This window comes from Camellia sinensis, chromosome 2, assembly GCF_055761805.1.
Source record: "Camellia sinensis isolate YWXY chromosome 2, ASM5576180v1, whole genome shotgun sequence".
In the NCBI taxonomy this organism is placed as follows: Eukaryota; Viridiplantae; Streptophyta; class Magnoliopsida; order Ericales; family Theaceae; genus Camellia; species Camellia sinensis.
In genome coordinates, this window is record NC_138962.1 from 30,621,834 (window position 1) to 30,693,922 (window position 72,089).

The following is a 72,089-nucleotide window of genomic DNA, read 5'->3' on the forward strand; positions in this document are numbered from 1 at the left end:
AGATTGTTAGATAATGTCTCAATGGGACCACATAATTAAATGTGATGTTATCATTTATAAGAAGCCTACAATTTAAGTGATTCAATTTAGTTAATAGGCTTAAGGGTATATGTGTTATGGACCTAATGTGTAGATACTAGTTGTATAATTTCTATTTCTATGAGGGGCAGAAATAGAAATTAAAACATATTGGTTAAAGTTGGTTTTCATTCCTTTTGAACTTCCACAACCTTTCAGTTTTGAAAACCAATAAATAGAAATTAAAACCAATAATGGTTAAAGTTGGTTTTCATTCCTTTTGAACTTCCACAACCTTTCAGTTTTGAAAACCAATTATAACCTTTAAAAGGTTATGGTCCCTATTCCTTCCCAAGTGGAAAAATAAGAACACTGCCATTTTTCTTTCTAAATCCTCTCAAGGAGAAACATAAGGCACCAAAGGGGAAAGGATTAGAAGGCAATAACATAATCAATAACAAAGAGTTCATTGATAATCACACTTCCGTTTAACCGTTGATCAATGGATTCAGGTATGTCATTTTGTCTTAATTTCTTGATAATACACATGGTAAATGATCCAAAGTGTAAGGTTTATGTTCTGAAATTTATGTTGACAAAATGATATTCAACATTTTCATAATAGTTAGAGTCTCTTAACATTTTCACAATAAAGAAATTTCTCTCTTCATAGTTAAATTTCTTTTTTTACAAATAAATTTCAGTTTTACTGAGAAATTTACAGAGAAATTTCAACTCATCACAAAGAATCTTAATTAATAAAAAAAATATATTGAATCTCCCATACTATTCAAAGTTGGAGAATGATATTTCACTAATTTTCCCTTCATGAATTACTAATGAAAATGAGACTTAAAGTTAAGTGGATTAAAATCTTAATAGAGTAAATGCAATTATTCCAAATTTTTATATATTCTTTCCAAATTTTAAGAGAGAGTACTATAATTTACCTTTCTTATTTTGTTAAGTCCTATTTCGAGTTTTAAAAATATGATTTCAAAATTTTCAAAAATCTTGAATGAATTCATATTTTTAAAATAAGATTTTAAATCCAAAATCATGTTTTTTATTTTTATTTTTTACAAAATAACATGAGTTTAAGAAATAATAATAATAATAATAATAATAATAATATAGGGAAACACTATGGTACACACTCATATGCATCTTATAACTAAATAAGAAAATGACATTATTTCATACTTTTTGAGTTAGAACTAAAAAAAATGTCATAACTAAACATAGCATGACTAAAATAATATCATAACTAAAAAATAAAATTAATCATAAGCAAAAAAGAAAATGACATAATTAAAAATGTATATAGCATACTTTTTTTTAAAGACGTTTATATTAGAATTTCTCATAACTTAAAAACAAATAAATAAAATAAAAACTCATCCGTTCAAAGATTTGACTTTTGAAAATTTACACCGAGAAAAGTAAGAACTTTTTTTAGATGAGTAATGGTAGAGATTTCAAAAATTCTATAAAAAGTTCTACTAAATATCTCACATTGTGTGTGGGTTCCAGGTGAGTCCCACACTTATATAAGATATTTTGTAGAATTTTTGGTAGAATTTTTAAGATTTCTACCATTTTTATTTTTAGATAGGACCAAGAAAAGTAAGATTAAAGATTATTTTTGTTGATTTACTGACCATGATAATTATGTACCAACGAAAATATTTCCTGCACATTTCCTTCACATGAGCCACCCATGGTTTTCAATGGAGCTTAGACATGCTACAATCACTGTCATAACATAAAAAGACTCCATATCAAGCTCGGTGGATAACATAACCATTAACCACCATCCAAAATAGTATCTTCTAGTAGCCAAGCCCTTCAATGCTCTTAAATTTCGATACAATTGGAGATAGACATTCAATGTGAAATTTAACATTTTGGGAACTTAAAATTACAATATAAGAAGATACAATCAACTTCAATTTCTCCAACTGCTGATCAAATTTGTAAGCAGAGACTGGAAAAATCCAATATAAAAAGCTCAGCGTGTGGCCATCAGACCAGCATGCCGTTAATGAAACTAATAAAATTCACAAGGGTATGTTAAATTGTTAATATAGAAATATTTTATTTTTATTTTATATAAAAATAGTTTAACAATTGTATCACTAATCATCTCTTCCACTATCATAAAAAATAAATACATTTTTACTTAATTTCCTCACTAATAATTTCTACATTAAAAATCTCTTCACCAATCATTCCCTTATTAACAATATCATCCAATCTAATTAGCCAAACAAATGTGGCGTAAGGGGTTTTAAAAAAAATTACAACCTAATCTCATTAGGAACAAAATAGCTATTTTGGGGTGTTAAAGATATTAAAAATTGACTTTTAACTTTTCATCAAGCTTTTTGACTTTTTCAAAAAATCATTTGAAAAGTTGGTAAAAAGTTAATTTTTGGCTTAATATTTGTTTATACTGTCACATCACAATCAAATAATCAAAATATCCCCACCCAATTTAGGAAATTTACAGTTTCGCACATGTGACACATTTTGCAACTGGAGGGTATAGTTGTAATTTTACATGTAACTTTTAACTACTTTCCCAAATGACTTTTATGCCAAAAAAGTTAATTTCTAACTTTTCTTATCACTTTGACATATACAATTGATTTTCAATTGATGGAGTTAGAACATAGATTTAATGATGGGGTAGTGGAACTTCTTTCTCTTAGCTCGGCTTTGGATCCTAGTGGCAATTTTAGATCTTTTAATGTGGATAATATTTGCAATCTTGTCGTGAAATTTTATCCCCAATATTTCACTTCTCAGGTAGGGATGGCAATTTAAACCCGGCCCGACGGGGACCCGATCCTCCGATCCCGATTACAACAGCTTTTCCCTGAAAATTATCCCCATAAGACCGGAGATGGTATGAAAAATTAATTCCCCGATGATTTTCGGGCTGGGGACGGGGAGTGATTTCCCCAGCCCCGGTCCCGACCCGGCCCCGGCCCCGCCCGAGCACTCCCGTATAATCCCCGAATATGTATATATGTTTAGGATATATATATATATATATATATATATTTAGGTTACTTTTGAGACTTTTAAGGCCCCTTTCTTCTCCACTCGCCTCTCTTCTCTCAGACTCTCTTCCTCTCTTCTCCACTCACACTCACCTCTCTTCTCTCAGACTCTCTTCTCCTCTCTCTCCTTCTCTCTCTCTCTATGTTGCGGTGCCCATGGCGTCTCTCAGACTCCCCTCTCTCTCTCTCTCTCTCTCTCTCTCTCTATGTTACGGTGCTCACGGCGTCGACGTCTTCTCCTCTTTCTCACCAGCGTCACTCCTCCCTCACGGCGTCACGGTGGCGGCTCCTCTCCTCTCTCTTACTGGCGGCAGCTCCTCTCTCTCTCTCTCTCTCTCTCTCTCTCTCTCTCTGTTTTTTTTTATTTTGTTTTTCAGATCTGGAAGTTCTAGTCACCGGTGCCAAGATTCGAGTTAAGGAGTGAGAGACGAGACGAATCTGGTGTAAGAGATACCGTTGAATCTGTCGAATACACAAGATAGGGTGTGTTGTTGTTGATGTTAAATCTGTTATTGTTGTTGTTAATGTTAAATCTATTCTTAAATCTGTTGTTGTTGTTCTTCATGAGTATTAAATCTGTTGTTAAATTTGATCTGAAGCTGATTTTTTTTTTTTTTGGCCGGAGACTTGTCGGGGTCGGGGAAACCCGATTCCCGTTGGAGGGCAGGGGCGGGAGCAGTGACAGGTTCCCCGTCGAGGATCGGGGCTGAGGACGGGGATATTTCTACCATCGGGGATCGGAGACGGGGAGTGCGATCCCGGACCGCGCCCCACCCCGTTGTCATTCATATTCTCAGGACATCCATGCTTTGAGATGTCAATTAATGCATTATAAGCTTGTTGTTGTTTGTGATCTCGAGTTTTATAAGATATCTACCTTTGCCGAATTGTGCCGAGAACTATTTGTGACAAGAAAGTTCAAGCATTACACCATGATCTACAAATTGACTTGTCTTGTGTCAACCCTTCTTGTTTCTACGGCAACTACAGAAAGAGCATTTTCGAGTATGAAGCATGTTAAAACTGTCATTCGTAATTCAATGGAAGATGAGTTTCTTGCCGATTGCTTGTCTCTCTACCTTGAACAAGACCTTGCTTTGAAAATTGATTTAGATTCTATAATCAATAAATTCAAATCTTTAAAGACTCATCGATGACAACTTTGTTCGATTGTTTTTAATTAATAAATTTAAATATTAATCTAGATTATATTATTAAATTTTCTTTTTTCTTATGTAGTTATACTTAAAATATATTGTATAATTTTACCTTATTATTAGCCTACCCCATCGACAAACCCTGGGTCCGCCTTTGCTGTCACCAACATATTCTCTCTCTAAAACTTGGAGTCTCTCTCTAAAACCTCTCTCTTTCTCTCTCTCAAACCCTAGCATCGTTGTTGCCTCTGCTGTAGATCGTCGCAAATTGTCGCTCTCATCTTCCCTCTCGTTTGAGATGTGGATTAACTTTTTAACTTTTTGACTATTTTAACATAAGGTTAAAAAGTTTCGTTTAGGATGGACTTTTAAATGATTATGATTTGTATATGATATTTTATTTTTTAGTCTATTTTATCTTTTTGTGATTAAAATAATCAAAAAAAATCTTATACCAAACATAGCCTTAAATCTGAAGATCGTCGCCATGACTATGAAGTTTATATCCATGGAAGTTAGCAAGGCCGGCCATGAGGACAGACAAGAGAGGCCTGCGCCTTGGGCCTCGAAATTTGAACTAAAAATAGGAGGGTCCAAATATAATTTTGTATTTTAAATATTAAAAAATAATAATAAAAAAAATAAAAATAAAAAAAGATAGCCCAAATACTATAAACCCAATTAAACATGAGGCTCTCAAAAAAGTAATAAGACTAGATTTTTATTTTTTTTTTAAGTATTTATAATGATTGTTTCCTATCTTAGTATATGAAAGTAAATTTTTATTTATAATTTTAATGATTATATGTGCAAGTAAATTTTTTTATGGCTATAAATAAATAAATAAAATTATAACTTATTATTTTATCTATGAATTTTTTTTTTTTTTTAATATAAGAAAATCCTATTTTCGAAGTGTCGCCGTGGGCCCTAAATCTCAAGGCCGCCCTGAAAGTTAGAGAGATAAACTCTTAAGTTCATATTCATGGAGGAGCACTACCGTGGTGCCGATGCTGGTGCTGGAGAAACACCACCGCGACGTCGGAGCACCGACGACACATCACCTCCTGAAAGGCGTTCTCTCACTCCTCTCTCCTTAGATCTCCTCCGATCGGAGATGATGATGATGATGATGATGATGATGATGATGAACGCAGAATGATGATGGCGTAGTTGGCGACGGTGGCGGCGAGGTCGGAGAGGTGTGAGAGAGCATAGAGAGATGGACGATGAGAGTCTAAGGATCTCGCTGATGGTCTCCGTCGAAGGATCTGAACCATAGATCAGATCAGAAAATGCCACCATAGATTAGATCATACCACATCCGTCGAAGGATCGGCAATTTCTGATCTTCGTCGAAGGATCTGATCCGTGGTCGTTGATCTCGCCATTGGTCTCCGTGCTCCGCCATCTTCACGACTCGAAAGAGAGAGGGAATGCCTGTGAGAGATATGGTGGTGGAAGAGGGTGGCCGCAGCGGTTCATGTTTGTTCGATATAAACTCCAAACATGTTTAGAGATCTCAGGCCATAAATTCAAACAGCAGGAATCGTTGGTTCAATCTAAACTCCACTACCACCGAGATCTCTAAACATGTCTCTTAGATTAGATCTGGCGTTCGATCGGTGATCCACTAGAAAAGGAAGATCTGTTTTAAAAATTGAATGGATAAAATAAAGGCAAAAAATACCTGCTAATAAAAAAATAAATTTGCACAGATAGTTTAAAAACACAATTTTCACAGATAAATTAAAAACATAATTTACACAGATAAGTGAAAAAAATTGAACAGATAGTCAAATCAAAAAAATTAAATAGATAAAAAAAATTAGATAGATAGTCAAAAAAATTGAATAGATAAAAAAAGTTTTGAATACATAGTCAAAAAATTTGAACACATAGATATAAATCTAAACAAATAAAAAAATTTGAATAGATAATCAAAAAAAGTCAACAGATAAAAAAAGTCAACAAATAAATTAAGGGTTAAAATTAGAAATAAAATGTCCTTCAAAACAAACAAAAGAACTTCTCACCAAACTATTTCACAAAATGTGGATCTCTCACCAATAAAAAAATATTCATTAGACTTAATGCCTTATACTCTCTTTTAAGTTAGACTTTTCAATAATTTTCTTATGTTATTATTATTGTTATTAATTTTTTATTCCTTTAACTTTTATGCACCAATCAATTGAATATATTACATTGATTTAATTTGTAATTTATAATATTTCATATTTATTATATAAATTTATATCTACTAACATTAGAATTCAAGTTGTTTGAGTTGTCCAAAAACTGATACCTAATTCTTGTTGGAATTTAATTCAATCTAACAAATCTAAAATTTAAAATTATACATTTTCAAGTATAAAAAATTTGGATTAAATTAAAATTATTTAGATAAGTCCCTGTAAGATAGCCTAGAAGTGACATTTGACTGTTATATATTAATCACTAATTGCCGGGCTAAGACCCACCCAAGTTACACCTGTAAGATAGCTTAGAAGTCACATTTGACTGTCATGGAGGATTCGTATGGGATGTGAATTTTTTTTTAATATTTTTAATTATTTTAAATTAGGGTTAAAAATTTTATTTGGGTTGGATTTTTAGTTTTTTTAATTTTTGTAAGAGAAAAAATCAAATGATTATAATTTGCTTCTGACATTTTGAATTGTTTTAAAGAGTTGGTTAAAAGTTGATTTTTTAATTTTTTTTATAATTTGTTTCTGAAAAAAAGTGTAAAAAATAAGATCACATTTGATTGTCATTTATTAAAAAAGGTTAAAAGTCAAAATTTAACTTTTATCCATCTTCTCAAATTAACCCTTTATATTATTAGCTTTTTAACTTATTTTATTTTTTTGTAATTATTTTAATCCTTAACTTCATTTAAGCCTATGCCAAACAAGGGCATCACTGCAAAAAAATTAAGGTTTTAGAGATCAAAATTTAGAGACAAAATTATTTTTTAGGGACCAAATATTTTTGTTGCGAAAAATGTCGTCATTATATTTTTAGCAACGAAAATTGGACATTAGTGATAAATTATTATCATTTTGGGGCCAAGTTTTTTGTCTCAAAAAATAACCATTTTTTAGACCAAATTATTTTATCTTTGAAAGTTTATTTATTAGTGATATTTTCAAAATTTTGTCGCTAAAAATATTGTTTTTGACTTTTCGAGACGACCTTTTAGCGACTATCTTCGCAACAATAGAAATTGATTACTAAATATCTTTTACAACAAAATTTTCACTTTTAAAATTTAAAAAATTTAATTTCTAAAACTCTTATATATATAAGGCATATTAATCACTAATTGCCTAGATAAGGCCCCTAGAAATCACATTTGATTGTCATTTATTAATCACCAATTGCCCCTTTTTTATATTATTAGATAAATGTGTCTGCATATGAATGTATCAATCACCAATTGTCAAGGTAAATTTGTCTGCATGTAACTATCATCAGTTAAATTCTTACTAAATAGCAAACGACATGGATTCAAATATTAAGAGCATCTTTTTATGGAGATGTTAGAATTGTGGGATTATTAGACCATCCACATTATTCTCAATAAATTTTGTGTGGAACTCAAATAAATAAATAAATAAATAAACTTGTGTCAAATTATAATTAAAAAATTATTATTTTTATTTTAGCTAACAATTTTATTTTTTTTGTATATATACATTATATCAGATTCTCCATTTTAAAATTAAATTTTTATAAAATATTCATTTGTATTAAGAAGCCAAAGTAGTAAAACAGAAGTTACTAATTTTGTATTGTTATTATATAGTTTCATATTCCTAAAAAGATATATACATATATATATATATATATATATATATATATATATATTTGTGACAACAACAGTTGTCTGGCTAGACATCCAAGCATGTATATTGTTTATATCAATGTTTGAAAACTCAGATTGGACGGATCAAATCAGTGACCGGGCCTAGTTCCGGTCTGAATGACCCTCCAAATCTGGACTATGCTCAAAATCGACTTAGAATTTGAAATCGGAAGAACTGCCCAGTTCAATTGGAAAACTCGACGAACCGGTCACAAGTCAACATAAGAACCAGCCGAGTTTGAAGATTTGAAGTTTCTTTCAAAAATATGTTGTGCAAAAGGCTTAAACATGGAACCAAATACATAAAAAGCAAGCATTCAAGCTACTAAGTCATCAACACAATTGTTGACAATGTAATAAGTTTGTATACTATATATTCAATATTATCTTATTTATTTTTACTAAAAATCAATATATAAAAAACATAAAATAAATTTTAAGAAATATTTTTTTTTTAATTGCTTATTAATTTTAATATCTATATGTTTTATACTTATAAATTTTAATATAGTTATGATATCACAATTCAATTCTGATTCACCAGCGGTTGAACCAGTGATCCATCCGCCCGATCACTTTTCCAATTTACTCACCGATCCGATTTTCAAAACATTGGTTTGTATATATATATATATGTATGTAGTTTCATATTCTAAAATAAAAAATATGATGGTGCAACAGCTGGTCATCGACCAGGATGTTCGGCTGGATGACCGGCAGGATATTCGATAAATATTGTATTTCATATTAAAAAAAATAAAGGCCTCAACCAGTTGTCCGGCAGGATGTCCGATCGGATGACCGGCAAGATGGGTGGTCACTATTAAGAATAAATAATAAAATATTGTATCACATGTGAACAGTATATCATTACATGTAGTGATGTACTACAACAATGCCAAATTTAATATTGGTGTAGCGAAATTGATGGAAGAGTGATTTTGAAGCACTACAAGAATTAACACTTTTGGCAACAAAAAAATTGATCGCTAAAAGTCTATTTTTGGTCGGCAAAAGTTATCCGCGATCAATTTTTTTGGTCGCTACTTTGGTCGCCAATTGAGGGTCGGCAAAAGTAATTCGTGACCAAAATTTTGGTTGGTCGGCAAAAGTTGAATTTGCCGACTAAATTTTTGGTCGCTAAATATTTAATTACCGCGACTAATTCATTTTGTCGCTAAAACACTTTGGTCGCGAAAAGTGAGATTTTCCCGACCAAATATCTTAGTCGCCAATTGACACATTTTGCGACCAAAAAGTTTGGTCGCCAATTCTCACATTCAACGACCAAAAAGTTTGGTCGCCAATTGTGACATTCCACGACCAAAAAATTTGGTCGCCATTTGTTACTTTTCGCGACCAAAATTTTTGGTCGCCAAAAGTGAGTTTCCACGACCAAGAGCTGTTTTGGTCGACAATAGATGTATTTTTTGCGACCAAAACTCTTGGTCGGCAATTGTTATTTTTTGCAAAAAAAAATTATTCTGCATCATTCATGATGGGTATCCAGTCTTCAATTGTCATTTCTCTAGGTCAACTGCAATGCATCTTGCAGATCCTGAGATGGCCTTCATGATGGGTATCCAGTCTTCAACAGTTCCAAGAAACCCATGGAGAAACACAAGTACATTATTCTGCGTCATTCAAATTAAGAAAGAGTGATAAAGAATAACCACACCTAACTCAATTTCAGTATGTCTAACCAGTGGTGCTGCAAATGGAAAGCCATTTTAACAAGTGAAAAAAAGGGAAAGAAGTTTTTTAGTTACAGCTGCTAGGTATACAAAATGTGGACAGATAACCATGCAACATAGACATAACTCTTCATGTATCAGTACAAAAGATGACATAGAGAAATGTGTAACTCACTCCCCCCACATTAATAGAACTCTAATTTTTTCCACCAACTATGTACAAGAAACCAAAAGAAAAAAAATGCACCCAGGAACTATTTGTTTTCCATTATTTGCAATTAATCATGTGCCAAATTATCTGGAATTACACAGGTATTAAATACCCTAGAGCTTTTTGTGCGAATTCAATGGATCAAAGACTCCGAAGGATACAAAATATTAACATAAAAATTAAAATTCCAGTGCTTACTTCATTGCTTGATCCAATCTGACGTACATTGATGAAAAAAGAGAAACCATATGCATTAACTGTTAACTGGTATTTATGAACTTCTTCCCCAGGAAAATTTCAAAGGATGACCTTGTTGTCGACTTGAAAGTTCCCCAAGAGACGGCCAGCATCATCAACAGATGCTTCTATGAAGCCACTGTATGGATTACGACAAATATTCAGAGGTTCAGCAGTTATATCTTCTTTAAGCCAGCCGTAATTTCCAAGACCATGTGCTATAGAAGGGGAAGGTTCCTTGTTCATTACCATACATATACCTGCCTTTTGCAGCTCAAGATAATATGAGAACTGGACATAAGCTGACAAACCTAGGCTACTCTCAACTGTAGCACTAACAACACTCATCTTCCCCTGCTACTGAGCCCATCTTGCCATCAATGCTGCATTTTCAAAACCCCCAACAACACTTGGTTTGATAACCTGACAAGAGTTATAAAATGAAACCAAATTAGGTTTATATTTCTGACTTTTTCCCCATTGAATATAATTCATGTCAAAAGATGAATAAATAATGATGGGGAAATTGTGACTGAAGAATTTTAACAGATACAGCAGTTTGTCGTGGTAATGGCTTTCATGTTTCACAGATAGAAAAGAAATAAAAGGCACACTATCGTAAGCATAACATGAGTTGAGATGAGTTTAATTACTAAAGTGTTTTATGCATCTTGTCCTGATTGAGGTATGCAAGAAAACCTCCAAAACAAAATTTTCATTCAATTATATGTGGTTTAAAACATATGGTTGGATTTTTTCACGAGGCTTAGAAATTGAACTTTTTGGATTGACAGCGACTAGTGTATTGTCTGATGAGGCATACACGATGATACGTATTACATGCTGCTCGTCCCAATAACTAACATAAGAAAATAAACTTCCACTTACGACAACAACTACTCCTGAGTGAGTAAACTTTGCCAGCATTCCAAGAGAATTTTCTTGGACATTTTCAATGGTTTCATCCAGTGCTACAGGTAACCCAGTTTCTTCACAGAATTTAATTATATCTTCTTCATCCTGAACAGGTTCCTGAAACAGAGTTGCACAGAGACAGCTAAATAACTAGAAACCTCCAATAAGTTATTCAGAAACTGTGTCAATGAAATACTAATAGGGATCAATGCACTAAAAGCAGTTAAATAAACACTCAAATGAAGATGAACCACAATAATAAATGGTCAATCTGGTAATATGTGATTACCACAAGTTAGTATTGTGAAGAACTAAAAATATCAAATTTTGTGTCCTGTCAAATTAGTATTGTGAAACACTTATCAGAGTCGTCTTCCCACTGCCAGTTCTTCCAACAATATCAATTTTGTGTCCTCCTTCAAATGTACAACTTATCCCACGAAGAACAAGTGGTGCATCAGGCTTATATCTGATCTGTTTTGACATCATGTATATATTTCTCAGTCAGTGTGCTACTATCCTTTGTCAGTTTAAATGCGAATGCACAAAAAATTTACCTGCAAATCTTGAATCTCCACTTTACCCCTAGTCAGCCAATATACAAGGGATCGGTTCTCTTCTATCACTTCTGGAGCTTCACTTGGTATGTGCATATATTGGTTGAGCCTTTCCACATAAATTATGTAATTTGCTAGAGTGCACTGGTTTTGAATGGACATAACAAAGGACATGTTCAATAAGAGGCCATAAGACAAGGCCATTCCAATAAATCCTGCAAAAATAACACGAGGTAATGAGAAACATCATATGAAAGAATCAATTGCAGCCATTATATTTATTATTCTATTAATAAATTTCCAACATATTTGCAGTTTATAGAGCAGCCACACTAATTTTTTCTTGTTCATATCTATTTCTTGTCTTTAATATTAGTCTATGACTATCTATTTCCACCTTACTTTCTCTTCTTCCTTCCCCTTATGTCTCAACCCTCTACATATCTGTAAATTTGAGATTCAAAATAATAATAATTTTGATTCGGATGCACCCTAATTTGTTTGGGATATAGCAATAATAAGAATAAAGAAAAATTAGATAAATAGCCACCAGAGCTGAAAGTTCCCGAAGGGAACAAAACCATGCACTGATGAGGAGAGAACAACTGCAGTAAGTGTTTCGAGCTGCTGGATCAGCCACTCATTTGCTGCAAAACTGTGGAAAAATGGAGTAGCATTTACATCAATGAGGTCAAGATTCTTGACAAAGAACCGATCTTCCTCCTCAAAAGCTCTTATTGTCATGGATCCTGCTATGGACTCAGCAAGATGGTTTGCTACCAAAGACTTGGTTGTGCCATTGAGCTGCATCAATTCTTTCGCAGTGGCGAAGTAGTATCTCTGTGAATAATGCAAGTTTCCAACAATTTTAGTAGTTGAGATTTGAGATTTAACACACACACAATGACAAATCCACTCATAAGGAGGAGGAAAAAGAATGAGGAAAAAGAAGCAGCAAGACACAAGAATTATCACATTCTGCTTTATAAAGTTTCTGCAACATTAATTATATTTAATTTGTTTTTCTACTTCAATTGATTCATCAGTTCACATACCGGCTTATGCCCTCCACCAATTCACTCAACCACTTCGTATTGATTAGGGCTTGAAAAAACTCAAATTATAAGTTTTGAATCGTACGTCATATGATTTTAAGAACTATGATCATTAATAACACCAATTGCCAAAAAAATCCTAAATCTCCTGATTGTCAACGCTTGCTTACTAAATTTCATTTCATATCCAATTGTCATATTACGTAGGAGATTTAAATAGCAGAAAATATTCATCGTTAAAAACCTCCTAAGGATTACCTGTAAGTGAATTGCAAAAAGAACCATTGGTATGGAGACAAACAGGACTAGCCAAGTAACAATAGCTAACACCGCAAGATTAGAATACGCATTTGTGGTAGCCCCAACACAGAAGATAAAGCTAAATGCAATATCAAGATCAACAGTACTCAAATCAACTGACACCTACATAAAAGGAAAAAAAAAGTGAAGATTTGGAAAGCTAGTTTCATGAATATCCTTGATATGCCAAAACACAATTCATACTTAAGTGTTGGAGACACTTACTCAACTCAGTATCCTTCCCAAAGGTGTAGAATCATAAAATGACATGGGCACACGAAAAAGGGAGTTTAAAAAAATTTATACAGAATGATATGTCTTATATCTAATGAGACTAGTATTTTATGGTCTTATATCTAAATGGGTAATGCTATACAAACTGACTTTTTATACAAATGATGTGATACCAAAATCGATCATGAATTTCCTTCACAAGTTTCGCTATCTATTAAATGAAAAAGCACAAAACTCATCCCTACCTATACTCCAAAACTTATCTATGTAAAAATGCACCTACAAACTTACTATAGGGAAATCAAGTAAAGCAATATTACCTTCGAGATCATATTACATGTTATATGCTCACACAAAGTGCATAAAGAAGCTATACAGAGCACAGATGTGAACTACAAAGTTTTTGCATATGTGCAACATGAGACACACACACACACACACAGAGTTACAATATTATGCCTTCTGATTGTGATGACGCCTGGATCACTTCAATCATGTTTCTACATGAAGTGGGAAGCTGTATACTCGGATCTTAACAGGGTGGGGCAGTCACGGATGATTAAACAGTACTCGTTAGCTAAATCAAAAGAGGCAAATGAAACATACTTCAGGGGATATTAGAAAGAATATCCCAAATTTTCCTTGAAATTATAAGGGATATCTACAAGGTTAGGGTAATTTTCTAAGAATTTTAAAACCATACAATCCATTTTCAAGACAAGAACTAAGAGCAAGGCTTCTCAAAAAGTTAACAGTACATATCCGCAGCAAATTTACACATCAGAACCAAGCTAATACAAGTTTGATCCACAAAGTAAAAGAAAATCATCACCATCAAGCACTAAATTACGTTCTGTACAGCACCTGAGATTCATCAGACAACATAGGACATCTGAATTATCAATAGCTATATGAGGATAACAGGAGAAATCAACACTTCAAGTTCCATGAAAATATTTTCAAAATCATTCTGTAATCTTCTACATCCTAGCAAGCACTGTCAAATGCCCAGAGAACAGCATGTTCTTAAACTCCAAATGCCCAGAGACATGCATGTAATAGACATCAAATGCCCAGAGAACATATATATGCCTGTGAATCACAATCCATGCAACTATGGTGCTGCTTGGTGCAATTATATTTGTGACACCACTTAGACGACAATCCTCTAACCAAATGACTCAATTTAGAAAATTTCTGAACCAAACATAAAATTGCTTAAATAGTACGTTACCTTAACCAGGTATTAAGATATTGCTCCAACTCCATCATTATAAATTTATATCCATCGCGAGTCTAAATAGCAAGCCCATAAATCATGTCATGAACTATCCACAATAACATGTTTGATAGAAAAGTTCTGCATAAAATATATAAACTTCTAACAGTTACAAACAGACATTATAAAACCTTATCTTCATTTTGTTGGTTACTCGCAGAATGTGGGCTTCACACACCCATGGAAAAAAAGTGCATGTTTGATGTGTTCCCATGATAAAAACTAAGTGCTTGCTTTTTTCAGTGGGATAGTGACAAGGAATAAAAAATTCAACATTTTTGCTCAATAAGTTAAAAATGGTTTATCCCAAGATGTTTAAAGGGCATGAAGGCAGACTTGACAAACCACCTTTTTCCTTGCAAGATCAAATTTGATCTCTGTTTTCTTCTTTGGGGTTTAAGCATAGCATAAATTGAGTTTTCAATTTGTTTGTGTAATGCTGTCGGGTTGGAGTTTGGGATTAAGAAAAGACTTTGGTATTTAGCACCAAAAACAATTTTTTGTCGTTCACAGAGGAGAGATGAATCTCCAACAAGGAATTTTATTTTTCTATATACAAAAAAAAAAAAAAAAAAAGCTTCTTATTTTTGAGTTGAGAAATTTATTATCATCAATGCCGTTGTTAAAAAAGATTAATCTTTCTTGGAATTCTCCTGTTAACAAACCATAGTTCTGTTTTTCCTCCATTCTGCATCACTTGAAGAAGATTAATCTTTCTTGGAATTCTTCAGTTATCAAACAATAGTTATGTTTTCCTCCATTCTACATATCTTGCCCATACTTCTCCATTTGTTATCTTCTCTTTCTTAATAAAATTTTAGGAAAATTTACCCATAAGTCCTAGTTTCTGAAAAGTTGAACCATTTAGTCCTAAAAGTTTTCTTATGCTCCATTTAGTCCCATTTGCAGATCAATCTAATGATCGAAACATTAATTTGATGTTCGAAATCTAATATTCGAAACATTAATCTAATGTTTGAAACATTGTAATGGGACCTTTCAGTCTATAAAAAAAAATTTAGGACTAAACAGTATATAAGTTATTAATTTGGGATTTATTGGTGCATCCCCCAAAATTTTATCAATCATCAAAAAGAAATCAAGTTCATTTTTAAGCTGTTCCCAGCAATTATTCACGACATTTTTCGGAACCATCCTAACAGATTTTCAAAGAAACTCCCTATTTTCTTCATGCTAACTATCATGATCACTACCCAAGCCTTCACCCAGCTAAATAAACTAACCTTGGGAGCGAGTTAACATCAACAAGAAAATGAAGCAACAGTTATTAATAAATTATTCTCATTCAAAAGAGATACCTTTAATGTCCTAAACTGCATCATGTGACCAAGAATACTCATTAGCCGATTAACCAGCTCCTTCGATATTTTTCCATCGCTTGCCTGCTGTAATCACCAGACAATATATATGAATTAATTCTATCAGATTATTTTTTCAACCACATTAAGTTTTGCTCATTTCCTTTGTGATTTTTCTTTTAAAATTCTTTCTTTTAGAGTAATTTGATTTCAAAACCAATGAACTTATTTATAAATAGTAGAATAAGTTGAAGACAATATGCAAAACCCCAAGCTAATTTCTAAATCAATAGACAAACTTACTAAACAAACTGATGTAATCTGAAAAATGAAAATTTTGAATCCAATAGCCCTTTTTTCATTTCTTCTACTGAAATTGCTATTGAAAATTAATGGCTAATTCATTCCAATAGCCATTCATTTTTTTTTTCTTGAAATTAGCTTGAAAATGAAAATTTTGAATCCAATAGCAATTCCAAGGTTCATTTTTTTTTTTGGAGTAATGCTGAACAAACAAATTTAAAAACAAACTGATATAGGTAATGAGTTGTTCCTATTATGTATTTAAATTCAATAGATCCTATTTCAAGTTTCAAATCTTCACTTTTGTAAGAAAATTCTGTTTGTATATCATCTTCTCATAAACCAAACAGACAACTGTATACAGACTAACCTGATCACTCCAAAATGCTCGATCGCACAAACTGGAACCCAAGCCATCGATCAAACTATCTCGACCCCTCGAATTTGACCCGATTGATCGGGTTTGATCCGCAGAGAGAGTGATTTGGTGAGAGAAAGAACGAGCACAGCGAGAAGAATGCCGAGGAGATCAGCAACAGCGTCTTTGGCGGAGGCTCCGGCCGACTTGAAGAAGCCAAGCTCATCGGCAACCTCTTTGGCGGCGCCGGCGGAGAGGGAGATGATGGATCCGAACCAGATGGTCCGACGGCAGAGGAAGGAATATCGAGTTAGGGAAGCGAGGAGAGAGAAAATAATGGTGATAAAGAAGCAGAAGAGAATGTGTTGTAGCTTATTCGGGGACCAACCACTTGTCCCCATTCTCCATTAGAGAGAGAGAGAGAGAGAGAGAGAGAGAGAGAGTTGGAAGGGGGTAGCGGTTTAGGGTTCATAAATGGCAACACTTAGAAATGGCGACCAAATTTTATAAAGGGCCATGCTACATCCCCAAATTTTAACCCCTCCCCCCCCTAATCCCCCTAAATTTCAAGCCAAGGCAAAAAAAAAAAAAAATTCCCCAAAAAGACGTCGTTTTGGGGATTAGGGGGATTAGGGGAGGCTTTTTTAGGGGGACAAATCATTTTCCTTTTATAAATCGCGACCAAATTTTTAGGGAGAGTGGCATAAAACGACGTCGTTTTATAAATGGCGACCAAATTTTTTTTTATCGCAAAAAATTTTCATTTCCCCCCTCCATATTTCAAATTTCCCTCCCAAACTTTTCGCGACCAAATGACCAGATTTGTCGCAGAAAAGGTACCTTCGCCGACAAACTTTTTTAGTCGCCAAATCTCAATCAACGGCGACTAAAATATTAGTCGCTAAAAATACAATTTTTGCGACTAATTTTTTTTGGTCGCCAAAATGTAACCTTCCGCGACCAAATTTGAAGTTGGTCGCCAAAAGCAAACCAATTTCTACGACTAACTCATTTTTGGTCGCCAAAATGTGACTTTCTGCGACCAACTCATTTTGGTCGTCAAAAATAACGATCATTCGCAACTAATTAATATTTTGGTCAGCAAATGTCATTTTTTTCGACCAAAATTTTTTTGATCGACAAATGTGTAAATTCTTATAGTGAAGCTTGCCTTGCTAATATAATCCAAAAACTATTATAACCAGTCTGATGTGAATGTTCTTTGTGTATTATATAATAAAAATAGGACCCAATTTTGTCTGAATTCATATGGTCTAAATTGATCGCATTTGTTCTCAAAAAAAAAAAAAAAAAAAGTAACTTACATGTAGATCCTAATAGATAGACTTATTGTCCAATAGGTTCTGTGAAAATTAATAGCATTTTTCATCAAACGTTATTAAAAATGTCACTATTTATTAATTTTTAGCAACAGTTTAAAAATTTTGTCACAAAAAATATCACTAATTATAAGTTTTAGCGACAATTTTAAAAAAAAAATAATCTAAAAATAACGTTATTAATTTTCAACTTTTAACAATAATTTAAAAAATTTGTTTGAGAAAAAATATTTGCCAAAATTCTCCACAATGAAGACGAGAAACAAAGGCCCCATTTGGTGTAGCTGTTAAAACAGCTTATAGATTATACCTTAACAGATTATAGATTATGACTTTAATCAGAAGTTGTTAATTTGTTTGGTGTAACTGTTGGATTATAGATTTAAGTTGCTAAGTAGTGTTTGTTGAATAAGCTGTGAAATAACTTTTTCAATTAATTTTTATTTTTTATTTGTCCACATTTCTCATAAAAAATAATAATAATAATCTATAGTCCATTTGAGTCTTTTTCTATTTTTAAAAAAATAAAAATAAAAAAAATTTAAGAGTATAACCATAAATTAACATGTCCACAGCATAAGCTGATAATCAGAAGCAAGAGGTGAACAGCTTCTCAGAATCAGCTTTTTTAAATTAGAATCAGAAGCTGTTTGAAATAAGTTTAACCAAACAGTCTAAAATAACTTTTTCAAAGCTAAAAGTCATAAGTTGGCTCTGAAAAGCTGAAACAAACACCCCCAAAGAAAAAAAAAAAAGATATGGATAACACGTACAAGTAAGAAGTGAGAACATGAAAATAAAAGAAAATCTACACGTCATGAAAAATGCCAAGAAAATTATTTAAATTATTTTGATTTATTATGTATGTTTAATTTTGTTGACTTGGGATCACAATGTAAATAAGTCTTGATCATTCATTACGAATTTTCGATAAATTTAAATTTTTTTTGTTTAGATCTCTAAAATTACTCGAAAGATAATAAAGCACGAGTCCAATCACTTCCAACTTCGAACATTCTCCCACCTTAAACTTGATTGAGGAAAGAAGCCATTTTTTTGAGCAAAATCACAGCATTCTCACAAGTAGGGTTAACCAGATGAAACACATGGCCTTCATTAGGTGAGTCCAGAATCTCCAACACACCGCCCCACCCACTCTTTCCTAGTGACTCATAATAGAACAAACCCCCATCTCTTGCCCTATCATTCTCCGCCACGCAAACCAGCACCCTGCTGCACGCTAGCCTCGACAATCTCGGATCCACAGCCGGGTTTATCCGTGGGTCATCCGACCCGGTTGTTGTCGGATACACAAAATGCCACAACTCATGAAAATCCCCTTCTTTGTTTGCAAAACCTGTTGGAGAGCTCTAATAAATGTTGGTGCACATTTGAGCAAAGGACAAAATTAGAATTATAAAACACAAAACTTTGTGCTCATCTCCACCATCTAGCTCTATATATTTGTGTTCATTCTCACCAATTTTTTAAAAAGCGGAGTTATATAACAATTATAATAGTAGACGTTATTAGTTACATCCACTTTTACAATGTGGTGGAAATTCGTTTGTGTAACGGTTGTAGCAATGTTATATAACGATTATAATAGTAGACGCTATTTGTTACACTCACTTTTATAATGTGATGGAAATTCGTATGTGTAACGACCGTAGTGCCGTAATGGCCGCAATGACCCGTTACACATCGTTATACACTTTTATAATATTTTAAATAACTTCCTTTTTAAAAATAAAAATAAAAATTTATAATAAAAAAAGAATGAATACTCAAGTAATTTAAACCCAAAGATAAAACATTGTATGGATTTTTTTTTCTTTAAAATTTTTATTTCATTATATTAGCATGTAAAATAAAATATATATAAATAGTGGTTATATTTATTTTTATAATCATTTCATTTAATATTTAATTTTAAATATTTTTTATTATGTTTTGTCTAAAAAATATCTTTTTAAAAAATAAATAAATCAGTAGCTCAAAAATAATTTTTGTTTACGGAACAATTTTTATTTTTATAATCACTTCATTTAATACTTAATTGTAAATAATTGTATTTAGTTAGTTGTAAAGTGTTGTCTAAAAAACTGTCTTTTGAAAAAAATCAATAGCTCAAAAATGACTTTTGTTTATGACAAATTTTTTATTTTTATAATCATTCCGTTTAAGAAAGTTGAGGAACTTTTCATCCACTAAGATTTGCCTCAACGTTTCTTCTTCTTCTCTTTGAAAATTTTCTCTCTCTAAAAAAACCTCCACCTCGGGGCCTCACCACTGGCCAGCCGGCCGCCGCCTTTGGCCATGGCGGTTGGCTGGCCTAGCTTTTCCTCTTGTGTTGTTGCTTTTTCTCCTATTAATCTTGAGCCCCCTTTTGTTTTTCGGTTTTCTCCTTTTACAGATCTAATCTCTAGATTTGATTAGGATGCTGTTGTGTCCTTTCGTTTTTGTTTAGGGTGTCTGTTCTCTCAGGTTTTCTTTGGGGTCTTTAGCTGTGTTTTCCTTGGGAGGTTTTAGATCTATCTTTGCTTCGGCCATGGTGTTCAGTTTCGGCCATGGATTTCGGTTTAGGGTGGCTGCGTTGATCATGGGTGGGTTGGTTCAGGAACTTCATTCGGGCACTTCCACTGCGAGCGGGAGTTTGAGGGGTGAAGGTTTCATAGTTGTTTAGGTTCTTCATTCGAGCGCTCCGTGCGAGTGGGAGTTTGAGGAGTGATTTCCGTTCAAATCTTTGGTGGTTGGTGCTTTTGTTCAGTTAAGAGGTGAATGGCGCCGGGTCTTCTTAGAGGGGACTGCTCAGCGTTTGTTGGTAAGGATCAACTGAGGGAGTTGTTTGGCTCCATTTCCAGAGGCAGAGCAGCTCCAACACCAGCGGCAGTAGAGGAGGCACCAGCAGCTCCATTTCCAGAGGCAGAGCCAGTGGCTGCTGAAGAAGAACCTAAGGAGGCCGCAGCAGCTGTACAGGAGGCACCAGTAGCAGTTTCCGGCGGAGGTTGAAGACGAGAGCTAGGATTTTGTTGAGCCAAGGAGGAGTAACCAGCAGGGTTTGCAGTCATGGATGGTTCTCGGCAGCAGTAGGCGTGGGGCTCAATGTTTTAGGTGTCAGTGCTTTAGGTGGTCTTCGGCAGGTGTGGGTGTTCTCTGTGTTTCAGTGTTAGGTGTGGGGCTCAAGAGTTTGAATTGTAATTTTTTTGGGTTTGTTTTGTTGTTTTATTTGTATTTTAAAATATATTTTGTGAGGCTAAGGGGTCGGTTGTAAAGACGTGAGTAGCAGTAGTAGGAGAGTGAATTTTTACTCTTCGAATCTCTCTCAATGCGTTTTTTTTCTTGTACCTTTTAAATTTCTTGTTTTAATGGAATTTTTTCTTTGCCAATCAAAAAAAATAATCATTCCGTTTAATAATTATAAATATTTTTTATTTAGTTAGTTCAAATATTGATCAAAAATAATTTTGTAAACATTTAAAATCAATTATTTTTAAAGTCATTAACTATTGAAATAAAATGTAAAAGTTCTTTTATAGTAATTTAAAAATATGAAATATATTGGATCATACTTAAAAATTAACAAAAATTAATCAAAATTTATTTAAATTCCAATAAATGTGATTTTGAAAAAACAAAATATGCATATTAACAATTTTTTCAAATTGTTCCAAAAATAAAAAAATTCACGATTTCGATTATTATAACCGTTACGTTACGGCTTTTACATCTTGCAACTGCAACCGCTTTTCGAACCCTTGGCCTAGTGGGTGCAACTTGGGGTCTATAGGTGTACTCTCTTTTAAGTTTCAGGTTTTAACTCTCATTAGAAGTAATTCGTTCCTTGGGGCTACATCCATAGGCTATGTCCCAAATTTTTTCGATTCACGTGAAGGCGTGCTTTGCGTGGGTTCCGAGATTAGTTTAAATGCGCATAAATTAACTCAAAGATCCGATCATAAAAAAAATAGATCAACAATTCAGTTTAAACCCCAAAAAGTTTATTTTTTGATGACTATATATGATAACATTAATTTTGAAAAATTCTCCATCATTTCAAGGGCTGATTCAAACCCTTTTTTTCTTTTTCTTTTTTTCTTCTTTTATTTCTTTTTTTATTTTTTTTAACACACCCGAAACAAACCGAAAATTTTATGAACCTAAAAAATTCACCAGAAATTTATCAAGAATTGATGACAGTATACATTTAAACTTCTTGTTACATAGTCACTCTTTAAAAAAAAAAAAATTGATCCTAAATTTAAAATTTTGTATTATTTTTTTAAATTTGTAATATTACTGAAAAACACCTCAAGAATTATTATCTACTCTTTTAATTCTCTCACCTTAGTTTTTACTTTTATTAAAAGTAACACACTATTATGCTCTATAGCCCTATTTGTTAGGGGATATAAGGAGCGGATGCAAAGTATAAAGTGGGTTCTACAAATTTTTGTGTCTCTTTATATTTCGTGTTTGGTTTTTCTGAATATAGGAAGTCTGGATAGTATATAATGCAATATGTAATACCAACTCCCCTGGTATTGTATATCTTCCATCATCAGATATAAGGAATCAAGTCAAAAATAATTACTCTCCTCTCATTTCACCCTATAGTATATCTTGACCACATATAATATAAGTGATATCACAGTATATATCATTCATCTCATATTCTACAACATATCATATCTAATCTTTATCTTTACGAGCAATGCTAGGTATCATGAAAAAAGTTTTATGAAAATAATCATGAAAGTTTTATGATCCTTGGATTACACTTAAAATAAAGTACCACACACTAATCAAGGTAATCCAAAGGTCACAAATCTTTCATGATCATTTTCATGAAAAAAATTTCATGATCCCTAACTTTTCTCTATCCTTATAGATATCACATATTCTCCTCAAACCCTTATATCTAATCCGGACAATAGAGGACCCTATATGGTTTTTGAATAAATTTTTAATGACTTAGTTCAAATGGCTTAATAATCGTAAACACTATTTTAATCCGGTAACACCTACACTAAGGAAGGAAAATCAATTTTAACTTATCTAACTTTTCTATCATTGCAATATTTTGGGTGTGTTTGGTAACGTTTACGTTTTCAGTTTATATTTACAAAAATTTTATAAACTGATTTTTGTTTATTTTTTGTTTATTTTTAGAAAAACATAAACTACAAATGCGTTTGATAATTGACAAAATGTTTAAAAAATTTTAAAAATATAAAAAAGAGTGAGAAATAGCAAGTGGTGGCAAGTGGCGGCGGAAGACAATAGTGGAAAGTGGTGATGGTGGTGGTGGGTGAGTGGGTGGGTGACGGTAGCGGGTGGTGGGTGGTAGCGAGTGGGTGGTGGTGGTGGTGAGTAGGTGGCGGGTGGTGGTGGTGGTGGCTGGGTGGGTGACGGTGGCGGATGGTAGCGAGTGGGTGGCGAATGGCGGGTGGTGGTGGCGGTTTGGTGGTGGGTGGTGGGTGGTAGGTGGTGATAGTGGGTGGGTGGGTGACGTTGGCGGGTGGTGGCGGGTAGGTGGCGGGTGGTGGTGGTGGTGAGTGGGTGGGTAACAGTGGCGGGTGGTAGGGAGTGGGTGGTGGTGGTGGGTGGTGGTGGTGGTAGTGTGTGCAGGTGGGTGGTGGGTGATGGTGGTGGCAGGTGGTGGATGGTGATGGCAGGTGGGTGGTGAGTGGTGGTGGCAAGTAGGTGGCAGGTGGTGGTGGCGAGCGGTGGATAGTAGTGGCAGGTGGATGGCAGGTGGATGGTGGTGGTGGTGGTGGTGGTGGCGAGGGGTGGGTGGTGGTGGCGGGTGGTGGCTGGTGGTGATAGGTGGGTGGTGAGTGGTGGTGGCAGGTGGTGATGGGTGGTGGTGGCGGAAGATGGTGGTGGAAAATGGTGGCGGGTGGTGGCTAGTGTTGGGTGGTAAAAAAAAAAAACTCAAAACTCAAAACAGAAACACATTTTTTGTGTTTTCATTTTTTGGCCAAATTTATCAACTGAGACCACTGATTTATAAATCAAAAATTTTACCAAACAAGTTTTTATTTGAATTTTTTAAATTTTTATAAATATAAATAGAAAACTAAAAATGTAAGTGTTATCAAACGGCACATTTGTATTTACAAGTTTCATGCAAATTTTATTTGTTCAACTTGGTTTATGCATTAAAATTTGTATATCATAGGAGTTTCAAACAGAACCTGGATTAATCAAACAAGCACCCAACAGCCTCATTCCCGCCAAATCATCCGGCTCCACTGCCGCTTGCACCGCCATGTTATGTGCAATGTTACCTCCGGCGCTGTCTCCGGCGACAAAAACCCGCCGAAGATCGGCGCAGTCATTGAGCCAGGGCTCAGGACCTTGTCCATCACAATGTGAAGCTACCCATTTGAGTGCAGCCCATGAATCTTCATAAGCTACAGGAACAGGATGTTCTGGAGCTAGTCTATATTCGACAGAGACTGCGATGACATTAGCTTCGGCGACAAGAGAGGTAAGGTGGTTGTGGTATGTGGCACAGAAGGCAGATCCATAGCAAAAGGCTCCGCCGTGGAAGTAGATGAGGAGGGGGAGCTTTTGCGGTTGTGGGTTGGTGGTGGGTTTGAAGAGGCGTGCTGATACGGTGGTTTCCGGCGAGATTAGGATGTCTTTGGAAGAGACACTAGTGTCGGAGTGTGTGGAAGGAGGAACCCTGTCGGTGTCGAATAACCGCTCGACCCGACCGTCTTTGTATGCTCGGAAATATGAAGGAAGCTCGAATTCTACTTCATTTTTGGTTGACTCCATTGTTGAGACGATGAGAGAACACGATGATTAGTAAGTAACGTTTGTGGTTCTAAATATAAGACAATATATGTTAGTATTTTGAGGGGAAATTATTGGGTAATCCGGGAACTCCAGGTCATCTTACGTGGTGCTCCCAGTCAATCAGAATACTCTATTTTGCCATGGTGTCAGTAGGTCCCATCACATTGACAACTCAGTAGCTCTTAAATTAGACGTCAAGTCTGTTAACTTCTAAACAAGAAAAAAACGGAAGTGGAAATCGTGGGAAAGCAGTTAGATAAAGAATCTCAAAAAATATTTTAACCCCACAAATTAATAAAAATATAAAACAAAAGTCAAACCCTAAAAACCTAATTCCATACTCTCTGCCAATTCATCATTGCCGAAAAATCAAAAAAAGAGGAGAAAGGCAGTAGTCCGGTCCTATTTTCTGACACTATGCTAAATGACAAAGTGATGAATGGTGAAGATTTTCGAATCGAAGAAGGTATATTTTATTAATTTTTTACAAAATATTCATGATTTATGGCATATTTTGTGATATGAGATTCGATAATTATTTAGATAGTTTTAAGATGGCTTATATTGATGATATTTATGCTTCGTTTGTTTGATTTTTCAGATATTATTTTCTAAGGTGATTTTTTTTTGGTTTGTTTTTAATGAATTTTTTATATGATAATCAATTTTTTTTTATATGATAATCAATTTTTTACAACTATGTTGCCAAGTGTCGATGTTGTAAACCAATTTAGTCAGGTAAATATTGACACAATTCATTTATTTATTCAAATGACTTCATTTGTTAATATTATGATATACATTTGTTGTTCTCTTAACAAAGCCTTAATTTGTATAATGTTTTTAATATGTTGTTTAGAAAAATGATAGTCACACAGAGAAGCTACAAAAGTAAGATGGGAGCTGTACATGCGGGTTGCGAGACTCACACAAAGCAATACTTTGAAGGCAGCTAGTGCTCAAAGAATGATATTTTGGAAGTATGATCAAGTGCAAAGAAAGATTCAAACAATGTTTCTAGGGAAAGACAAAATTTTAATTGAAGTTGTGTTTTTTTGTTTTTTCTGCATTTATGTAATGGAGCTTTATATATGTAGAATTGTTTTTTTATTTCTTTATAAGATTATAGATGAAAAGACTGGTTGAATTTTATTACTTGATTATTGGTTGTAGTAGTGAATTGAGATGACATTCATTAATAAAAAAAAAAGTTTAAAAAGTGAAATGTAACTCAATAAACTAACATGATAGGCTTTACATCAGTTTGTAAAGAAAAGTTCTAATTTTTATATGTTGAGTTTCATTCTACAGAGTCTGAGACTGATATATGATCATTGGTTTGGCTTCACAATGATAGGTTTTGCTTGAATTTGATATAAATTCCATATCTCATTTGCATGATGCATGATGCGTGATGACTATTCCTTTAATTTTGACAAGCAACTTTGCTGCCATTGCTGCATAAGAGATTACAAGGAAGGGATGCCATTGCTGCCAAAAATGTGAATGAAAGGGATGTTTAAATGTAATTGAAGCATTGGTTGGAAGTTTACTTGTTAAAAGGGATAGATGTGTTTGGTGTTGTATGTTTTTGTTAGATTAACAGATTTTTAGTGGACTGACTATTGAGTTTTTTTTACAAGCTTAATGCTATTGTAATTGGAAAGGAGTCTCTCTATCCTTTTTCTGTTTCTATCATTGTTGTAAAAAAGAAAATTTGTCCTGTAATTTTTTTTAACAAATACTGTAAATACATAATAAAAAATTTAGCCTTTGTTTTGCAAGAGTGTTCAAGTAAGTTTATTTGTTAAAAAAATTTAACCTGTTTGGAACTTTGGAATTTGACAGAATTTAATAAATTTTACATTTAAAAATATAATTTGAAATGTTTGAAGTGAATTGAATTTAAAATACCAGATCTGGAGGAATTTTAAAAGCAAAAACAGAATCTCTACAAATCCTTTTGAATACATTATTTTTTTCATTTTGAAATCTCACATCTAAAATGATTTGGTTCCAAACAATGTTGAAGAAAAGAAAAGTGGAGAGTTGAGAAACACAATCTGTTTTGTTCATTGCATCTCTATGTCTACAAACCCACCAGAGGTCCCTGGCCATCAGTATAAAAAATAATCCACAAAATACAACCCGAACAGTCCTCATAAATGACAGTGTATCAACACCGATGGCATTGTGGCGGTGGTGATAATAGGTTGTGTTGTCGGAGATGTTGAAGAGGATCTTGGGGCCCGGTTATGGTAGTGGTTTCTGCAAACATGCTCTCTGTGCAAAGCAGTGGAATTGGTGTTGCAATGTTGCCAACAATGGAGGTTTTGTGGTGCTGCTAGCCGTGAACAATTGTAGAGAGAAAGTGATAAAGAAAAAGTGAGCATGAACAATTGTAGAGAGAGAGAGAGAGAGGTGAGATGATCACAGTTTCATTGGTGCTGTTTGGGGTTAACTATGGCTATGTTTGGCATAAATTGTTTTTGGCTATTTTAGCTCAAAAAAAACAAAAACAAAAACAAAATAGGTTAAAAAATCAATAAGACAAAATGTTACATCCAAATCATAATCATTTCATTATTTTTCTAATCAAAAAGTTCATCTCAAACGAATCCTTTTAACCACAAACTAAAATATCTAAAAAGTCAACCCACATCCCAAACGAAGGCTATATAAGTCACTTTTTGTTTTGAATTTTTTTTGTCTTTTTTTAAATTATGTCAAAAAAATACTTTTCCAGTTATTCTTGTGTAGAAAAATTTAAAAATTGATTTTTTTTTTTAAAAAAATTATATAAAAAAAAAGAAATTAGAAAAGTCAAAATAAGTCCCCAAAAAAACCATTTTTTACTTATTTTTGTCTTTTTTTTGAAATTTTTTTAAAATTTTCAATTCATCTTATGAGCTAAATCTAAAAGCTAAAACTTTTTTTAAATTATAAAAAAAAAATTCACTTAAATTATTAAAAAAAAAAAAAAAAAAAAAAAGCCAAACAAAAAACAACAATAGATAAACAAACCCAAACACTTATATATTTGAATACTATTATTTAATATCATAATAATATTGTATCTAAGATCTATCAAATTTATTTTTAAAATTTTGATTAGTGATTTGAGAAGAGCACATGGGGGTCACGTGGTGTTCTTGGGGGCAATGAACATTATTATTCCCTCTTAGGCCTCCGCAAGTAAAATCACCAATCCTAGATGAGACTCTCCCCGAATCCACCATGTCTAAACATTGACCAATTTTGTGCTAATGTTATTTATTTATTAATTTTCAGTAAATAAAGAACTTTTTGATCATGGTCAGCGTATATTTAATCAATATACAAAAATGCAAAAGTTATGAATCTGAAAATATTCTTTAAATTTTTCTTCTACATTTTGTTTTACAAAATTCAGAAACATCAGCAATAACAAAGATATATGAAGGCAAGCAACTAGCAAAATTTTAATACGATCTTGAGTTATTACCCTTTATTCAATAACGAAATGTTCAATTTATACTTGACTGGTATTTTCTTTGAAATACAACATAGCAAGTAAAATTACCTTACCACGTTTGACAGAGCAACATTGGGTCCAATACTGACTGAGACTGTATGTATAGTTGTTGTTAGGTTTTTGTTATTAGGAATCTCGTTTAACAAAATTTCTTTCAGTTATAATTTTATTTGATCTTTTATTTTAGTGAGGCTATGAGTATTTAGATGCGAATCTAACTCGAATTGTGCCTATGCAGAGGAGTTTGTGATCTTAATCCTATTATGTTTTCCACTTCGCTGACTATGTCTGAAATCGAGCGGTCATTCCTGAACTCAAGCGTAAATCCATGTTCTGAAACACACATTATAGTCAGCCCACTCAAGCGGCCATTCTTGCGCTCGAGCGGGATCGTGATTCTGATTACTATAAATCTGTGTTTTAGTCTGTTTTTAGGACACGACTTTCAGATCATCTTTTTAGGTACTAGGGTTTTCATCTGAAACTTTTTTGCATGTTTTCTTTGATATCTATAAGAATTTATATCATAAATTGAGTTGATTATATCAAAGGGTTTGTTTGTTTTGCTTTATTCACAAAAGAGAGATTTGTTCTTATGTGAATTCCATAGAATTTAAGCTTGAAGTTTTGGTGGATTCCGGAGTGACTTCGACATCGGTGTTGTGAATTCAACGTTAGGCAAGACAATTCTAAGGTGAAGACAGTAGTGGAAGAGACATATAGGGATCGGTTCAATTCGGGCGTAGATTCGCTAAGTAATTGATGATACACTTGTGTAATTCCTTTATATCTTTTGTGACTTTTGCCTGTAGTTTTTTTATCACAATTGAAGGTGTTCCAATTATGATTTTTCCACGTTAAATCGTTGTGTTGATTTGCCTTTGATTGTTTGATTAGGATTGTTATTTACTAAATAAAATTGATACATAATAACAAATAAACATCTCGGGAATTTTTAAGATTTTTTTTGTTGTAATGAAAATTCTTTATTACATCATTTAATTGTTGTAAAGATATTATTTTAATAAGTGTAAATAATGATAAACTTACATGTATATTTTAAAATTTTATAATTATTAAATATATAATAAAAATTTTCCATTACAATTATGTAATGGAAAGAATTATGACTGAGGTAAGTTGAGTCATAAGTGATTTGTGATTTGTGGCACTGCAAAAAAATAGAGGCTAGATGGAAAAAATACAAAGAAATTTGTCACCAACGCATTCAGTTGAGTGGGCTCACCTTAGTTTTTTAAATAAAAAATAAAATGGTAATAAGAAAAAAAAAATTGAAATTTTCTTTGACCCGAAAAGCTTGTTGAAGCTTAATAGTGCCTATAATTTTTTTTTCTCTCTTTTTTTTTTTTTTGACTAATTGATAAGAAATTAATTATAAATTTAAAAATAATTATATTAAATTGGACAATTATAACCTAACAAGACATATCTATAAATCCAACAATCACCACACACCATAAAAAATTTCTAGCCCAATCCAACAACCACTAGAAAGAACCCATCAAACCCTCTAAATAAAATGGGGAGTTACGGGCAGTCCTATGGACCGATCTTATTATCCAACAGATTCTATTTAAAAAAATCAAACAGTATTTTTCATTTTATCCCTAAACTCAACATTGCAACCCAACATCCGACCACTGTCTCCATGAGAAACACACTGACAGTGATAAATGTTATTAGTATTTACCAAACCACTTAAATTACTTATTCACTACTAAAAAACGACATATTGCAACGTTTGTTTTGTGGTATTTATGGAAACGCCATTATAGATTCATTAAACACAGCATTTTGAAAACGTTGTCTTTGATTTCCATTATACGACGTCGTATTGGGTTGATTTATTTAGGGGTGAGCATGGTTCGGATTGGATCGGATTGGGGTAAAATTAGGACCAATCTGTTATCTACGGTTCTTGAAAAATTGGAACCAATCCAATCCGTTTAAATCATGGAACCAATCCGAACCAATCCATTTAAATACGGATTGGATCGGTTTAGGACCACGGATTCACATAATTAAATAACAAAAATATATATATATATAACACTTTAATTTCATAAAAATATAAACATAGCGCTATATTAGTTCCACAATAGCAACATATTTTTCTATAATAGCGACATATTGTTCTAAAATTTAAACAACCACAAGAAAATTGGTTTCACCATAAGTATTTAGACCATTATAAATTAAAACTAAAAACTAACAAACAAAAGTAATAAAAGAAGATATTATACGGTTTTAGGTTTGAGTTTAGATTTTATATAGAATAAGGGAAGATACTATGGGGGAGAATGTATAATAAAAATATAGACTATTTGTATACGGTCCGGATCGGTTCCAATCCGGAACCGTGGGGTTCAATCCGGAACCAATCCGTGGACTACGGATTTTTAATTCTTCAATCCGGAACTGAACCGCAGATTCAAAAAACCAATCCAAACCTATCGAATTGGACTGGACTGGATCGGATTACGAATTTCACAGATTCCTTGCTCAGCCCTAGATTTATTAACACCCGTCTTAGACTTCGTCTCTCACTTTCTCTGCCTCTTCCACAACCCCGAGTTGAAGCTCAAACACACAGGCTCTCTCTCTCTCTCTCTCTCTCTCTCTCTCTCTCTCTCTCTCTCTCTCTCTCTCTCTCTTCCAAAACCCTTGATTTGAAGCTCAAACACAGACTCTCTCTCTCTCTCACTCAATTGCAGATTTTGCGTTGTATGTTCTTCATCAATGTTGATCGAAGCTCAAACAACCCTCGATTTGAAGCTCAAACACACAGAACTCAACCGCAGCAATTTGCTCTAGCTGTTCTTCATCAATCGCAACAATCTCTGTTCTTCATCGATCTCGAGGCTAATCAAGTGAGGATGCGGCACCAGATGGTCCAAACTCCAATCTCTTCGTTTATTACTGCAAAATCTCGTGTCCTCCTCCCTAGTTCGCTTATCTCTCTCTTCGTCTAATTCATCTCAATTCACCTTCACCTAATTCTCTATTTGAATCTATCTATGTTATCTACTTACCTATATACACACACATTTATTTGCACTAGCTTCATTTCCACACACGCACAAAAACTAGAAAACATTGGATTATCATCTTTGATTTTGTTATTTAGAGTGTTTGTGTTTTTGTTTTTTTTTAAAAAAATTATTTTGGTTTTTAATTTGTTGAGACTGCTAGTGTTTATGTTTCTGTTCTTCATCAAAATCGATCTGTTCTTCATCATATCGCAGATCCAAAATCCAAAATCAATATGTTCTAGCTGATCTCTCTTGCTCTTATCTCAGGTACATTTTTCATTCTCTACTTTCTCATTGTTAAATGGTAGTGGTTGGAAACTGGATTTTAGGATAAATCTCTTTCAGTGGGAACATGAGGTGTTGAACAATCTGCAGAGTCTGAGTATGAGCTCTATCTCGAGGCGATCGGAGGATTGTTTAATTTGGAAAGGGGAAAACCATGAAATTTTTAAAGGTTACTGCAATTTGGGAGACCATCTTCTTTGCTATAGTGTGGACCCTTTGGAATTCAAGAAACAGTGTCATATTCAGAAATTTAGAATTGAGGTGAGATAATGACTCAATGCACTTTTCCTTCAACCTGACATAGCATAGAAACCTAGCAACTGCATGCTCTCAAAGAGAAACTAATGAGGGGAATCCATTTATATTTATTCATGTTCCAAGGAGGTGGAGTATTACTAGTGGCTGACTTTTTTGCTTTGCTGACTTTTTTCACTAGTAGCTGCAACTTGTGATTGTTTTCATGATTCTCTTATCAATTCTGTTAATATAAATTTTATTGGTGGCTAATTAACTAATTAACAATTGCTGACACAAATGAAAGAGCTTGGGACGCAATCCAATGACATTTTATTCATGTTGTTTGTTCTTATCAAATGCAGGTTCACATATCAAAGAAAGAAAAGAAGAAGAAGAAGAAGAAGAAGAAGAAGAAGAAGAAGAAGAAGATATGACAAACTCAATGAAAGAAGGCCGCTGGAGTCTACTGAATTCAAGATTAAAAATGTTCCTAATTTTAGTTTATTTGTGAATTTTATTTTATTAATGAAGTTGAATTTTTTAAAGATTTTATTCTTAGTTTATATTTGTTTCCTTATTGGAATTTATTAGTATGGTTTGCCTATATATTGCTTTGGATGAACTATATACATATATATATTTGGAGATAAAAAAAAAAGATTTAGGCACTCTATGATATAGTATTAAGTTGCTAAAAGATTTGACTGCTGCAATTATTGCAGTACCATGTTGTCATAACATTTGATGTTTTTCTTTTTAATTTTAATTTTTTTTTAAATTGTGTCTAGTGTTTTGGAAATTATATATCATGGATCTCAAATTCTAGTACTCAGTGCCTTCAATTGCCTTGGTGGACCAAGAATCCTCTACTTGTGTCATTTTAGATGTCAGCGAGGTCTCATGAGCTTTATTGTTGGAAGGCTTGTCTGAATCTATTATTTCATAAAAAGATACAAATATTTTGGTCAAAATACCTATAGCCCAATGAATGGTGTAGGAGGAATAAGGGAAAAACCTTGTGTTATTTTTCGATCATGAATTTGGATAGGATTTGCAAAAATTTGCAAAAAGAAAGGGAAATAGAAAAAAGAAAAAGAAAAAAAGAGAGGTTATATTTAATTCACAATGTCCTTTCCTTTTCTTTTTCCCTTTTCAAAGTTTTACCCAAATCCATTGTGAATGATCTTTCCTTAAATTAAGTTCATTATGTAGTAGTAGTTGTCACTAGGTGACATTACTGTTGCAAAAATGGTTTAATATAGGCATATTTTTTAGTCCAATTTTATGTGGGCCCCAAACGTTGTTTGGGGTGGGTCCGAAGAGGTGAAATGTTTCTTTCTGCGTGGCAAGTCACACAGTGAAGAGGGAACGTCAAAACCATTTATGAGTGAATAGGAAGTTAACGTCGTTTTTGGGTCTAACAATTAATTTTTTAGATAAAATTCATTTGAATTTTTTCAATAAAAATTATTGTGGGAATTTAATTTAATTCTAAATTCAAATTTTGGGTTCCTAAGTGGTTTCCTAAAGTTTGTAATTGTGGGAATTTAATTTAATTCTAAATTCAAATTTTGGGTTCCTAAGTGGTTCCCTAAAATTTGTACATCTTCCTTTATTTATTAAATTATCCAAATAGTTTAATAATAAAAGGTTCAATCAGTTCTTTTGTTTGCAACGAATACACTTGTCAAAACAAAAGGTTTGATAATTTATTCCAACGGTTACCTTTTCAAATGTTTGAATAAATGTGTTCAAAAGCAAACGGTCTGCATCTGTTTAAAACAGGTTGCACCTGTTCGAACCACTGTAGTTGCCTATAAATACTAATCCCTTTCCTGCAGTCCAGAAAATCTGAAAATTCAGTCTAAAATTTTTGTCTATTTGCTGTCCATTTTGTTCTAGTGCATTTATTCTTCATATATTAGTTTTAGAATAAATATTCAGAGAGTTAGATCACAGGTTTGGTTCGCCGAACAATTTGTTTTGGAGTGCTACTACAAATTAGTTAAGATCATTGTATCCTGGGAGATAGACGTCACTCAGCCGTAAGCACCGTAGCAGGGCGAATCTGTCTTAAGGACAAAGTGTCACACACTCGACTTGGTATTTAATTATTGATTCGGTTCAACAAAATAATTTCTGTAAGTTTATTTTATTTTGTTGGAATTTTTTTTTCAGTTTATTTTATTTACACAGAAGATTGTTCCAACAATCTTAAGATATATTCGAATTATTTTGTTTACAGAATTTTTCGTTTGTTTCCTTTTCCTTTTCTTCTTTTAAGAAAATTATTTTCTGTGGATTTACAAAATAATATTCTGGTTGGAAAAACAAATAGTGATTATATGCTATTTGACAGATAGTAGTGATATACTGTCTCTTTTCTTTGATAACTAGTAGTACGATACTGGTGTCATTATCAATTTAGAATATATTTTTATGGAATTTTGTCAGAAAATTAATTTTGGTTTTTAGAATTTATTTTCTGAGTTTTCATTAATTAAAATTCTATTTCAGTATTTTAATTATTGGAGTGTATTTTAAAATATTTGGTTAAATATTTTATTTCATTAAGTATACTACAAAATAATTATTGGAGTCTATTTCATTATTTCATTAAGATCATTGTATCCTGGAAGATAGACGTCGCTCAGCCGTAAGCACCGTAGCGGGGTGAATCTGTCTTAAGGACAGAGTGTCATACACTCGACTTGGTCTTTAATTATTGATTCGGTTCAACAAAATAATTTCTGTAAGTTTATTTTATTTTGTTTGAATTTTTTTTTTCAATTTATTTTATTTACACAAAAGATTGTTCCAACAATTACCTGTATTTTTTAAAGTTATTCAAAACCCTCATGTAAATATTATGCATCCTAATAAACGTGTTAGCTTATGAGCTACATCATTACATTAGTTAAACAACATTCATGCTTTCTTATTTTCAGAGGTAAGGAACAAGAAACACATACAATCCTACCATCTACCATCATTGTTTCTTTTATTTTTCCTTACTTAGCCTTCCAATCATCTGCATCCATGTATGTATTTTTTAGCTGCTTTTGATGATAACTTTTTGTTTTTTGCTTCTTTCTCAGTTTTCAAGTTTGCGCTTTCCTTGGCTTTGTTGAGAGCTTCAATCAGTTCGTTTAAGCAAGTCTCTTTTGAAGCAGTCTTTGGTATCAAGTTCTCTACAACATCACAAGGACTATATCGGTTTCCTGTAATAAACTATCTATGTTTTGTAGATAATTACATTTGTAGTTTGTCATTTAAGAAAGGCTTTTTAATATATTTATTATGTGATATACTTTGGAAGATCAATGTAATATATTGTGTAGTAAAAATCTCATGAAATGTGCAATTAGTTAAATTCTTTGGTTTATACTTTGTTTCCAAAGTTGTAGTATGAACTTTGTAGTGCACAATAACATTTATTTTACAACAACTATATATAGTCACAGAAAATGCCAACTTTGGTATTTTATTTCATATTCTTGGAACAGCAGTAGCACAGAGGAAAAAAATGGTATTTTATTTCATATTCTTGCAGCAGCAGCAGCAGCATAGGAGAGAAAAGAGAAGGAAAAAAAAAAAGGTGGCATTTTTTGAAAAATGCCATTAAATGATGCCATCGGGACGTCACACACGTTAGTTCATATTCTTAAAGCAGTAACAGCACAGGAAAGAAAAAAAAAAGGTGGCGTTTTTTGAAAAACGCCACTAAATGACGTCATCGTGGCGTCACACGTTAGTTTGTGACGAAAGGTGAGACTGACGGCAAAGATTTTGCAGCATTTTAGAAAACACAATCTAATATTTTCAGCGACGTTTTTCAAACGTTGGAAAGCTATTGAGGTGGCCGTATCAGCGACGAAAATATTAAACGTCGCCGTAAGCTTTTATGGCGTCTTTTAGGCTTTTAGCGGCGTTTTAAAAACGCCGCTAAAACTCGAATTTCCTGCAATGTCACTCTCATACTCACGTACATACATACTCACTAATTCACAAAAACACATCTATACACTTTCTAATTCACAAAAATAAATTCACAATAATTTAGCAGTGATAAATTTATCACTGATAAAATGTTATCAGTGATAAATTTCATACTCACATACATACATATTCACTTACTAATTCACAAAAATAAATTTACAAAAATTCAACAATGATAAATTTATCACTGGTTTAAACAAATTTATCACTAGTTTAAACAAATTTATCACTGGTTTAAACAGATTTATCACTGGGATCTTCCCCAATATACAAAGAGAGAGAGAGAGAGAGAAGACCTGGCGGTAAAGAGCCTAGATCCTAAATTAGAGATGGAGGCGATGACAACAATGGAGGTGGAAACAGCAGTGGTCGACAACAACGGTGGAAGTGAAGGCGAAGACGTCAGTGGCGACGGAGGTGGAAGCAATGGTGAAAGTGAAAGAAGATGCCAGCTGAGGTCGCCAGCAATAACGACAGTGGAGATGGCAGTGGTCGACAATGGTAGAGATGGCGATGGTCGTTGGTGGAGAAATGTGCAGAGAGAGAAAGAGAGAGAGAGAGCTTTTTTTTTTTCATCTCCAGATCTGAGTATGAAAACATGAGGGCAAAAACGGAATAAACAAAAATATTCAGGACCTATAGGTAAAAGAATCTCCATTAAAGACCTGTTGGGCAATAACCCTTGAAAATAGGACTGGTCCGTAAAAATCCCTAAATAAAAAGTATCAAATCCCCTCTTTAGAAGTTGAATGCACAATCTATATAACTATTAGACTAAAGACCTTGATTTAGTGTCTATAATCTGTTTTTATTTTTATTGATTGGGTAATATCTATAATCTCTTGACTATCAAAAATCCTTATAATCACTGAAAATTCCTTAACAACCATAAGCTCCAGCAATGAAAAATCAATGGAAAATGATAATAAATACACTTCTTAGACTCAGTGATGTGTTAAAAAGATAATTGATTGATAATCATCTTTTTGACACATCACTAAATCTATAAAGTAAGTTTAATTTTTAGACACAAATAATAATATTCCAAAACAAAATCGTAAATTGTCTTTTTAAGATTTGGCAAATCCAAACTAGCTGCAACATTCAACATAGTGCTCCAACCAAACCAAGACCTTAGCATTGTAATAAGAGATTGTCATTTTTTTATTACAATTTGATTACGGTCCAAAATAATACTGGTTATCACACTTTCAAATCCATAAAATAAAAATAAGGGTTAATTATCATTTTCATTTTTGTCATTTTACCTAAATTTCACTTTAATTCTTATGTTTTTAATTTGAATAATTAGGTCTTTATACTTTAAGACTAATTTTAATTTGGTATTTTCTTCTAAATTAGAGGTTAAAATTAACAATTTTAGAATGGTAGATTTATTTATAACCCCTTTTAGAGGAGTTTTATTCCAATAAGTCCACAAACTATTCTTGTAACCTAATTAGTTCCATGTAGTTATAGTTTTAATCCTTTTTTTCCTGGTTTAGATTTGTTGTTGGACTATTATACCCTTATTTTACTTTATTCATATGTATTACACACAAAATAAGATATACATGTTTTTCATATTTTGCTATTTTTGATATATACGTTTTCCATTTTTGCACTTTTTGTTTTAGCAATTTTGCATGATCACCGTGTGCTGGGGATTCAGTGGGATGCGAATATGAGATCGTATTCATCTCTTCAACACCCATCTCTCAAATTTGATCCAGTCGAAATCGACGGTGGCGCGACAGTCGCAATCGGCGGAGATAAAGATGGTGACGAATGGGATACAATTATGAGATCGTATTCATCTTTTCATCGAATGTCGAATCAAGTCTGATCTAGTCAAAATTGACGGTGGTGTGACAATCACAGTCGGTGATGAGCTTCAGCGATGTTGTTTTGCTTCCATTTCCATTTCTATTTATGTTTCTATAGTTTTACTCTGTGTGGACTTCTTTAAAAGTTTGAGAGATGGGTGTTGGAGTTATGAGGAGTAAGGTCTCTAGTATAGTAATGGGGCTTTCTTTGTAGAGAGAGGATGTGGGTTTGGTTTGATTTGCATTGGTAAAATTCTAGGAATTGTTGAAGTTGAAGATAAAGATGAAGATGATGAAGAAAATGTGGGTGATGATTTTTTATTTTTTGAGATGTTGAGATTTTTTGAATTTATGATTTTGTTGCTGCTTTTGATTTTGATTTTTTATTGTTGGATTTCAATTTAGTAATAATTTTTTGAGATTGGTAATGTATCTCATATACAAATGATGTAAATGTTCATATCATTAATCAGTGTTAATATTCACATTAATTTGAAATAGAAAATTGCCATTGTGTTGTCGATCGGTGTTCATATTTACACACCTATATAATCTTGAATGGTGAATATGTTTTCACTGTGTTCATTACCACTGTGACAAGGTGATGTTAAGGTTCACATCAGCATTGGCGCGATAGTCACAGTCGGTGACGAGCTTCAGCGATGTTGCTTTGTTTCCATTTCTATTTCTATTTATGTTTCTAGTTTTACTCTGTGTGGACTTCTTTGAAAGTTTGAGAGATAAGTGTTGGAATTATAAGGAGTAAGGTCTCTAGAATAGTGATGGGGCTTTCTTTGTAGAGAGAGGAGGTGGGTTTGGTTTGATTTGGATTGGTAGAATTCTAGGAATTGTTGAAGATGAAGATGACGAAGATGAAGATGTGGGTGATGATTTTTTATTTTTTGAGATGTTCAAATTTTTTAGACTTCTGATTTTGTTGCTGCTATTGATTTTGATTTTTTATTGTTAGATTTAAATTTAGTAATAATTTTTTGAGATTGATAATGTGTCTCATATACAAATGATGTGAATGTTCATATCATTAATCAGTGTTAATATTCACATTAATTTGAAATAGAAAATTGTCATTGTGTTGTCGATCTGTGTTCATATTTACACACCTATATAATCTTGAATGGTGAATATGTTTTCATTATGTTCATTACCACTGTGACAAGGTGATGTTAAGGTTCACATCAACATTGGCGCGACAGTCACAGCGTCATGACCTAAACTCGCCCCTATAGGTTTAGCGTCATGACCGGTCAGTAATCCGAGATTACCAAAGGCCTGCTTGTTAGTAATACAATAATAGGTGCTAGCGGATGCTTGTAAATAATAAAATATAACGTCCAATGAGTTGTGAGGACTTAAATGTAACAAAACAAATTTCATATATGTATATACACATCAGTCCAAGCATCAAGCTTATGTACAAAAACACAACATAAATAGAGATTAAGTCCCATTAACAAAACCAGTCTTAACTTCAGATATGATAACATTCAAAACTAGTCTCAGTAACGTTCAGAACAAAAGGATGAACTCTAAACCAACCATGAAACGTTGAAGCTTGTCTTGGTAGGAACCTCAAAGTGAGGCACGGAAGTTGGCTTGACAAAACAGAGTTTAGGTTAACGCCACTAAGTTCGCTCTTGCACTTGATCACCTACATATAAATATAAAATAATGAGCTAGAGCCCAGTAAATAACAACTGTGTAAAGGAGTTATGAATGATGTCCTTACAGTAATTGAAACAGTCAATTTCATTAGTAGATCATTTTCTCAATCAGTATCTCTTATAACATATCAGTCATTTGGAAATCATAGCAGTCATACGTGGTACATCCAATAGCAGAACAGTACAATAGGTCTTAAAGACCAATCAGTCATTTGATGGCCATTAACACAGTAAACAGTAGTTCCAAGAGTTGAAACTGACAGAGATCTTTGTAACAGTAGCAGTAGCAGTAACAGTAGCAATAACAGATGCTATGGATGCCACGAATACAATTCATAAAATAGGACAATCATTCATTTAGTAAACAGTATCATTTTAGAAGCAAAGCATATTTGCAATCAGAAAATAATTATAATTTGAACATAGCATTACAATATTGTTACTCACAGTTGGCTCCTTAAAACACGTGATCACAGTGTGGCGTCTAACCTACACAAACACATTCAAGCACAATATCTCAAAACATGTTCAATTCATTCAGTCGGTTCTTAAAACTATTTAGTTCATTCAGTACTTGTTCGTTCGGTTATTTCTATTCGTTCTTTAATTTCCAAATCTTAATGCAAAAACCTTCTTAATTTGTCAAAATTAAAGCTATAACTTCATGAATATAATGATTCAAAACTTTTCTTCCTTTTTCTTACAAAATATGAAATTAAAGCTATAAGGCTCTTAGAAAAATATCTACATATATGAAATTCAAATTAAGATCAAACTAATTCTTGATTGTCAAATTCAAATTTTGATTTATTCTTAATTTGTCCAATTTTAGATTTAATTCATTTTCTTCATATCAAACCCAATTTCAAACTCATAAATTCTAAAACATAAATTAAGCATTTAAAACCCAATTTCATGTTCAAAACTCATGCAAAATTTCATCAAAACATGAAAATAATTATGAGCCATGATCAATTCTTTAATAAATCTTTGTTGCGTGTAATTTATGGTGCTTAATTTTGTTGGAACAATCTTCTGTGTAAAACAAATAATTTGAAACTATATCAAACAAGTAAAAATAAATTACTTATAGAATTTATTTTATCGAAATGTAAAAGTACAAAAAGATCAAGTCGAGTGTGTAACACTCTGTCCTTAAGACATATTCGCCATGCTTCAGTACTTACGGACTAATGGCGTTTATCTCCCAGGATACATTGATCTCCACAAATTGTAGTAGCACTCCAAACAATTTGTACGGCGAACAAAAACCTGTGTTCTTTGCTCTTTGAATTTTTTCCTAAAATAATATGAAGAATAAATCTATGCAAGAGAGAAAAATAAAGGGAAGAAGATGATTTTCAGAATGTGGAAATCTGCTAGAATGCCATGGTATTTATAGGGCCAAACAGATCTGAAAATCAAACTGAACAGGTATTATTTGAATTAAACAGATCTTATTTCAAATTGAACAAGTACAGAACCAGTTATAGATCTATTGCAAACTGCTGGGTAGTTTTAAACCTGTAAAAACAGTTTGAATCTATTCAAAATTTGAATCTGTTATGGAATTCGGAAGATGTACAAATTTTGGAAAAAAATTTGAATTCAAATTTGAATTAAATACATTTTGAAATTTAAATAATTTTATACAAAAAATTGAAAAAAATCAAATAAATTTTGTCCAAAAAATTAATGTTAGAACCGACCCGACCCACAACCCACACCTGCGCCCGGCACGACTCAACTTGGCCGGACGGACGGACGGACAATGGCAGCGGTGATGGGGCTTGCGCTCGTATGTAGTGGTTTGGGCTAAGGTTCACATTGTCCATAACTCCTCCCTTCTACAAACTTAGGGTGTCCCTTGGGGCTCAACTCAAGTGTTGCCACCTAGAGTTTATATACATACACAAACTCTCTTAAAGTTTTAATGTGGGACAAGCCTTACAAGGAAATCACATTTAATTCTTTAATTGTCCATTCCACAAACTCGAAAACGACATCAAGTTTCCATTCACTCATAAATGGTTTTGACGAACCGTTTTCACCGTGTGACTTGCCATGCGGCAAGGAACATGTCACCTCTTTGAACCCACCTCAAAAGACATATGGACCCCACTCAAATTTGGGCTTAAAGTTGGCCTAAAATAAGCCTATGTAAACCAAATTTCCAACAATCCCCCACATGAATGGAATTTGACGGAGAGAAAATACAACAACATGATCTAACTACAGAAAGTACAGAAATTGGAAATATTCTACAAAGGATAGGTAGCTTTTGGCTTTGAACCTTTCCTTGTGAGACATTATTAGATTTATTAGCTAACCAGTGAACATGATGTCCTGAACTGTTCAGCCGTTTGTATAAACCAAGACAATAGAACTCACACAATATATTACCAGACACAGTTTAGTTCTCATTATTGTGTTCATTTTGGCCCTAAACAACCTGGTCTTTTATGAGTGCTCTAGAGAAGTGTAACCCGTCACAAAACTCATAGAACCAGCCCAGTTCACACTCATAAAGGTGATTCTTATGAAGAGTATCCTGCCATACTCCACTAGGTATACCTAGATATAAGAATCATTAAAAGTATTACTTAACCTAAAACGCTGCAGCCATCATTATTTCATCATAGAAATGGGTAGGAGTTTGACTCCCTAGTGATCCTTCTGAGTCATACACAACTCGGTTGTCCCTTTGAATCTATATCTTGGGATCTCCAGTTAACAAGGTTAGGTTTCCATTGTGGTAACTCTTATTTAATAGGCTTAAGTCTCATTCCCCTCGATGAATTCTCAACTAACTCTCTTGCTAACCCTTTGGTTAGTAGATCCACTATGTTGTCTTTAGACTTCACATATTCAATGGAAATAATTCCATTAGAGAGTAGTTGTCTTATGGTGTTATGTTAATGACGAATGTGTCATGACTTATCGTTATACATATAACTATGTGCTCTACCTATTACTGATTGACTATCACAATGTATGCATATAGCAGGCACCGGTTTTGGCCACATTGAAATATCTTCAAGGAAGTGGCGAAGCCATTCTGCTTCTTCCCAAGCTTTATCTAATGCTATGAATTTTGATTCCATAGTAGACCTAGCAATGCAAGTCTGTTTGGAAGATTTTCAAGATACAACCGCACCACCAAGAGTAAAGACATACCCACTAGGGGATTTTGAGTCTCTAGTATCCGATATCCAGTTTGCATCACAGTATCCTTCAAGTACTGCTAGATATCTAGTATAATTTAGCCTAATGTTACGAATAAATCTGAGGTATCTTAAAACCCTTATAATCGATTTCCAGTGTTCTACTCCTGGGTTACTCGTATATCTACTTAATTTACTTACTGCATAAGCTATATCCGGGCAAGTGCAGTTCATCAAGTACATTAAGCTTCCAATAAATTGGACATACTCTAATTGAGAAATACTTTCCTGTACATTCTTAGAAAGAAACAAATTAACATCCACAGGTGTTCTCGCAAGATGATCATAATCTTTGCCAAATTTGTCAAGTATTTTCTCAATGAAATGTGATTGTGGCAAGGCATAACCTTCTGATGTTTTGGTAATTTTCATATGAAGTATTACATCACAATCCCTATGTCCTTCATGTCAAAATGTTTATTCAACATTTTCTTGGTAGTTTTAATCATATTATTATTACTACCTATGATGCACATATCATCCACATAAAGGCATACTATAACAGAATCGTTGTTTGTGTTTTTAACATAAACACATTTGTCACATTCATTAATTTTGAATCCATTTGACATCATTGTTTTTTCAAATTTCTCATGCCATTGCTTTGGCGCTTGTTTTAAAGTATATAATGATTTAACCAATTTACACACTTTCTTTTCTTTTCCTGAAACAAAAAATCCTTCTGGTTGTTCCATGTAAATTTCTTCATCTAACTCACCATTTAAGAAAGTGGTTTTCACATACATTTGATGAATTTCTAGATTATACAAAGATGCAATGGCAATTAGCATTCTAATGGATATTATTCTAGTAACTGGTGAGTATGTGTCAAAGTAATCAAGACCTTCTTTTTGTCTAAAACCTTTGATCACAAGTCTTGCCTTGTATTTGCCAATTGATCCATCTGCCTTCATTTTTCTTTTGAAAATCCACTTATATCCATGAGGTTTACACCCTGGTGGGAAATCCACCAATTCCCAAGTGTGATTTTGCATGATGGATTCAACTTCGCTATTTGCAGCCTCTTTCCATAAAGGAGCTTCAGGACTAGACATAACCCCTTTAAAAGTTAAAGGCTCATTTTCCAACAAAAAAGTTAGAAAATCTGGACCAAAAGATTTTGAGGTTCTAGCACGTTTACTACGCTTAAGTTCCTCTTCATCAATTTGATCTATCTGTTGCTCTTGCTCTTGCTCTTGTTCTTGATCATGACTAGTAATAGCATCCTGAAATCTTTTGTTAGTACTAGTCTCTTGTCCAATTTTATTTGGAAACACATGTTCAAAGAAAACGCATTCCGAGATTCAATAATAGTATTTACATGCATTTCAAAATGTTCTAACTTATGAATCAAAAACCGATATGCACTACTATTCATGGCATAACCAATGCAATCAACAGTTTTAGGGCATATCTTAGTCTTTTTAGGACTAGGAATAGCCACTTTAGCCAAACACCTCCACACTTTCAAGTATTTGTAGGATGGTACTCTCCCATGCCACATTTCATAAGGTGTTTGATTCACTTTCTTTCGGGATACTTTATTAAGTATATAATTAGCAGAAAGTATTGCTTCTCCCTCCCCCACAAGTTCTGAGGTAATCCAGAACTGATTAACATGCCATCCATCATTTCTTTTAAAGTCCTATTTTTCCTTTCAGTAATTCCATTTTGCTGAGGTGAGTAAGGAGCGATGGTTTGATAAATTATTCCATATTCTTTACAAAAATCACCAAAATGTGATTCATATTCACCACCTCTATTACTTCTAAGTTTTTTAATTTTCTTACCAAGTTGATTTTCAACTTTATTCTTATATGGAATGAAAGTTTCCAAAGCTTCATCCTTAGTTCGAATTAAATAAACATAACTATATCTAGTATAGTTATCTATGAAAGTGATAAAATGTTTTTTCCCACCTCTGGTTTGAATTGATTTAAAATCACAAATGTCATTATGAATTAATTCAAGTGGCTCCGTACTTTGTTCAATTGAATGAAAAAGAAGTTTTAATTAATTTTACCTCAATACAAATTTCACATTTATGATTTAAATCAATGTCAAATTTAGGTAAACATTTCATATTAATTAATTTACTCAAAGATCCATAATTAACATACCCTAGTCTACCATGCCATAAATTTGAAAACTCAAGCAAGTAAGAAGAATATGTATTTTTATTAATAGCAGAGGGTACAACAATCATTACATTCATTTTGGAAAGGCCATCAGACATGTAACATTTTCCTACATACATCCCCTTTTTAGTAAGTACAAACTTGTCACTTTCAAAAACTAGCCTAAACCCATTTTTACTCAACAAAGATCCAAAAACAAGGTTCTTGCTATTATCCGGTACATGCAGCACATTGTTAAGAGTGAGTTCCTTTCTAGATGTCATTTTTAGAATAATCTTTCCTTGTCCAACTTTAGAAGTTGAAGAGTTGCCCATAAAAAGTTGTTCACCGTTGTCCACTATAGAATAAGATGTGAACATCTTTTTGTTGGCACAGATGTGGCGAGTAACACCAGTGGCGAGTAACACCAGTGGCCACCCACCATTCTTTAGGGTTTCCAATAAGGTTTGCCTCGAAACAACTGCAGAAAGATTTATGTCATCTACACTATTGGAAATTTTGTCCACTTCGGTCATATTGGCTTGAGCAAGCTTCTTGCTTGTTCTTCTTTTGCTTTTACCTTTACTACGGCAATCTTTGGCCCGATGTCCCTCTTTGTCACAGATGTAACATTTTCCATTAAACTTGTACTTTTTAGTTTTCCCCCTTTTAGAGCCTTGTAAGGAACTTTCTCCAGAAAATTTTCGTTTCTTTGTTTTTGAAGCATGTTCCACCACATTTGTCTTAGACTCCATTGGATGCTTACCGGCCCGCTTTTTAGAATTGCAGTTGTCCGCTTCAATCCTCAAACGCACAATCAATTCTTCCAAAGTCATTTCTTTGTGCTCGTGTTTGAGGTAATTCATGAATTCCTTCCAGCCTTGTGGTAATTTTTCAATTAAGGCAGTAACTTGGAAGGATTCACTGAGAGACATGCCTTCTGCATGAATGTCATGTAGAATTAGTTGGAGATCTTGAACTTTGCTGATCACAATCTTAGAATTAACCATCTCAAAGTCTAGAAATTTGCCTTCTATGAATTTCTTCGAGCCAGCATCTTCTGTCTTGTATTTTTTCTCCAAAGACTCCTAAAGTTCCTTTGCTGTCTTGATAGGACTGTAGACGTTGTATAATGTGTTGTCAAGTCCATTCAAGATGTAGTTCCGGTAAAGGAAATCAGCATGTTTCCAGGCATCGACCACAACAACCGCTTGCCGATCGGTTTCATCCTCTTTTAAAATAGAAGCATCCTCACAAAGAAAACGTGTCAGGTTGAGAGTAGTAAGATAGAATAGCATTTTCTGCTGCCATCTTTTAAAATCAATTCCTGAGAACTTCTCTGGCTTCTCACCGGGATTGACTGGCACAGTCACAGTCACAATAGGAGGAGGAGTTTGAGCAACTGCAGCTACCACACTAGTACTTGTTTAAGCATTAGTTTGACCAGTTTCAGTAGCCATGAATTTTAAATTATAAAACAAAATTAGAATTAGAATTTTATACTACATAGAAAATTAAATCATAAACACAGAATTTTAAATTCTGTAAAATAAAAGAAACAAGAATTGTAACTTTTATTTTCAATTAATTTGCAAATAAAAAAATTATTTAAACAAATTAATTCCACACAAAAAAATATTTCTATATCACTTCAAAAATTAAAATACTGAAAACAAAATTTTAATTAATGAAAACTCAGAAATTATTTCTTAAAACCAAAATTAATTTCTGACCAACTTCATAAATAAATATTCTGAATTGTTAATGACACCAGTATATTACTACTAGTTGTTAAAGAAAATAAACAGCATATTACTACTATTTGTCAAATAGTATATTACTACTATTTGTTTTTCAAACCAGAATATTATTTTGTAAAATCACATAAAATAATTTCTGTAAGAAGAAGAACAAGAAAAGGAAACAAACAAAAAAATTTATGCAAACAGAATAATTCGGATCTGTCTTAAGATTGTTGATACAATCTTCTGTGTAAAATAAATAATTTGAAACTATGTCAAACAAGTAAAAATAAATTACTTACAGAATTTATTTTATCAAAATGTAAAAGTACAAAAAGATCAAATCGAGTGTGTGACACTCTATCCTTAAGACAGATTCGTCCTGCTTCAGTGCTTATAGACTAATGGCGTCTATCTCCCAGAATATAATGATCTTCACAAATTGTAGTAGCATTCCAAACAATTTGCACAACGAACAAAAACCTATGTTCTTTACTCTTTGAATTTTTTCCTAAAATAATATGAAGAATATATCTATGCAAGAGAGCAAAAGAAAGGGAAGAAGATGATTTTTAGAATGTAGAAATCTGCTGGAATGCCATGGTATTTATTGGGCTGAACAGATCTGAAAATCAAACTGAACAAGTATTATTTGAATTAAACAGATCTTATTTCAAATTGAACAGGTGCAGAACCAATTATAGATATGTTGCAAACTGCTAGGCAGTTTTAAACTTGTAAAAACAATTTGAATTTGTTGTGGAATTCGGAAGAGGCATAAATTTTAGACAAAAATTTGAATTTAAATTTGAATTAAATTCCTGCAAGAATTTGAAAAAATTCAAATAAATTAATGTTAGAACTGACCTAACCCACACCCGCGCTCCGCACGGCTCGGCTGCGGCAGCGCGCGTGTGTGGTGGTTTGGGCCAAGGTTCATATTGTCCATAACTCCTCCCTTCTACAAACTTAGGGTGCCTCTTGGGGCCCAACCCAAGTGTTGCCACCTAGAGCTTATATACATACACAAGCTCTCTTAAAGTTTCAATGTGGGACAAGCCTTACAAGGAAACCCACATTTAATTCTTTAATTGTCCATTCCACGAACTCGAAAACGACGTCAAGTTCTCATTCACTCATAAATGGTTTTCACGAACCGTCTTCTCCGTGTGATTTGCCATGCGGCAAGGAACACGTTACCTCTTTGGACCCATCTCAAAAGACGTATGGACCCCACTCAAATTTGGGCTTAAAGTTGGCACAAAATAAACCTATATAAACAAAATTTCCAACAAATTTAACAATAACTTTCCAAATTAAACCCAAAATAATTATTTCTAATTAAACTTCATAAACTTGATCTTGGCTCTAATTCTTCATTTTCTTGTCAATTTCTTTTTTAATCACATAAAATTGATTTCAAACCCTTTTCCATTTTCCTGCAAACATGAAATTAAGTTTTTAACTCCTTAGAAAATCATTTGCATGTATGAATTTTGACATTAAAATTAACTAATTTAATATTTTTATCAATTTTCTTCATCTTCTTGCTAATTCCTTTTAATTACACGATATTGATTCCAATTTCATCTGTAATTTCAATTGTAATGTAAAGATTCTACACAAATTAAACATAAATTTCATACCTTGAGTTTTAATTTCAGGATATTTAGTTAAATCCCTTCTAATTCTTCTTGAGTTTCTTCAAAAACTTGAGCTTTCCTTTCAATTTTTCTTCTCCTCTTTTGTTTTCTTTGTTCCAGCAACTCTCTCTCTCTCTCTCTCTCTCTCTCTCTCTCTCTCTCTCTCTCTCTCTTTGGGTTTTGACCTCAATCTCACACCAAGAATGCTCCAACATAAAGGAAACAAATACACACACACCTATACTTGTTGACACTACATGCACGCGTGCACATTGTCTAAGGCTCCCAACATAACACTCACATGCACACGCACATATACAGATTTCTCTGCACACACGCATTTTTCAGTACACCCACACCCACATACACTCTCAACAATTTATGATTAAGAGTAATTTAATTAAGCAACACTTAGTCTTAATGAATCTTGATTGACATATAATTAAATTAATCATAACTAATTACAAATCCTACACAATTTAATTTGTCTAATTTGATTTTCATTAGAGCCCAATTAATTATATTTAAATTTATCAATCAGAATCAAATTTTTAATCAAATTTCCAAAAGGCTCCAAATATTGAATTAAATTTATTTTCATCCTCAATTTTGGTTTCTTACATCATTAAAGCCTTCAAGTTCAAATTAATCTCAAAATCTCCGTTAATAAATTAGCTATTCAAATTGGACACCTCATGAGTCAATTTAATCCATAATAATTATAGTTCCCAATCCTTACAATTTAATTAACTCCAATTCGGGCTCAATTAATAAAATCTCAATTTTACCAAACCGAATCGAATAATTAATTAAACTCCCATATGTTCCAATACTCAAAATTAAAATAATTCAATTCACTAATATGCTCTCTTGAGCCATTTAGGCTTTCAATTTCTAATTCCAAATAAATACTCAATAAAATCATATACAAGTCAGTCTTCATAATTTTCATAAATCACAGATTAAATTAGAATAATGGGAAATTAAAATTCAAATCTCCTTAATTAATTAAGTGCTAATTATTATATGTGGTGGGGTCGTCACATACCGTTGGTGACGAGCTTCAACGATGTTGTTTTGTTTCCATTTCTATTTCTATTTATGTTTCTAGTTTTACTCTGTGTGGACTTCTTTGAATGTTTGAAAGATGGGTGTTGGAATTATGAGGAGTAAGGTCTCTAGTATAATAATGGGGCTTTCTTTGTAGAGAGTGGAGGTAGGTTTAGTTTGATTTGGGTTGGTAGAATTCTAGAAATTGTTGAAGATGAAGATAATGAAAAAGAAGACGTGGGTGATAATTTTTTATTTTTTGAAATGTTAAGATTTTTTGGATTTTCGATTTTGTTGTTGCTATTGATTTTGATTTTTTACTGTTGGATTTCGATTTAGTAATAATTTTTTGAGATTGGTAATGTGTCTCATATACAAATGATGTGAATGTTCATATCATTAATCATTGTTAATATTCACATTAATTTGAAATAGAAAATTGTCATTGTGTTCTCGATCGGTGTTCATGTTTACACGCCTATATAAGCTTGAATGGTGAATATGTTTTCACTATGTTTATCACCACTGTGACAAGGTGATGGTTCACATCAACATTGCATTAAATCATACAACCACAAGTCTCGATTTTTATTTTGGATACAAACATATGTGAATGTGAAGGTTCGTATGAATTTTGGAATATAAATAAAACCATGGTTTCAAATTGTTAATTACCATTATGTAATGGTGATATTAAAAATCACATCAAAATTGCATTACCCAAAAATTACATTAATCCAATGATTATGTGTACACAATTGTAAACCAGCTGAAGTAATGTGAATGTTCACATTGATTTTGTAATCTCCAAAAATATAACAATATCAATATTGCAATAACCACAAACCATCATTTCTATGTGTACACAAACATGAAGTATACCTTTATGCACAATCAAATTATTGATTTAAGTGTTAACATTACGAATAAACTATCAAACAAATTAGTTTAGTCACATGAAACTAATCGTTATGTGTACATAATTATAAAGCAACAGAAACCAATGTGAATATTAGCATTGACTAACATTATGATAACGTACCGGTGTACCTTATTAGGCACAACCAAAATAACTAATTCTAGTTCTTTTGTTCAATCAATATATATTCCCATATTTTTACAAAATTGCAAAGGATGTGAAGTTCGCATCCATTGGTAGTGAATACATTGGTTTTGTACGTAAATCTTGGATTTTGTATTGGAGAAAACTATAATATTCACATCAATAATAGTTTTTGGCATGCTTTTATGCTTTCAACGCGCGTACGATGACATCATCAAACTTTATGCATTTGGTGTGGTCAATCTTAGTGTTCATCAATACATCAGATAATATCCAAAATGGGGTTTGGCTCAAGCAGTTCAGCTGAGCCTCTGAGAACTTGGTGCTCGTCATCAATTTAATTAAGCCTGTAATATTTGATCGGTGGTAGTTAACACAACACATGTCAATGTGGGTGCTCCTCTCTGTCGGCACGTAATCGTCTTTGACATAGTAATTCTCTCTATTCTTCTTTATGCAGAATGTAGGACAACATCTGCTACATAGACATGAACATTAGTGAGTGTCTATATGAACATTCTAATTGTTAACATCACAAAACAGTTAAACTTAAACCAGTAATTAAGGTTCACATCAAAATATAACTACAATTAGAAGACACTTTGGTTGTGTTTGGTTGCATTCTCAAAATATATTTTCACCCGTACATTTGCACTTCACGTTTGGATACAATTTTCAAATCATAATTCCACCATACAATTCAAAATACATCTCCACTTCCCGTTTGGTAGATTTCTCCCTTCGTTTCTCCACTGTAAAAAGCTTCCAACGGTACATACTCTATGTCTTCAATATTCTCCATTTCTGAAAAGCTTCACGTGAAAGAAATTTAAAGCTGAACTTCTAAAAAGCTTCACCTGAAAAGAAATTTAAAATTGAACTTCATGAGTCGTCTTTCTCTCTTTCAACGATCACAGCTCAAGATTCTTCACGGGTCGTGTTGCTCTCTGTGAATTGAGACCTTCAAATCTAAATTATGTCTGTGAACCCCCTCTCCACCCATAAAATTGCATGTACCAGCTTCCACAAATCAAGTAAGTTACAGTTTGTGCGTTATGGAAGATTCACTCTCCGAGCAACGAAGCAACGACAAGACCAAGGTCAACTACATCACAAATTTCTCTCAAATTTTAAATTACAACTCATTGATTTCCTCAAACATCTCCAAATTCATTCCCAATTTATGTGTGTCAGGCCAAATTTGTGAAGCATATTCTCGAATCAGACGCCTATCGAAGAACAAAACATCCACCCACAGTACCCACTCCGTCACCGGTGACAACTATTCGACTCTTACTACTCTGGTACATATATCCTTCAATCGATCTGCTAGTCGTATATCCTTCAATCCTTCAGTTGATCTGCTATGCAATAGCTGAGAAACAGAAGCCATTCTGATTTGTCAAACCGATCAACTACCAGGACAACTGGCCGGTCGACCGCTGGTCTAGCTCCCTCTCCTCTGGGTCGACCGCCATTACCCCCTTTGTTGCTTCTCTTCTTCTTCTACTCTCTTTCTGCTTATTTCTGCTTATTTTTGCTTATTGTCTACTTTATATACTTCTTTCACAAACTTTTTGCATGCAAATATTTTGCTTTTTCTTGTTATATCTGTTTTTTCCAACACTGTTAACAACTTCAATTGGTGAATTTTTTTTCCTAATAATATTTTGCATTTTTTTTTTGTTCTATTTGTTTTTCCCAACACTATTAATAGCTTCAGTTGATGAACTTTTTTCCTCCTGAAACATAATTGGAGATGATTCTTGTATTTTTATTTTTTAATATCCAATTCGAATTTGTTTAAATATAAATTGTGTGTTGTTAGATGGATTGCAACAATTCTGATGACAATCAGGACACAAGAATGTGGAGTTCCAGAATTGAAATGAAGCTAATAAACATGTTAAGAGACGAGGTAGAAAAAAAATCAAACAATTGGTCGTAGTACTATGTGGACAGTTAGGCATTAGAATCATTTTGCAACTGAGTTGTAAAATTTGTATGGGTTTTGATACACACCAAAATAGGTGAGACAAAAATATCAGTGACTGAAAGCTGATTACCAAACCTTCAAGCGATTGCAGGCACAGACCGGTCTGGGATGGGATCCCATTATATGAACGGTTGTTGCACCCGATGAATTTTGGGATAAGGTATTGAATTAACCTGTACCCTTTTCAATTTTTTTTGTAACATTTGATCACACGTACAGAATGCTTATTTTTTTATATTTTCAATTGCTGTAGGCAACAAAAAATGTTAAGAAATTTAGGACAAAAGGATTTGAGTATTTTCAAGAAATAGTCGAAATTGTTGAAAACTGTTGTGCCACAGGGGCCTTGGCTGGTGCATCCACACGAGGAGCCCCTGATTCTAATGGAGATGATGAAATGCTTAATAAATTTTGGTCTCCTAGAGCTGGTGGGAGTAATGCAGCTAAACCTATTACTATTAACTTATTCAGCGATGAGTACATAGAACCATCGAAGGACAAAAATCACAAGAGGGGCCCTACAAATAGCCAGACTGATAGTGGTCGTTCTAAAAGGTCATGGTCAAGTGGCTTTGATGATGTCTGCGCAACTTTCACTACCTATGTACAGGTAGAAATGAAACATTCTTGTGCCCGATCAACAGACACAGAGGCTATAAGTGCAGGTGGTGATTACTATTCTCTTGATGCATGTCAAGATGCCCTGTTAGAGTTTGGGGACATACCATTAGTCCAGTACATTAGGGCACTGACACTATTCAAAGACAAGGAATGGCGAAGGTTTTTTATGCGTATTCCTACCCATATGCGACTAGATATGATCCTAACTTTGCAGTGAAGGAAGAAGTTGTGGCTTGATAGAGCTTGCAGTTCTCCATGTGGTTGTCCAACATGATTTGATGATGTCTATGTTGTTTTTATTAAAAAAAAATTCACCTGATGACATGCTCTTTTTATCCGTCTTTCTCTGTTTATTTCTATATTTTTTAAAATTGTTTCTGTTTTACATTTAGATGTGATTTTATTCTTTTGCATTCTTTCATGTCTGTTTTCTTATTTCTGCTTCCACTTTCAATTTTACACACAACATATAATATGAAAAGGTAGTAATGACAATATGACTAAATATTAATATGTTTTTTCTTCGCATGTACGTTTCATCTAGTTCGATAAATAACTAAGACCGACAAATTGTAGGCAGTGGTTTATAGCAATTTCACCAATAATGGTAACAGTTAGCATGTTGTTAATCATTTTTTTATAATTATGTGTTATTGACATGTAGCCGAAACAATATATCATCTAACACAGAAAATAATGCAATAGAGAGGTCATCAGAGGAGGATGATGTTATTGAAGATTTTATGGACTTTTTGATGATTGTTTTTATGAATGAGCATATGAATATGTCAACCAGTAGACGAGTGCAACGAACTTGTCCATTCAAAGGTGATGATTACATTTTCAGTTTATTAAATGGCCATCCAGAAACAATGATGGACATCATGCGAATGGATGCCCAAACATTCATTTTATTCAAAGACACCTTACTTCAAAATAGCTTTGTCAAAACTAAACATATGCATATCAGTGTCGAGGAATCGCTTAGCATTTTTTTGTACACTTTCGCACAAAATGACCAGCATAGACTATTAGTCGGTAGATTTCAACACTCCATTGAAACTATTTGTCGACACATCAAAATTATTATGTAGGCACTGTGCAAGCTTGCATCAATGGTTATCAAACCATGTAACCAAGATGAGACACTGACCAAAATTTTAAATGATAGAAGGTTTTTTCTGTGGTTCAAGGTATGACTACATGTTTGTCTTGTGAGTTTTCAATAACAGTAACGAATTAATTTTTTTTTTTTATGTTTTACAAGTAATATTTTGGTTTTTTTATCTAAAATTTTGATTTTTTTGTACATGTATTTGACAGAGCATTGCCTACATTATTTATATGTAGGCAAGTATTATTTAGTGGATGCCGGCTTCACGAACATGCCTGGATTTCTTGCCCCATTTTGTTCCCAACGCTATCACTTGCAAGAGTTTCATGGCCGTCATTATTATGAACCGAAGGAATTGATTAACCATCGACATTCGTCGCTAAGCAATATCATAGAAAGAATATTTGGTGTTTTGAAGAAGTGCTTTCCAATATTGCGGTCCATGCCAATTTACAAGTCCACAAGACAAGGACCCCTCGTGATTGCATGTTGTGTAGTGCACAATTGGATTCGTTTGCATGCAGCTATGGACCCATTCTTCTTGGAAACTAATAATGAAATGGCGGCTGAAGCGGCAGCAGACGGGTTTGTTGGAGGCCAAGCTGACTATGTTGACATGTCACAATATGGGTTGACGTGCCAATCAAACTTTAGGGATGCAATTGCTACTGCTATGTGGTAAAATCATGTTGGTCATGGGTAAATTTGTGATGTGAAGAAATAATGTGAATTTCGTAGTATTGTATGTATTATTACATTCGACTTTTTTTTTTTAATGCGTAAAACATTTGAAAATATTAAAAAATTACAAAAATATTAAAAAAAATCAACCATAATTTTAAAAAATATATATTTAAAAAAATTGTTGTAAAATTTTTTTAGTAAAATAGAAATATTAAAAAAAATTTAAATTCATCTACCGCGTTGTTGTTCTAAAAAATCAACCACAATAGTACATGAGATTGTACGTGAGAAAATCAATAGTTGGATAAGTCTGCTCTTGTTGGCGTGGAAATAAAAACCATTTTAAAATTCATCTACCCCGTTGCTGTTCTACAAAAGCAACCATAATTTTAAAAACAAGTATTAAAAAAGTTATTTTTGTTGTAACATATTATAATATTTCAGTAAAACAAAAATAATTATAAAAAAAAAAATTTAACATTCATCTACCCCGTTAGTGTTCTGCAAAATCAACCATAATTTTTAAAAAATATTACAAAAATTATTGTTGCAACATATTAAAATATTTTAGTAAAACAAAAATAATAAATTAAAAAAAAAACCAGTTTGGTATTCATCTACCTCGTTGGTGTTCTTCAAAATCAACCATAATTTTTAAAAAAATAAAAAAATTAATTTTGTTGTAGAATATTAAAATATTTCAGTAAAAAATATTATTAAAAAAAACATTTTAAAATTCATCTACCCTATTGGTGTTCTACAAAAGAAACCATAATTTAAAAAAAAAATTAAAAAAATAATTTTTGTTGTAACATATTATAATATTTTAGTAAAAAAAAAATAATAATATAAAAAAAGCATTTTAAAATTCACATACCCCGTTGGTATTCTACAAAATCAACCATAATTTTTTTAAAAAAAAAATAATTTTATTGTAAAATATTAAAATATTTCAGTAAAACAAAATTATTAAAAAAAAATATTTTAAAATTCATCTACCCCGTTGGTGTGCTAAATCAACCATAATTTTTTTAAAAAAAATTAAAAAAAAATAATTTTGTTGTAAAATATTAAAATATTTCAGTAAAACAAAATTATTTTAAAAAAAAAAAAAACTAGTTTGGTTAACAGTGTTTTTTCAATTAACTATTATTAAAAAAAAAACATTTTGATTATAACTACTTTTTTTTTTTGTTAATAATTAATTTTTTCAATTAAATTTTAAGAACAGTTTGGTTAACAATTTTTTTTTTTTTTTGATAAATATTTTTTGAATTGAAATTTGAAAAGAGTTTGATTATGAAAAAAAAACAAAAATAAAATAAAAACAAACTAAAATAAACAGATAGGTGCATCATTTGAAAATAAAAAACAGACATTAGCAAATTATACCAAAAAAAATAAAATAAAATACACAAACAAAATACAACGACAAATGGTGCTTACATCCATGAACCAAAAAATTAAGAAAGAAAGAAAAGGAAACAAACAAATAAGAACAGAAAAGTACAAGTATATCTGCAACACAGCTAAAAATCATAACATGCGTCAACCATTTAATCGCTCATCAAAACAAATTAAGCGTCATTGTCAGGTGGTGGTGGAGGTAAAGGGAAGTAGTGATGGTAGACCTAAGTCACTCGATGGTCAATCTGATTAATGCGGTTGCTTGTAACTTCATCACGTTTTTCAGTGTCAACACGAAACTCACCAAATTGTTGAATTAGTGAGTTCTGAGCGGCGGCAAATGCATCGAACCGATTACCCAATGCATTGAATTGATTCTCCATTTGTTGTTCCCATTGTACACCCTAGTTGTGTCGTCCTTATTCAAGCACCAAATAATTAGTCTAGTATTGGGGTTGTTGATTTAGTGGCTTGGCATTGTCATTGGGGTCTTCAGGATCATCAGCTATTGGTGAATTTGCAACATTAATAGATCCTAATAAGTTGTCAGCGCCACCAGCTCGGGTCAGTGTATACTCTAAAATTGGTGAAGGGATTTTCACATCTGCTTCACCTATAAGGCTGACATGATGAGCTTTGAAAATTTTGGTTAGCAGAGCTCCAAAAGGTAGTGATCGGCCACTAAGAGTACCAAGATTTGCAACCACCATTTCCTACAGTAGTATGTACCATAAATCTAATATTTGTCCAACTTCAAAATAATATAACAAATAAACATTATAAAATGGAACAGCATTGAAATGTCTTTTTTTGGGAGTGACATTTTCGACTATCCATCGATGAAGAATGTGAAGGTGGGGTTTTAAATGTCATGCTTGTAAATTAGTGCCGGTAAATCGGTTCTCACAAATTGTAGTATAAATCTCACTTATATCACCAACCATGTTAACTAAGTCAGTCTCACTTTGAAAATGACTTTGCAAATCCCCTAATTGAACTCCAATAATTTGTGCCAAAGTATGGGGGTTCAGTATGATTAGTTTACCTTTCACGTAAGATGTTAAACAATTCTTTCCCACTGCTCCCTCAGTAGGTCTTAAGTGAAGGTAAAATAAATATACAAGACGTGGACATACCTATTATGGTAAATTGGTTAAAGGTAGCCATCTCATCATCTCTAGTCTGCCAACCAACAAAGGATCATATTGAGAAGGTAGATTTACCCTTTTCCCGGTAACAATTGGTCGGTTGGCAAAATTTGGATAAGCTTGTTCATGACTGTACGTGAGAAAATCAATAATTTGATAAGTCTGCTCTTATTGGCGTGGTGGAGGGTTAGAGGTTTGGCTACGTTCTGGTCTAGCTCTTTTTGTTCTCGACATGACTTATGAACGTAAGGAAAAAGATAGCAAAAGGTAACAAAAATGTATGAAAAATGTACAACAAAATGTATGAAAATGGTGTGCAAAAGGTAAGCAACAGATAGCCAAAGCTCAGCCTCAGGTTCAGACTTGCTGGAAGCTCGAACAGGCGAAGTCGATTGACCTATCGGATGACCCACCGGTTAACTGCCGAGTCGACCTGTTTGCTGCACTGTTCGACTGCAGCTCTGAAATTGTGAACAGATCTGAAGGAACCTTTGATCAAAGCTCTTGGTCTCTTGTTTTACACAGATATGAATGGTAAAAATATAGATTGAATATTTGAAATTAATTGAGACAGGTGGTGGAGGAGGTGGTTGTATGGTTTGGGTATTGATACTATTTGAATAATGAATGTTAATGAAAATGGTGAAGAAGTTGGTGAAAGTTGTGAAGTAACGAAGTTGTTGGAATGAAGATGGTGTTACTGAAAGTTGTGAAGGGAAATTGTTGGTTAATAGAGTGATATAAAGAGCTTCGGTCAAACAAATGGTCAAAACATACTGCTGAGTTTTGGCTCTTTTTTTTTTTTTTTTTTTTCTTTTATCAAAGCTGACCAACTGAGGTTTTGCAGAGGCCTGATGGCTTTGTAGAATATAAGTTAAATTACCATGTTGTCCTTTTTATTTTTTTCTAACATATGAATTTCGTATTCACTAAAAGAGTGGTAATGTGGTCATTTCAATGTCAAACCCATCACACACTAATATTATTGATGGTACTTCCACTTCACGGGTCTCTCTTTCACTGGTGCAATTGACAGTGAAATGGACAGGTGAGGTACAATAATGAAGGTGAAAACAATGGTATAGGTTTACCCATTTTTTATAAAAGTGATAAGATTTAACAAATGAAAAATGTTTAGATAGCGATTGGTAACGTTTATATTTTTGGTTTCTATTTACCAAAATTTTATTAATTACTTTTTATTTATTTGTAAAAAAATATAAATTACAAACGCGTTTAGTTTAAACATAATAATTATTGTCTAAATTTAACACACATAAACAAAAAAAATATGTTTATTCAGGTCTAAAATATTTATATTTATTTTTTATTATTTTATGACAATGGGATCATACACATTATAATTGAAAAAAAAAATGATTATAAAAATAAATTGGGAAAAAATTAAGTTTAAAAAATAATTGAAAAATTAATTAATTGAAAAAAATTAATTAATTGAAAAAAATTAATTGCAATAAAAATCATTTCAAAAAAAATTATTTGGAAAAAAAAGTAATTGAAAAAAAAATAATTGAAATAAAAATTAATTGAAAGAAAAATTATTTTAAAAAAAATTATTTGAAAAAACAAATTAATTGAAAAAAAATTTAAAAGAATTAATTGAAAAAAAATATTAATTCATATTATGAATTGAATTTTAAAAAAAGTTTGGTTATGAATGTTGATCAAAAATTTCAATTGAGTTTGAGTTGTGTGTTTGATTATGATTTATAACTTTTTTAATTAAGTTTTGAAAACTCATAAAAAAAATTCATAACCAAACAAATTTTCTTACTTCACATGTTACATCAAACTTTCAAAACTCAATTCCACATTCAATTCAAAACTCAATACAACACTCTATTCAAAAACCATGACCAAACAAATTTTCTACACTCAAATCATAATTCCAAAACTCACAAACTCACAATACAACTCCTACTCTCAAATCATATTTAGAAAAATCTACCAAACGCTATCTTTTTTAGTTGGAGGTTAGCTTGATGTGAATGTTCACAATAGATCATACAAATGGGTAGATCCATAACAATCATGTAACAAATTTATTCACAGCATGAACCACTAAAACATCACCATCATATCATTGATTTCAAAGTATATTATATTGATAAAAACATAATTTCTCAACACAAAGAAAATATTTACATACTATCTCAACAGTAACATGTAAGAATTACAAGTTACTGTTGAGAAATTACATAACGATATTGACCAAACCCATGTAAGAATTATTTTAGCAATAAGAATAATGTGAATGTTCACACTCACATTCGCATGAGCCATATTGTGAACAATGTTAAACTTTAGAAAAATCTAATTAAGCCATAATTATAGCAACACAAAGCCATTATGTTTTTTAAAAAAATGGCTTGTATAGTGTCAACATGCACAGAAATGTATTGAACAATATGAATATTCACACAAATTACTGAGAGTACAAAAATGAGAATAAATCTCATAATCAAATACCATATGATATGAATGTTCACAGCCATTAATAGGGGGGTGGTCAATTTAAGCCGATTGTGAATGTTCACATCAGAATAACATACGACAACAATAATAACAACAACAACAACTGAAACAAGTGAGTTGATCCACAGTTGTGTTTTCCATGTGAATGTTCACTACCATTAATAATAACAATAACAACTATTACTGTAATTTTTTTCATGAAAAAAATCATATAATTGGGGGTGAGGGGTTCACATTCAATCATGAATAGTATTAATAGCAACAATCACACGATTAAGGGAATAACAACAATAATATGAGCTTCCACACATTATATGAATAGAATCAAAGGATATGTGTAGAAATCCACATTGGTGCAAATTCAGGAAGAGTTTTAGGGTTTGTATAAAAAATAGGTGATGAATAGTTATGTTTGGTGACCATTTTGATGGTTTGGTTGCCACAAGTGGTCAGCAATGGTGATTCGGCGAAGATGGAGATGACAATGGCAATTTCGGCGAAGAACGGCGCAAAGACGATGAACATCGCGATGAGACAATGAGAGGGAAAATAGGGGATTGATGACTAGGGTTTAGGGTTTTGAAAGGTTGAGAGATCTTCTCTGTGATTTTCTGGAAGAGAGAGAGAGAGACAATTATTTGGTTCAAAGATGATGAACGTGGGTTTTGGCTTGATGGTTTTTTTGGTCTTTACATAATGAGTAGGACATAATGGAATACTTTAAAACATTTTGGGTTGTATAAAATAGGACTTTTAAAAGGGGATTTACTAAAAAAAAGCTCCCATTTTAGAATACTTGCCAAGTTTTTAAGATTTCAATTTGGTTCTTTCATCTAAATTGGAGGTTAAAATTAAGAAGCATTTACACACAAGTCATAATTTATAAACTTATACCACATTAAATCCAAACTAATATTTTTTAGACCTTCAAGTCCCATTAAATTTTGAATAGTTAGAATTGTCCTTCAAACAATGATTGTTCATCATTTATAATTGTCTATAAACTAAAACGATGATTTGACATTTATTTTAATTTTCAAAACTTTAAAACATTAACTTTCAAATTAAAAAAACTAAAAAAAATTATGTGCAAAAAAAAAAATTGAAAATTGAAAATTGAAAAAATTGAATTATTATTATTTTTTTTATTTTTTTTTTTTTGCAAAATTGAAATTTTATGTCTATAAAGGAGCATGATAATGGAACATTGATGTTATAGCGACCCCGGTCTTTTCCCATTTGATTATTGTATCCGGACTTAGGTTCCGTAGATTCTGTCATTGTATAATTGTTGTTGTTGTCCTTTATTTTCTCATTTGGAATTATAGGATGTGTTGGGCAGGTTTGTTTCAGGTTGGTTGGGTTTAGAAACCAAGTGTTGCTGTCCAGGTTTTTGGTTTTTCGCTCGAGCTGGGGTTTGGTCGCTCGAGCGAGAGATGGCGTCCAGTTTGGACCTGTAGCTTTGCATTCTTGGCTCGAGCGAGCTTTTCTTCGCTCGAGCGAGTTAGTTCATCCTTCGCTCGAGCTATAGTTCCTTCGCTCAAGCGTGTGTCTGGTTTCAGACCTGAGGGTTTGAGTTCTTCGCTCGATCGAGTTTTCTTTCGCTCGAGCGAGATTTTGGGTTGCTGGCTCGAGCAAGGCTTCCTTGGCACGAGCGTAGCTTCTTGTGTCTGGTCACTCGAGCGACCAAGTCTTCGCTCGAGCGAGCCTGTCCAGTTTATATACACAGCAGCGGGTTTTGATCAGTCTTTTTCATCTTCTTTTGATTCCAAACCCTAGGTCCGACTTTTCTCTCTCCCTACTCACCTTCTTTCTTAGATTTGATCTATTTAGAGGGTGTTTCTACCCTAGTTGCTTTATTAAAAATATAGAGGGAGTCAAGGGCTTTCATTTAATCTGAACATTTGGCGATTTGGAGCACATTGGTATTTGGGCACTCATCTCTGTCTTCACCATTTGGGTTGTTTTCTTTGAGGTAGGGATTTCCTACTCCATTTTATAGGTTTTGTTCTAAGTTTTGGTATTTTGATATGTTGGGGATACTTTGTAAATTTTGGGAAAAACCCTAGTTGTATTATTAAATTAATTTGTATAATTAATTCATGGAATTGGGAAAAGATGTTTAAATTCATGAAATTGGGGAATTCATTGATTAAATGGCGTAATTGGATAATTTGAATCATTTGTCTATTGAATTGTTGACATAGTTATTTTCAGTATAGAAATAACTGTTTTGGGCTATCGGTGGAGGATAGTCGTGATTGTTGTAGACATTGCATGTGGATTAGGAATAACTGAAACTAATCACATTGGTTAAGTCATTAATTTTGACTATTGCATTGATACAGAAAATACGTGTATTGATTGAGCATTGCATTTGCATACATTGTTTTGTGTGGGAGGAGATAGGGGATGTATTCCACGGTTTAGGGGAAGATAGGGGATGGACCTCTAAACCGGATTTTGTTTGGGAGGAGATAGGGGATGGACTCCATTAGCATCACTTATATGTGTGCTTATTTATATTGAAGTGTTTTATTGATACAGCACTAAAATGTGTATCAATCTGGAAGTATGAAGTGTTTTGATTTGAGCTTGAGTCTCATTTGTTTGTTGATATTGGAAGGATGGGAATTTGATATATGTAATTCACTGTTGTAAGTTTGGCCAGGTTCTGAGCTATGTTGATAAAATTGGAAAGTAAAACGTGTCTTAGACAATAGTGTCATAAGACTGTAAAATGAAGTAATTAATTATCTTGGTTAACCATCTGTTGAATGCTATTGCTTTATTCATTGCTTATATGTGGTTTAGTATATTTCTACTGGGCTGTGGCTCACCCTATATGGGAACATCATTTTCAGGTTCAGGTGATAAGCTACCTCCAAGGACTTAGCTTGGAAGGGACTTGGATTTTGAAGACTATCTTTAGTTAATTGTCTTTATTTATTAGTACATGTAAACATCCAAGCCTAGGGCTTTTCTTGTATTGAGTTAGAACTCATCTTTTTGTATCCAAGTGTTGGCTTGGAAAGATGTAAGCCTGTAGGGCATTTTATTCGATGTTACATGTAAAGCTTTTATTTAGTAATACTCTGATGAATGAATGAATAAATTGTTTTCTTTAAATAATGCATGTCAGTGATATATATATATATAATGGGTTGATTTTGAGGGCGTTACAGATGTGCAAAATTATAAATAATAAAAAAAAACTTTAAAACTGATAATGTTTCGAGTTTTAAAACTAGAAAAAATTGATAATGTTGTCGGTATTATTGGATAGTTGAATCAAACCAATAAGTAAAAGGGCAAAAACGTTTAATCTCATACTTTTTTTTATGAGTTAGTGAAACAATTATCTGGAGGATTGCTATATAAAATTGATAGTGTTTTTAATTTTTAAAATTAAAAAAAAAATAATGATATTCTTAGTTTTATTAAATAGGACTTACTGGTTCAAAAAATCTTAAATGGAACTTGAGCTACCATAATATTTATAAATAGAGCTTTTAAGTAATTAACTCTAAAATTAATAATTTTGGGACATTTGTAAATTTTTTAAAATATACACGTAGACAAAAATAATATTAGTTTTAACTAAATCATTCAAATTGAAATTATAACAACTAAAATAAATTTTAAGTTAAATTATAGGAGTGAAAATTGTAATTAACCCTAAAAAATAAAAATAAAAAATTGTATGTACTATTACATTTGTAGTGAAAATTGTAATTAACCCTGAAAATAATATTGTATGTACTGCTACAATTGTGATAGCAACGTATATCATATGTTGGGGATTTCTTAAAAAAAAAAACAAAACAAAACAAAACAAAACAAACAAAAAGTATATGTTATGGATATTGCTTAAGGATGCTCGTGGTGCAGTTTGTGTGGTTTAAGATTAGAATCACAAATTAAATTATAAATAGTGGATTGATAAATAATTAAATTATGATTTAGGGTGATTTGAATTTGCTAGTTAATTGAAAAATATTTTTAAATAATTATTAAGTATTTGCATAATATATGATACTAATTTATATAATATTTTTCATTTTTCACATATATATCACAAACTAATTTTACATAATATTTTATATATATATATATATATAATTACTAATTTTTAACAAATTTCACATCTTAAATTTCTTTCACAATATTTTTATTTTAATATTTTATTAGATGTTAAAAAAATATATATGTATGAACTAGTACTACATGGAAGAACATAAATTAATAGAAATTATTTATTGGGAAAATAATAAATCAGAGATATTTTTTAAAGACAAAATTTATAACTTTAATTATTAAAATTTATAAAATTTAGGATAAATTACAAATACACCTCTAAAATTTAGTCAAAATATAGATTGCCTCATATGATTTTGAAAATTACAAATATCTTCTTGTCAAAAAAAATTATTTAACAGGATAAATAAAATTCTTAATTATTCTTCCATACAATAATAAAATCCATGAATTATTAATTTAAATATATTTATGATATTATTAAAAACAATTAGGCCATGTTTGTTTGGGCGGACTGGATTAGTATTCCCATGACTAATAGTCCTAGGACTACCAATCCGTTAAATTATGTATCATATCTTAACTAATAGTCAAGTTTAAAATAATTAATCCGTACTTCAATTGTTTAACCAAACATCGGATTAATAATTTTATTGGACTATTAGTCCAATTCCAAGCTCATGTCCATCCAAACAAACATGGCCTTAATTGTTTTGATAATTTAAAAGGATAATTTGTTATAAAATTAAAATTTTAAATGAATAAAATATAATTTTTAAAATTATAAAATAATCGTATTTAAAATAAATATCATGTGGTGTATTTATAATTTATTTTAAAATTTATTATAAATTTGAAAAAAAAAATTGCACTGATTTATTATTATTTTTTATTTATTTACGTGGGGCCATGTGTGACATTAGAACATGTGCCCTGAACAAATCTTTGGTAGGGAGACATAAATTGTGGACAGCAATACAGGCTGGCTGTTTGGGTGAGAAGGTGAAGGGAAATAAAGCAAGAATGTCCAGTCACTTCCGGTATGTTGCGCTGGATACAAAAACAATTACTGCTCGATGTTAATGAGTGGATTTATTATTTAATAGATTTTATGAAAAAAATTATTATAAAAAAAGTTATTGATTGTATGTTTTATCTTTAATTTATAAAAATTATGACAAAAAAATAATTAATTGTCAATTTGTAACGACATATATAAAAAAATTGTTATGGTATGTTATGGTATGTAAGTCTGAGATTGAAGTGGATATACACGGAGGTGCATTGGGAGTCTGAGATTGAGATGGGTAAGAAGAGAGAGGTACTTGGGTCCATGGAGATGCATGGGTTTATGTTGGACTTGTAGATTCAAATTTTTTTTTTTTTTTTTTTACTTACACCCACACCTCTATTTATATTAATATATATATTTATTTTTTTCTCAGTACAAGAAAAAATAAATATTCAAATCAATTTTTTTAATTAAAAATTTAACATATGCCAAAAATAAATACATATTATTTAGTTGAAAATGAGTCAAAAATGTTCCTACATAACGAAATTTTGATTAAAATGTAACAAATTAAAGTTAAAAGAGTCAAAAAAAATACATAAAATTTAGTTTTAGAGGGATTGCTAATGATTTTTAAATTTCACAGTTGTGGCACCCGATTCCCAATACGTACCGGCCGATACTACCGATACCGATACTCCGCGATCGATACCGTTACGTTAGCCGATACCGCGATTTAGAACTATGGAGAGAGCCAAAGCAAAAGGCTCCGTCGAGGAAGTAGACGAGAAGGGGGAGCTTTTGGGGTGGTGGGTTGGTGGTGGTGGTTTTGAAGAGGCGGGCTGATATGGCGGTTTCCGGGGAGATTAGGATGTCTTTGGACGAGACACCGGTTTTGGAGTCGATGGAAGGTGAAAATCTGTCGGTGCCAAAGAACCGCTCGACCCGACCGGTTTTGTATGCTCGGAAATAGGGAAGAAATTCGTAGGCTACGCCATTTTTGGTTGGTTCCATTGTTCCTTACTATGTTTACTTGTAGAGAAAGAGAAGTGAAAGTGATCGAGGGAAAATAATGAGGTCTTGCAAGTCTGGCTGCTATATATGATTTGCTTGATTTTCCTTTGTTTGGCTGTGGACAAATGTGGAGAGAAAGTAATTGGAAACAAATAAATTTCCTATATGTTATTTCAAGATTTTATATTTTTTATTGTATAGATTTTCATGGTGAAAGTATAATTTTTTTAAGGCCTAGTTTGGGAAGATTGAAAAAAGACAAAAAGTCAAAAAGTCACTATCCTATTTAAGTCACATCATCTTATTTAAGTCACATCACCTCTCTAACACATCACTTCAAACCCAACCCAAACCCAACTCATATTTCATAAAAAGTCAAAAAGTGTACTTATTTAATCTTCCCAAACTAGGCCTTAGTATATTCTAAAATTATATGTTAACAAATTCAATTTGAATTTTTGATCTTTTTTTTTCTTATGATAATAACTCATGTACATTAATTCAAATCTTTCATATATTGTTCACATAGAATCAAGCACACAAATTATAAGATTGGTAAGATTATGGGATAACAAAATGTTCATAACTTTTTATGGGTTTCGGATTCCCCCGTCCCACATGCAGGTCCCTTTCTTTCTCATAGTTACACATCAATTAAAACCAATTGTAAACTCTGTTTTACCCTTTCCATATCTTAGAGTCATGTTGCTATTCAAACTTGTCAACAAACTATTTGGTAATGAGAGCAATTAAAAATTTCAAATAGTCTCCACAAGAAGTCTCAGTCTTACATCTCAACTCCTGATTCGATGCCCTCTAAAAAAATAAATTTCCCACACGTGTTGCTATGAAATTAAGAAATGACTTTTGTTTTTGTAGACTTGATAATTCACACCTTGGTTACAAACTTGTGAATTTTCTTGGTGTCCAAATAGCCTACACATGAACCAGTACAACACAAAACACAAAAAGGTAAAGCCTTATTAGATTACTCTTGATTGATGAAAGAGGCCAACTTTTTCAACAAAGCCAAAGCATTCTCACAAGTCGGGTCAAACAAATGAAACACATGTTCTTCCCCTTTTGCCTCCATGATCTCCACCACCCCATCCCACTCACACTTCTTCAAAGTCTCATAATAAAACCAACCCCTCTCTCTCATCCCATCCTTCTCAGCCACACAAACCACCACCCTCCTACACCCCATCCTCCCCAGACTCAAATCCACAGCCGGGTTAATCCTGGGGTCACCCGACCCGTTTGTCTCGGGACAAGCAAAAAACCATGACTTGTGCGCATTCCCTTCTCTACCCACAAAGTCCGGATGAACCAAACAAATTCCCACCACCTTCAACCCCACCAACTCCTCCGCCTCAACACCTGCTTTCACCGCCGTGTTGTGGGCTATGTTAGCCCCGGCACTGTCTCCGGCGATGAAAACTCTTTCAAAATCGGCGGTGTCGTTGAGCCAGGGTTCCGGGCCTTGTCGGCCTGAATGAGAAGCAACCCATTTGAGGGCAGCCCATGAATCTTCATAAGCCAGAGGAAGAGGGTGTTCCGGGGCGAGTCGGTAGTCGACGGAGAGTGCAATGACATTGGCTTCGGCGACAAGAGAGGTGAGGTGGTTGTGGTAGGTGGAGCAGAAGGGAGAACCGAAGCAGAAGGCTCCACCATGGAAGTAGATGAGGAGGGGGAGCTTTTGCGGTGGTGGGTTGGTGGTGGTGGGTTTAAAGAGGCGGGCTGATACGGCGGTTTCCTGCGAAATTAGGATGTCTTTGGAGGAGACACCGGTTTTGGAGTCGGTGGAAGGAGGAACTCTGTCAGTGCCGAAGAACCGCTCGACCCGACCGTCTTTGTATGCTCGGAAATAGGGAAGGAACTCGAATGCTACGTCGTTTTTGGTTGAATCCATTGTTGTTGAGTTGAGATTGAGAGGATGGTGAAAAGGTGGAAGAAAATGAATGTGGAAGAGAGTGTTGGATGGTGGTGGTGGTGAGTAAAGCACCTATTGGCTTTAAAAAGGAAGAAAGCCAGCCGAGGTTGGGCTTGACTTCCATTACACACTTGCGTCACACACACGTCAACATTTAGTGAAAAATTTTGATAAATTAATTTATATCTACGCCGTGTCGTGAGACGAAGTCGATAAAAAATTAATTTTTTTAATTTATTTTATCTTTTTATAAATAAAAAATATAAGAAGTAATAGATTCAAAAGAGATAAAAAGTTAAAAATTGACTTTTTATTTGATTCTCAAAACACCCTATATATATTTTTAAATTCTTTATATCACTGATTTTTTTATCACCTTTGTATATTATTTTTTGAAATAGTTATTTATAATTAACTTTTTTTTTTTAGTGATGACTGTTACAGTGGAAAAAAAATTAATTTATATATATATATATATGTTTGGGTAAATTATATTGATTTTATTTTGAATTTGAGAAAAATACAATCAGTTTCACAATGTTGACATAATGAGGACTATGCAAAATACCCAATCTGTTAAAATCGCATCGATCCGTACCGCTCTATCCGCTAATTGCGGTTTAAACTTTAAAATTTATAATACGTTTTTGAAATTATTTCACTCCGTTGTAGTTAATACATATATATTCTTTAACCTATAATAAAATATCAAAATAAAAATGTGTATGAAAGAGATTTAATATGTGAAATTTATTACAAATTAAGGTTCATTTGGAATGTGGGTTGACTTTTTGATTTTTTGGCTATTTTAGTCTGGGGTTAAAAAGTCTCGTTTGGGATAGCCTTTTTGGCTCTTTTGACTTTTGTAAGAGAAAAAATAAAATGATTATGGTTTGAATGTGACATTTTGCCTTATTAGGCTAAAAAATCTATTTTATCTTTTTATGACTGTTTTAGTCAAAAAATACCATTTTAACTTATGTCAAACGAAGGCTTAGTAGTTATATATATAAAAAATATTAGTTTGTGTTATATATATGAAAAATATTATGCAAATTAGTATTATATATTATGTAAATACTTGATAATTAATTAGAATATTATTTAATTCACCAATCCACTAATCTGTCATTTGATTTATAATTTTACTCTCAAACTATTCGAACAGCACCACGCACACCGCTAGACATAATTATACTAATATTTGTTTTAGTAAAATTAAATGGACCAAAATTAATGCAAATATTATAAAAATGTAAAAAAAAAAAAACAATATCAAATATATAGATTCTGTGTAAAAAAATAACATTATTTTTTTCATTTATATAATTAACAAATCATTGATAATTCCTTTCGTATGATTCTGTTGATCAAGTTTGCGCTCTTCCAAACGTCGTCGCTTTGCCACCTGAAAACACAAACGTGAGCTAATCGGCGAGTGTGTGCCGGAAACCCCTTCGATGCCTAAGTCAGCACAATAGACAATAGACACAAAAGCTCTGTGAATTCAGGAATCAAAGTTGTGTTACCTCTCCATAGGTGATGTTGTGAGCTTTTATAGGTTCCGCGCGACATAATCCTAGTAGGACTCATATTCCTCCATGTAGAGTCCTCCTAGGAATCATACTCCGAAAAGACAATGTTTATCCTTTCACACCATTAAACCAGGTGAGATGGTTTTACCACGGTTGGATGTCAATATGACCGAGCTAAGATGGCCATGCTAAAGCCGCAGACTAGACCGAACTCCGACTAGCTCGACTCTTCCTTTCACTGCGTGTTCCTCGGTTTGACATATTCTAAGTGGGCTGTTCATTCAACACCGAGCTAACCAAGCACAAGAGAGTTAACTCGGCGCTCCAACGCATAATGCCAAGATAGCTCGGCTCTCCCAAGCACAGTGCCTAGTTAGCTCGGCCCATACCTGCTTAGCCTTTTAGACCGAAGTAAATCTGCTTTTATCTCGGTCCGTCTCGCGGCCTAATTACCAAAAAAGTCTCCTACTCAGCTCGGCTCAATTTGGACAAAAATTACCCTCTCAAAATATATAGATTCCGTGTAAAAAAATAATATTATTTTTTTATTTATATAATTAATAAATTATTGATAAAAATAGAATTAATTATTATATAAATTAAAATTATAAAAAAATTAATATACTTTTGTCAAACTGTGAATTTTTTTTGTATTTTAATTTTTTAATCTGGATGGATATTTCTTGTTTTCACATTTAGCAAACGCGGGCTGCGTTGCTGCACAAGTTCAACGTGCATTGGTAGGTACGTCAGACATGCCTCGCCCGTCCGTCTTTTCGTTATGGAAATTTAAGGGTAGGGGTAACGTGGATCATGAAAAAATATTGTGAAAGATTTTTTATTTTTAGATTATAAATATAATAAAAATATTATATATTAATTAAAAGATAAAAAAATTTCATAAAATATTTCATGATCCTTAATATTATTTCTAAGGAAAAGTAACAAAATTGATAAGTATAAGGGGTGATCGCGGATGTGAATTGAGCGGATCGTACGGATTAGCGGATAGATGCGATCAATTTGACGGTTTGGATTTTACAAATTTTAAACATTTTTTTGAATTATAATTCATAACTTTTATAATTTTTAATAACTAATAATCTGAAAAAAAATATGTATTATTTGTTTATAATAGGCCATGACGCCATGCATGTATATTTTTAAGATATTATTTTCATTTTCACAAAATATATATTTTATTATTTCTATTCTATATTGTTACTTGTTAGCAGTTTTTTTTTTTTTTTTTTTTGAACTTCATTTACAGGCCGATCGAGTTCATGCTGGTACGGGATAGTTGATCTGTCATCCGAAATGTATTTGTACATTTTGCAATATTTTATCTACATCTGTTCGTTGAAAAACACGCATTCGCCCACAATGAATCAAGTTGAATTGGTTCAATCGGATTAGATAGGTTAGACGCATCCATAATCACCTCTAGTAAGTAGACAAATTAATTATGAATTAATGGTGAATAAAAAATAGAATAGTGTTATTTTAATCCAAAAATTAGACATACTTTTGAACCTCAATCATCAACTAACTAGTCACTCTTATGCATTATTTTTCTTTTTTATATTTTTTTAATTATTAATTAATTTTCTTAATTATGAATTATTAAATTTAAAAAGTGAGTATAAAAAGTAAATTCATATATATATTTTTAAAAAGTAAGTACATTAGGTATGAATTCTTTTTAAAACAATTATTAATGGTGGAATCTTTTGTACAATAACCAAATTATCATTTCCCGTAGACCAAAATTATTAATTGTTTGGTGTAGATGTGAGTGGGCAGAGACATTTTGTGGACCACATTGGCTCTCTTTCAAGTCTAGCCTAGTCTCAGACACGATGATTAGGCTAGCACACTATTATTAGTAACACTGGACCTACATTTTCATTTTCATCTTCATTTTCATTTTCATTTTCATTTTCATTTTCATGTCCACTGAAAATTAAAAATATATATCTATACATTTGTTTTGTCATAGGATTAGTTTTCTATTATTCGTCATATTTATTTTAGTTACCATTTAAGTAAGTTTGTTTATGTAGTGTTGATTGAATTTTTTTCATTGAGTTGGACATAAGTATTTGTGTTTTTTTATGATTTTGATTTCGTTTATATGAAAATGAAATGGGTTGGAAAAAATTATTTGATCTATGAAATAGGTTATTATGGAATGAGATAAGTCTTTTTCAATGAAATGGGTTTCTATGAATGGGTGACTTCTATTTGTTTTTCTACTCTGAGATAAGATAAGTCTTTTTCTATGAATGGATTTTTCATATTCAAAAATTATCACTTAGAATGGAAGGTTGAAACAATCATTGTGCTTAATTGCTATTTACTACCTTCAACTTGATTTGTTTCTTTATATGTTCATAAAAATGATTTTTTATGCTTTTTGGCACTCACATTTGTGAATTAAGATGCCACATTTGTTTGGTTACTAATTGATAAGAAGCATGCATTTGTCTATTCTCTCTCTCAAATTGACCCCTCTATAAAACATGTACTGGTACCATTTCATCAACAAAAATAATTTTGCTTAGGTATGCAAGGTTGTGTTTGAATCATAATCACTTTATATTTCCCTCATCTTTTTTTTTTTCCTTTTCAAATTACTATCTAAATTTAAATTGATGCGTATAAATTACAACTACATTTTGATCCTAACATAATTTGTACCTTGTCTTTAGGTAGTTCAATTTCTCCATCTGTGATATTCATGCATAAACAAACTTCTTAAAGTGGGTTGTTAACTAAAATATGTTAGGAGGTTGTTAATTTTGTGTTGATTAATTTTTCTTTATGGCAATTATTAAATCTCATTCTGCGTTATAGTTATCTTTGTCAAATTTACATAACCAAACACTTTCAGGTTGAGACACCACTGACTTTCAACCTCTAATTATGGA

At 32.6% G+C, this 72,089-nt stretch overlaps 3 protein-coding genes across 4 annotated transcripts; all 3 read right to left on the bottom strand.

Annotated features, from left to right (window-relative positions):
• Positions 1–10,097: 10,097 nt before the first annotated feature.
• LOC114259123 (protein PHYLLO, chloroplastic-like) lies at positions 10,098–11,929 on the bottom strand. 2 transcript variants are annotated; one of them, XR_014360268.1, is made up of 4 exons: positions 11,729–11,929; positions 11,145–11,288; positions 10,517–10,679; positions 10,098–10,395 (listed from the first exon to the last, which is right to left on the bottom strand). XR_014360268.1 is itself a non-coding variant. In XM_082913504.1 (3 exons), exons 1-3 carry the CDS (start codon positions 11,900–11,902, stop codon positions 10,614–10,616), a joined length of 384 nt encoding a protein of 127 aa, XP_082769630.1. In that variant the 5' UTR covers positions 11,903–11,929; the 3' UTR covers positions 10,098–10,613. The 2 variants fall into 2 exon arrangements, 1 of the variants encoding a protein (XP_082769630.1); XM_082913504.1 differs by having other exon boundaries at positions 10,098–10,679.
• A 6,841-nt stretch (positions 11,930–18,770) lies between these two features.
• LOC114288754 (putative carboxylesterase 2) lies at positions 18,771–24,711 on the bottom strand. Its single transcript, XM_082913505.1, has 2 exons — positions 24,117–24,711; positions 18,771–19,273 (listed from the first exon to the last, which is right to left on the bottom strand). Exons 1-2 carry the CDS (start codon positions 24,703–24,705, stop codon positions 18,942–18,944), a joined length of 921 nt encoding a protein of 306 aa, XP_082769631.1. The 5' UTR covers positions 24,706–24,711; the 3' UTR covers positions 18,771–18,941.
• A 41,712-nt stretch (positions 24,712–66,423) lies between these two features.
• Positions 66,424–67,696, bottom strand: LOC114288731 (putative carboxylesterase 2). The gene has a single exon (XM_028232325.2). The coding sequence runs from the start codon at positions 67,601–67,603 to the stop codon at positions 66,680–66,682; it is 924 nt and encodes a 307-aa protein (XP_028088126.1). The 5' UTR covers positions 67,604–67,696; the 3' UTR covers positions 66,424–66,679.
• Between the last annotated feature and the right edge of the window lie 4,393 nt (positions 67,697–72,089).

Coding starts and splice junctions, on each gene's coding strand:
- LOC114259123 (XM_082913504.1), bottom strand. CDS start 11,902: ATGTCCTTTGTTATGTCCATTCAAAACCAGTGCACTCTAGCAAATTAC. Junction 11,289..11,728: donor TGGAGATTCAAGATTTGCAG/GTAAATTTTTTG, acceptor ACTCTGTTTCAG/GAACCTGTTCAGGATGAAGA. Junction 10,680..11,144: donor ACTCAGGAGTAGTTGTTGTC/GTAAGTGGAAGT, acceptor AACTCTTGTCAG/GTTATCAAACCAAGTGTTGT.
- LOC114288754 (XM_082913505.1), bottom strand. CDS start 24,705: ATGGAGTCAACCAAAAATGAAGTAGAATTCGAGCTTCCTTCATATTTC. Junction 19,274..24,116: donor TGCTTGTTTGATTAATCCAG/GTTCTGTTTGAA, acceptor GCTCTCCAACAG/GTTTTGCAAACAAAGAAGGG.
- LOC114288731 (XM_028232325.2), bottom strand. CDS start 67,603: ATGGATTCAACCAAAAACGACGTAGCATTCGAGTTCCTTCCCTATTTC.